General features: G+C 38.5%; 1 protein-coding gene and 1 non-coding gene across 2 annotated transcripts; one reads left to right on the top strand and one right to left on the bottom strand.

Moving 5' to 3' along the window:
- Positions 1 to 33,241: 33,241 nt before the first annotated feature.
- LOC141635995 (small nucleolar RNA R71) lies at positions 33,242 to 33,348 on the top strand. Its single transcript, XR_012540641.1, has one exon. It is a non-coding gene; the product is annotated as a small nucleolar RNA R71 (small nucleolar RNA).
- A 29,436-nt stretch (positions 33,349 to 62,784) lies between these two features.
- Positions 62,785 to 63,281, bottom strand: LOC141630783 (uncharacterized). The gene is made up of 2 exons (XM_074443538.1): positions 63,171 to 63,281; positions 62,785 to 63,072 (listed from the first exon to the last, which is right to left on the bottom strand). Exons 1-2 carry the CDS (start codon positions 63,279 to 63,281, stop codon positions 62,785 to 62,787), a joined length of 399 nt encoding a protein of 132 aa, XP_074299639.1.
- Positions 63,282 to 72,089: the final 8,808 nt, after the last annotated feature.

Below are 72,089 nucleotides of genomic sequence, written 5' to 3'. Positions count from 1 at the left end.
TTGGGAACTTGGAACCGTTCAAGTCAACTTTACACCTTTCATCGAAAAGCATAAAGCCAATCGACTACGAGTGATTAAAGATAAAGACTTGTACCCTATATCACTCGATTTGAATGACTCTCGTAATCCAATGGTATTTAGACGGATCCACAAACCATAGATCTTGAGTAAGGGGTGAGGGTACGTGTTAGGAAGCCCATAAGGACACCCAACCCCGCCCGTCAATAACGGCCTCTACTAAGTCAAGTATGGATTTCAAACAAGGTCATAGCTACTACGATATATGAAATGCAAACATCGTTTTAACCCTAACATGTGAAGTTTCTATGTCGATTTAGATGCAACTAAACTAACTTTGTCAAAGTTGTAATTTAGCATGTGGGTTGATTGATCTAAGCAACATATAAACGAAAGCAAACAAGGCTTAGGGGGAATGGGGAGCCGTTGGGATCTACCTATTACAAACCAGGCATTTCATGCCGACGCAACGATAAATTAAAGATACAACTCGATCTAAATACAACGCTATACACACGACGCAATACACGGCCATCCGGCCTAGAAAACCGTGCACAAAGGGGTGACTCACGGCCTACATGACACACGGCCTTGGGTCACTCCTCGTAATGTATGCTTTCACTTAATCTTATCGAATTAGGCATAAGGCTACGCACCAAAGCATGCATTAGCATAAACCGGGCCATGTTGCTTTAAACAACATGCGGTTTACTACGCTCCTACAACCATTGGGGAACAACCGTCTAACCAAACAAGACTAAGGTTTTTTGAAGAGGTTTTGACTCAATAAAAGTAAAACAAGCTCGAAAATTACAACTCGATAAACAAATTACAAATTACAAGCAACGAAACAACGAAGAACAAAAGGTATAAAAAACGAAGCAAGAAAGACAAAGAAGACGACCAAGCTCACGGCCCAAACCACGACCACCTTCACGGCCAAGACAAGGCCATCCTAGTTCCTAGGTTAGGTTCATTGGTTAGATCGAATGATTGCGAAACGGATTAGAAAACGAGTTAAAAAACAAGTTATAAAACAGGTTGATCGATTGAGAAGAAACGCGCGAGTGTGTATTCTACACGGCCTAAAGGGTCCAATTAGGTCACAATATCATAAGATTAATGCTTACTCGTCGAGTGTTAATAGGAAGGTGCTAATCACGCACTCCTATGCTAGCGAGAAATCAAGTGATAAGAAAGATGTATTCAATTAGGTTATAGAATTGTTAGTCGATTTTAAAAGCTATGTCGATGTACCCTAATGTGTCTAATTAGGTTATTAAAACGATCGAATGTCATCTAAATACGTCATATATTAACAATCAGAGGTTAAACTAACATACAACGGATCCTAGGGTGTGTCGAATTGGCCGAAATAACAAAGGGGTCAAAAGCGAAGAGCGAAGTTAGAAATTCGTTTTATTTATGCCCTACCTTGAACACGAGGATATGTAAATGAGACGGGGGTGTACGACAGACTGATGTAGCGGTTTCTTTCCCATCTCAAGTCAACGCGGGTGTTCATGGTGGTACTTTAACTCATACTCGGACTAGACTAGTTTCATAGTTAATTAAACAATCGACAAACAAAAACGATAAACGAATAAAACAAACTATAAAAGAACAAGCATAAAAAACGAAATAAAAAAAAGAGAAAGAGGAGGATTTGATGCACCCTCAACCTACATGTATCGTTGACACCGTCTTGGGTCGTAATCGATGGTAGATTTTATCTCGAGAGGCCGTCGTCGACGAAGAAACAAAGCAAACACGCGTTTTTTGACAAATCTGGAGAGCAACTTTCAAACGATGATTTCTCCCTCGTTTCACGACGAAAATTCGATTTAAAAGACGTTTTGAAAACTAGAAAGAGAGGAGAACAGAGATCTTAAAGCGACCCCTGCTCGTTTTGGGTTATTGGGCATGAAAAACGAGCACAAACAGAACTGGACAGACAAGAACAAACCGCGAAAACAGAGTGTATAACACTCTGTTTTTCGAGGGATTTCGTGTGCTCTCAAGGGCAATTTCGCTCGTAAATCTTTGTCTAATGTGTAGATGGATGTTGTATGGTTAATTAGGAACAAGAAAATCGAGTTTTGATGGAGGTTTGAGGGAGGAACGAATTGTTTTTCGAGGAGGACACACAAACAGTTTCAGTTTGTATGTCGGTTTTGTGGAGGGATTTTGAGAGGCAATTAGGGTTTTTTTATGAGGTTTAAAGCTTGTGAGTGATGGTAGGATGTGGGGAGAACTTAGAGGAATGAATGTATGGTGAAGGGGTGGTATTTATAAGGAGTTAAAGTAGGGTAAAAGAGAGGGAGAGGCAGTCGGGCCTGCTCACGCATAGCTGCTGTCCAGCAGCTTTTGGGAGGGTTTGAGAGGGGTTTTCTTGGTGATTAAGCTAGGATAATATGGGTAGGATACTAGGGTATGGGTTAGGGTTAATCGGTACGGGTTTTGGTGGTATTTGGAGCGGGTTTTGGGCTCGGGATTCATCACGCAAAACAGGGGGGCTGTTTGTATGCGCGGGCTGGTTGGGGGGGTGTTTGGGGATGGAATTTGGGCCGTGGTTATGGGGGTTCGAACAAGGGTGGATGGGTAGAGGCTTAGGTTGGTTAGTGTACTCGATATTCGTGCTAACTCGTAAAGAAAACGGGCCCAAAAACCGAGCTAAAATTGAGCTCAAAAAACATGCTTTTAAAACGAGTTTTCTTCGCTTTAAAAAATCGATTTTTCAAATCAATTAACACATTAAAATAAATGATTTTTCAAATCAAATATATTCATAAAATAATTTTTCAAATCAATTATTTATTTTATTTTCAATAAAATAAACTTGGGAAAATAAATTCAAAATAAAATAAAATAAATTGAATTCACCTCCAAAAAACCATAATTTAAATATCATTTAAAATAAAAAAATGAACTCACTAAAAAACATTAATTTAAATATCATTTAAATTAATAAAATGAATTCACTTAAAAAAACATTAATTTAAATATCATTTAAATTAATAAAATACTTCATCGACGACGCCCATTCTACCTCGTAAAACGAGCTCCAAATAATGACAATGACAACTAAAGAATGCATGTGTCCTATCATCATCGGGTGTTTGTCGGGTTCTCTATAAATTCCAATATCGACGGATACGGGTATCTACAGAGCCCCCACTTTGACTGAGGCTTGGACAAGGCGAAAGTCAAAGTATACCCCAGTCCCTCTCGACCCGAGGATTCTTCGGTCGTTTATAGTCCATTAGACTTGCGTATATAAGCTCGCCAGCCATAAGAAGAGATCATACCTGAAACTTCGTTGGGGATTGACTCTTGCTTCTGTTGTATCAAATTATCGTCGTTGGTCGTCGACCCATAAATTGCATACATGGTGGATTGAGCCTTATCCTTAGGCGCCTACGTATCCGTTTCTGACGGAATCAAACCCGCGTCGTAGTTCGGCATCTGCTGACACATGCCCAAAGTTTATCATCTGCTGGCGTATGTCCAAAATTCATCATCTGCTGACATTTGCCCAAAATTTATCATCTGCTGGCGCTTGTCCGAATGGGACGGGACTTTCCAAGGAGGTTGCCGCCGCTTTCATCATTTGCTTTCAGCTACGGAATTCTTCCATTTCATACTCTTGTATTGAATTGAATTCTGAGTGGATGTCATCCTTTTCATCTTGATAATGGTCTCGAAGCCAACGGCTTCGAGAGCCCCATTCTAATGGCTCTAAAGTCGAGGACTTTAGAGCCCCCAGTTGGAGCATATCCTGCTACATTTGAAACACAACAACGTACTAGCAATAATCATCATATAAGCACATTTGGATCATCGATCTTGAAATTGGATTATTTGAAATACCGGGTCATCGACCCGAAATTTGAACAAGTTGAAAATTTTGAATAATTGGGCCATCGACCAAAATTTTGAATTTGATATTGGGCCACCGACCCTTCGAAATTGAATTTGAAAGACTGGGTCATCGACCCGAAAAGATTCTACTACTTGGATCATCTATCCGTAATTTGCGAAAAGTTTTTGAAAATTTCGGAATTTTGAACTTTTTTTTTTTTAATCGAACCTTGATGGGTGAGCATGAAATACGACTCAGACGCTCTGTCCGACCGGTAAACAACGTGGGCGTAGCCCGCTACCGTAAAACAAAAAAGGAAAATAAAACCGTAAGTGTGCACGGGCTTTAATTCAATATGGACTCGTCGAGGGTAGAAATGTAAATCGGCCGTTCCGGCGCTCCCCAAAATGCGATAGATGTGCGAAAACCCGATGCATTGTGCCAAATACTGGTGTGAACTGGGGCGGGCCTAAGAGGCGCGCGACCCGAGGCCCACACGGCTCAGAAAAAATGGCACCCTAGGGGTGTCATCCTAGATGCTTCTTTCCCTTATACTTTCTATATATAAGGAAGAGCTGTATTGCCAAATTTATTCTGCTTTCCCCAAACTGGTGCAAATAACATAAATCATTATGAATAATCTAGCGAATGCTATGCGAGCATGGGAGACAGACTTCACTGGCGCAGAGAGACAAGAATTAAAGACCGCTCAACTGGCGCAATTACTTCCCTTACGCCAGATCCCCCTTCAACCTGCGTTGTTGGAACACTGCCTTAGCTATTGGGATCCTTATAACCATGTCTTTGCTTTTCCTGAGGGGGAGATCTGCCCTCTACCCGAAGAGTTTTCTGCCCTGGGAGGATGGGATGCTGAGGCCATACCGGCTATACCAAAATTTCATTCGGGGTGGCGTGGAACATATCTAGACTGCCTTGGCCTTTCCAGGACGGAGTCTGAGGGGATAGTTACTGGTGACGAAGTCAATCTTCTTGCTATTCATCGGAAATTTTGTATCTTGCGAAACAAGATTTATCGCCCGTCTTTGCACAGGGCCTTTGGACCGATACATGTTACACCTCTATGTCTTCGAAGGTAGGATGAACAAGACAACTTGTGTAGGACAAGCGAAGCTTTTGTCTGTGTCTCGGATGGAGACGGGACATAACCCTTCCTGGATTATTCTTCTTTGAAACCCTCCGGGTTTAGATGCTAAGAAAATGAACCCTGGTGCTGATTGGTCGGGATGCTCCCGTCTATTGCAGGTAACAAAATCTATTCTCCTGATTTCGCATCCTTGATTAATTTTCCTTTTATCACAATTCTTGTGTTGTTGCCACGTTTTGTTGCATTCGCCACGATTTTCTCACGATTTTGTTGCATTCTGCCACGATTTTGCTGTATTCTGCCACGATTTTGCTGTATTCTGCCACGATTCCTGCCATAATTCCGTTTTTTCTTCTTTTTTTTCTTTTTTCTTTTTTTTTTTTTGTTTTTTTTTGTCACGTTTTTTTTTCTTTTTTTTTTCTTTCGTCTCTTTTTTTCGCGTTTTTCTTTTTTTCTTTTCTTTCGTCTCTTTTTTTCACGTTTTTTTTTTCTTTTTTCTTTTCTTTTTTTTCATGTTTTTCTTTTTCTCTTTTTTTTTTCAGGTGTGGCTTTGCGAGAGATTTTGGCTCTTCGCCCCGCCGCGTGAGCCCAGCTCATATCTCGCTCTTATGCTGACTATGCGTGCCAAGCGGTATGAAGACGAGCATCAAAATGACCTTGCCTATTGGCGAAACAAACTGACAGAAGGGGAAGGTCGCCCTCTTTGCTGGTTCATGCCTTGGCTTCGCCTCAATTCTTTTACTATCCTTCCGGAAGATGACAAGACCAGACGTTTGCAACTACTGGGTTTAGAGAGGTCTATTCACATTTACCCTGACCGCGTCCTGCGTCAGATGGGCCGTAGACAAATAATTCCCAAGTGTGAGGCTGTTCCGGGACGAGCAAGAGAGCTGAATTCCTCTATATGTGATGATTGGCTCGAGAGGTGGCACCAAAGGCGTCTTTGGTACGTATCTGCGCGCCCTCAGACTACCTGGGTATCCCCGTCTTATACTAAATGGCTTAAAGAGAAGACCGAATCAGGTAAGGACTTGTGTCGGAAGGATGAGCTTGTCGACATCAAATATTATGACAAAAGCAGAAGCAGTCGCGACTTCTTTGTTAACGATCTTTCGTCCGCATCCGGACCTGAAATTAAGACCGAGAAGACTCCTAAGATCGACTCACAAAGGGCGACGGTGTGTGGAAACGGTTGGGTTCAAAGGCACACTCGGGCTCAGCCTTGGAGGGGAGGCTTGGTCCTCACTTGAGTGTAAAAGATAGGCTGGGCCCTCGGGAGGAAATGACGATTCCTCCTAAGAAGCGCGCTAGACAGAACGCAACTACCCCTCCTCTGCAGGAGCCTCGGTCACGTGACCCAAAAGGCAAAGGGAAAAAGAAGATGTAGGAGCCTTCGACTCCAATCTATTATTTAATACTACTACTTATTATTTGTTGCTAGCTGTTTTCCTTTTTTTTTTTTTGAAGGATGTAATGGGCATCGCCCGATCTTTAATAAGACTTACTATCTATTAAAATTCCCAGTTTCTGCATAAAATTTCATTTTATTCAAGGAAGGGTTGGTTGTACTCTTTTAAAGAGCTGCCTACGTATCTGTTATCAACAGAATCAAACCGAGCTCGTAGTTCCACAAAACAAACGCGCTACAATCATCGATTTATAACGCACAAAAAGCAGCAAAGCAAAAATGCCGCGGCCTAGACTCGCTTGCGAGCACCGCAATTCAAAATTTTATTTTACGACATTGAGAATGAGTTCTACGGATAGTATTTCTTCAGTTGATCCAAATTCGTCGGATTCGCAAAGTCATTTCCATCTAGATCTGTCAGTCTGACTGCGCCTCCCGATAATATTTTCTTTACCAGGTAAGGACCGGCCTAATTCGGCTTGAATTTTCCCCTCGGGTCGATTGGTAGTAAAGCGCGCACAAACTTTAGGACCAAATCCCCATCCTTTATTCCTCGAGGTTTCACCTTTTTGTTAAATGCTCTTTGTATGCTTTTCTGATAGAGTTGAACATGGTGTAACGCATTTAACCGTCGCTCGTCGAGCATGACCAAGGAATCATACCGGCTTGCGCCGATCGGCTTGGGACCGACTTTCTAATGAGAATCCTTAAAGAAGGTACCTCTAATTCGATAGGCTGGACTGCTTCCATCCCATATGTCAAATAAAACGGAGTTGCTCCAGTGGCTGTGCGAATAGACGTCATGTATCCCCATAGTGCGAACGGTATCTTCTCTGGCCATTCGCGATAATTGTCAGTCATTTTCCTGAGAATCACAGTGATTGTCTTGTTGGCGGCTTCCACTGCACCATTCGTTTGAGGTCGATACGGTGACGACTTGTGGTGTTTGATTTTATACTTTTCAAGTATTACGGCTTTCGGCACGGAAGTGAGTGCCATGGTCGCTAATGAGCTCATGCGGCACCCCATATCTGCAAATGATTTCATTCTGAATGAACTTTGCTACCTGCTTTGCTTGTAGAACCTTGTATGATTTCACTTCTACCCACTTCGTGAAGTAATCGATGGCGACTAACATGAAATAATGCCCACCTGTTCCAGATGGGTTGACCTTTCCAATAATGTCGATTCCCCATGTTGAGAAAGGCCATGGTGATGTCAAAGTATATAACAGTGATGGCAGCACATGTTGTACGTTCGCGAAGATTTGGCAATTATGGCAACGTTTGACATATTGGCGACAATCTGTCTCCATCATGGTCCAATAATACCCTAATCTCATGATTTTACGAACCAGCATATGGGCATTCATGTGTGGGCCACACTCTCCTTCATGGACTTCTTCCATGACTCTTTTCGCAGTTGGTGAGTCTATGCATCGCAGAAGGATATTTTGCGCGGTCTTTTTGTACAATTGTCCGTCATTGGTTCTAATGAACTGAGCGGCTAGCATTCGAATAGCGCGCTTTCCGCGGTTATCCATGTCGGGTGGATACTCTCCTGATTCTTTAAATTTCAGAATAGCATGATACCAAGGTTCGGCCTCGGTTTCTTCTGTGTCTCCGATTACATTAACATAAGCAGGTGATGATCTTCGTTCGACACATATCGGCATAGTATCCATATGATCGGGTATGTTGATCGGAGCGACTAGTTTTTGATAGTGCATCAGCAAACTGGTTTTCGTCTCTGGGGAGGTGCACGTACTTGACATCGGCGAACAACTTTTCTAGTTCCTCAATTTTCGCTTGGTACGAGGCCAAGCTATCACTTCGGGTTTTCCACGTCCCGGCCACTTGATTGATCACTAGTGACGAGTCCCCATGTACTACAAGCTTTTTGATGCCTAACTCGAGAGCACTGTGCAAACCGAGTAGGCATGCTTCATATTCAGCCGCGTTATTAGTGACGTTAAAGTCCAACTTGATCGAAATGGGAACATGTTCACCTTTCGGTGAAATGAGTAGAACTCCTATCCCGTATCCCCTATAGTTCGATGCTCCATCGAAATAGAGGCCCCACGTATCATTGTCTATGTGAACGATATCTTCGTCGGAAACGACCACGTATCCACAACCTCGCTTTCTTCTATCGGGTTATCCGCCAAGAAGTCTGCAACCGCCCTTCCCTTTATCACTTTTAGCGGTACATATTTCAGTCGAACTCGGAAAGCATTAAAGTCCATCTTGACACCTGCCGTTCGTAACCTAGGTTTTTCAAACAAGTATTTGATTGGGTCCATCTTCGAGTGGATGCGACACTATGACGAGCATGTAGTGCCGTAACTTCTTTGTCGCCCATACTAAAGCCAAACATGTCTTTTCGAGCTGAGTATACTTGATTTCATACTCCAAGAACTTTTTACTAATGTAGTAAATCGCTCTTTCCTCTTTATCGATTATCTGCATGACAAAGATTGCCCCCATTGCGATCCGAATCGTAAGATACAACAAAAGTGGTAACCCACCGTTGGTGGGGCGAGAACGGGAGGGGAAGATAGTATTTCTTTGATTTTATCGAACGCAGACTTGACAAAGATCATCCCATACGACGTGTTCCCCGACCTTCAATTTCTTGAAAATTGGCTCGCATATCATCGTTAGCCTTGCCACGAACCGACTTATATATTGGATTCTTCCCAAGAAACCTCGAATTTCCTTCTCGGTTTTCGGGTGAGGCATTTCCATTATGGCCTTTATTTTTGATGGGTCCACATCGATGCCACGGTGGCTAACGATGTGACCCAACAGTTTGCCGGATGTGACTCCGAATGCGCATTTTTGTGGATTCAACCTCATGTTATACTTGCGCAGTCGCTCGAAGAATTTGCGTAGCGTACTAAGGTGGCCATCACGCTCCTTTGACTTGACAATCATGTCGTCGACATAAACCTCGACTTCCTTGTGCATCATATCATGTAGCAATGTTGTCGCGGTCCTCTGGTATGTAGCCCCTGCGTTTATCAACCCAAAAGGCATTACTTGTGTAGCAATAGGTTCCCCATTGCGTTACGAACGCATCTTATGCATATCTTCTTTCGCCATCTTGATCTGATTATAACCGGCGTATCCATCCATAAAGGATAGTAACGCGTGTTTTGCCGTGTTGTCAACCAGGATGTCGATGTGAGGTAATGGGAAATCGTCCTTCGGACTTGCCTTTTTAAATCCCTAAGTCGACACAAACCCGAACTTTACCATCTTTCTTGGGCACCGGTACGACGTTAGCCACCCGAAATCCGAGTATTCGACACCTTGATGAACCCAGCTTTGAGTTGCTTGTCGATTTCTTCTTTGACTTTCAGAGACCAATCTGTATGCATTTTGCGTAGTTTCTGCTTGACCGGCTTATATCCCGGCTTGATTGGGATCCTGTGCTCCGCAATTTCTCTATCAATGCCTGGCATGTCTTTGTAGGACCATGCGAAAACATCTTTGAACTCATGTAACAACCCAATGAACCCTTGTCTCTCGGTGGGACTTAAAGTAGTTCCTATTTTAAGCTCCTGTGGTTCTAAGGTTGTACCTACATTGATGGTTTCGGTATCTTCGATGATCGAAGTTTTCTGTTCGTACTCTTCCAACCCTTTTATCAACTGTAGAGGTGGTTCCATTTCTTCTTCTTCTTCTTCTTCGACCAACTGTTCATCCTCGACCTCAGTCTCAATGTCATTATTAAAACAATCATTTTCAAAGTTTGAATTGCAATGTAAGTAAGACAAGTTGTAAGCAAACTGGTTCATATTATTATTGATTTGAAATCGCGCGAAATGCGCTAACATTTGAGCTAACTGATCAGAGCTCAGTGGCGAGATAGGGGTATTCGGGACAGGCCCCGGAATACCACCATTAGGAAAAGGTGCATAGGAAGGGAAAGCTAGGGGAGGGGTATTTTCAACACCTGACTCCTTAGACTCAATCTTAGGACCTAACTCAGACTCAGACTCAGACTCCGACTCAGACTCAGAATCGGTAACATCGTCTGGCTTGAACATCTCTCCTTCTCCCGTTGTCAACTTGAAAAGAAGTCCTTTGTTGTCAGTCCACTTGATTGTTTTCCGCCACCCCGTGTTGGTCCTAAGAGGATCCACATCGGTGATGAGGGTAGATGGGTCGAACCGCTCGCTTCTCAGGATCATGCTTACCAAATCTTCGTTTGGTATTGGTGATTTCTTCTCTTCACCGAAAAGGAGACCCATAGCTCTTTCGTCATTTATTGGATCCGGTTTGGTTTCTACTGGCATCACGGTCAGAATGTCTTCAGGGATGTAGTAGCAATCTTGGAATACTTCGATTCCTGGGACCATAAGGTTCTTCTTTGGGTCAAAGATAGGTTCGGGGAAGTCCATGCAAGGGAGTTCTTCCCCACTCTCTCACGAAGTGACCATTTAGAGTTAGGTGATACGGTCCCATTTTAATATCTCGATCTTCGATCGTTCTTCCCCTCTCTTCCAAAGAGATCTTTCCGGTGGGCTCATATCCAAGCCCGAACGTTACTCCTTTGGCTATTGGTGGTTTCAACTCGAAAGTACCCTCCTTTCTAGGGTATAGAGAGAAACCGAAGTATTTCCCAGTCTTGAGAATCACTTCGCAGGCATGGCTTCCCGTGTATAGATCCATATTATCTGCTTCGGAGTTCAGCTCGATCATATTGACAATCTCGAAACCACATGCGTCATTGGTAGCTTCGACCCTTACTTCGGAAGTAATGTCTCCTCCTGCCACAGTAATCGGCGTGGCGTCAATGGTGACGGTTTTGCCATTGAGTGGGACCTTGATTTTTCGATGCAGCGTTGATGTTACGGCCCTCGCAGCATCGATCCAGGGCCTTCCCAACAATAAGTTGAAGGATGAGCATATGTCAATTACTTGGCAACTTATTTTCTTTTCCACTTGCCCAGTCTGTACTACCAGGTCGACAAGTCCACTCACTCGACGCACAGTGCCATCGAATGCCCGAACTGTCTGCGTAGTGGGGATGAAGTCATTCTTCTCCAAGCCCAGAATATGCGCCGTTTTCAGAGGGAGTACGTTGACAGCCGATCCGTCGTCAACCAAGGTCATAGGGATATGCTTGTTGAGACACACGGTAGCAATATAGAGGGCCAGGTTATGTCGAGGCCCGAACGGTGGCAGATCTTCGTCGGAGAATGTCACAGCGTTGGTAATCTGAGGCCGATTCTGGGCGATGTGAGTGACCATGTCCGCAGGAGTAGTATTCGACGACACGGTCATGTTCATCAAAGCTTGTAACAAAGCTTGACGATGTTCGAAAGAGCTCAGGATAAGTTGCCAGATAGACACGTCGGCCTTAGTCTTTTGGAGTTGTTTGATGAGGGAAGCCTCGGAGGTCGACCCTTCACCAAGAACTTCGACCACTACCGGCTCTTTGAGAGGTGTCTTGTTCGGGGTATCTTTAGCTTTCTCCACATGATACGGGCGTCCGGATCTAGTCAAATGGTTTGACTCTAGGGCATCTTGCCTCACCTTTAAGATTTCTTCTTGGGTGTGAGGAATTGTCGCACCTTTGACGAGGTAAACATCATCCTCGTCATCAGCCCAAACGCCATTAATTTCATTGCTGCTTCGGAGTATGTAAGGAGTACAATCGACCACAAAATCTCCGAATGTAATCTCGTTTCTCGAGCTTGGTAGGAATTCGGAGCAATCTACGAATATTCTTCCGACGAAAACCCCTTTTAGACGACATGGGCGGATCAAGTGAGAGTAATCGACACTATCTTTGGTAGAGACAAAGTTAGTGTGGTCGCCAAACGGATTGGTGACGTTATTGGGCTTTATGGCCGGGATTGGGAGCGTTCCGTTCTCAATCATATCTTGAATTTCGTGCTTTAGTCTAAAGCACCTTTCAATATCGTGTCCCTTCCCTTGATGAAAGGCACAGTAAGCATTTGGTTTGTACCATTTGCCTTGTTGTTCAGCAGGTGGATCCGGAGTTGGGCCAATGTGCTTCAACTTTCCTTGGGCCATGAGCCTTTGGAGAGCGTAGGCGTAAGTGCACCCGATATCGGTGAATACCCTCGGAGCTTGGCGCGGAGGCTTTTTTGACTGTCCATCTAAGAGATTGACAGTTTCAACAAAGTGGGCCGCTGCTGGTGCTTTTGCTTTAGACGACGAAGCCCCTTGGTATCCCTTTGGCTTCTCTGCTTCAGCAATTCGGACATCGTCCTCTACCTTTATCCCGACCCTTATCAATTCTTTGAAAGAACCAATATTTTGGTATTTCAGAGCATTACGGTAAACAGGTCGTAAATTCTTCACGAACTTATCTACCATTTCGACTTCATCAGGCTTCTTAGCTAGTTTTACGCTTTCAGCGCGCCATCTTGCGAGGAATTCAGTAAAGCCTTCTTTTTCCTTCTGTGTCATCACTTCCAAAGTCCTTATGTTGGTTTGAATCTCAACATTGTTAGCATAGTGCTTACAGAACTCCACCGTAATATCTTCGAAAGTGGGGAAGTTCTTGAGGTCAAAATTATAGAACCACGCCTTTGGGTGTTCACCCAGAGATTGGGCGAAAATTTCAGAGAGCATATCAGCAGGTACTCCCTTCAGTGCTAAGTACCCTTTATAGGCCTTAACATGGTGGACTGGATCTTCGGTGCCCTTGAACTTTGGGATGTCAGTGAGTACCATGTTCGTGGGCAACTTATCCCGAATCGGGGCATAGGCCCTAGCATTCTCATAGTGAATGTTCTTCCCCCGGGAGAGTTTCAAACGGTCTTCGATGAACTTGAACCGTTTTCCGATCGGTCGGTGGTGGAGGGAATCTTCACCCAGCTTAGATTCGATTGCATCCATTCGGGTCATCATGAGGTTCACGGCCTCAGTGAGCTTGTTAACAGCATCTTCCATTGCTTGACGTCGGGTTTTTGGCGGCCTTTCTACAAAAAAACCCCGTACTGAGTCAATATTTAAAGTAAGAGCCCCTGCACACTTAAGGACTCGACCCCAACTTGACTCAAACAAAGACTCGACTTGAGATTGACTAAACAAGGGTTCGACTCACGGTTTGATTTAGACATCGGTTCATTTTAGGCTCGACAAAACAACATGACTCAAACTGTCATAACTCTATTCTAAACTGGACTTGGTGTGACTAAACCCGTGATTGGGCTAACATAGCCCATGGGTTCATATGAAACGTCCATAATGGCCTAGCTTGGACGCTTCTGTGGACTATCCTAGACCAAATGGTCGACCAACATGACTCAAAGCCCAAGAGGTGAGCTTGGGTGACCCAACAAGGTCGTGTTCTAGACTCTTAGAACGAAACACACCCGGCCTAACACGGCCATGACCCGGACACGACTCGACGCATTTCATGCTTGGTCGAGGTTCGAGAGGCATTTTGGATTGGCTTTGAAAAAAACGAAAGATTGATTCGAAAATGAGATTTGAAATGGGCAGCATGCCGGCAATAAAAGCTCATTTTGGGCCGAAAATTCTAGTCCTATTTGGGCAGCATTCCGCGTTTTTAAAACCATGCTATTTTGAAAGTAGGTTGTTCAAAAGTTCGGTTTTGAAAAGGACATGGGAAATTTCGAAAAAGACTCGAGAAAACAAATTGCACATTGTCATTCTCATGTTATAAGGATGTATGCTCCTAGACATCTCTAAGTCTCGGCAAGTCTTCTATAAGAAGGTCTATGCCCTCCATCCTTTTGCGGTCTTATAGAGCAAGGTGTCTTAAGGTAGAGTACCTAGAAGATCGTCCCCACCATCAAGAACCACGCGAGGTGAAGTGGAAGCGAGCAATGTGCAGCTTCCTAGCATAGTGGGACGTCGCCCCCCACGCATCACGAAGAAACGCTGGGACGGCCCGGGCAAGTCCTTAAGGGTTTATGCATGAATCGTAGCACTATGAGTAATGTTTTACTTTCCAACACTTTCTTTTCAAGTTTCACCTCGGAGGAAAAGACCCTAGAAACAAAGTGTAACTAGTCCTCTTTTCCCAGTGAGTCGCCAAATCTGTGGACAAGGCCCTCGGGAATCTGCGTCCCGCGGGATCCACACTAGGCATAATTGACTCGAGGTTCTTTCGAATCGAATTAAGACATATTAGAGTCGCCACCAAGTTTTTTGGGAACTTGGAACCGTTCAAGTCAACTTTACACCTTTCATCGAAAAGCATAAAGCCAATCGACTACGAGTGATTAAAGATAAAGACTTGTACCCTATATCACTTGATTTGAATGACTCTCGTAATCCAATGGTATTTAGACGGATCAACAAACCATAGATCTTGAGTAAGGGGTGAGGGTACGTGTTAGGAAGCCCATAAGGACACCCAACCCCGCCCGTCAATAACGGCCTCTACTAAGTCAAGTATGGATTTCAAACAAGGTCATAGCTACTAAGATATATGAAATGCAAACATCGTTTTAACCCTAACATGTGAAGTTTCTATGTCGATTTAGATGCAACTAAACTAACTTTGTCAAAGTTGTAATTTAGCATGTGGGTTGATTGATCTAAGCAACATATAAACGAAAGCAAACAAGGCTTAGGGGGAATGGGGGAGCCGTTGGGATCTACCTATTACAAACCAGGCATTTCATGCCGACGCAACGATAAATTAAAGATACAACTCGATCTAAATACAACGCTATACACACGACGCAATACACGGCCATTCGGCCTAGAAAACCGTGCACAAAGGGGTGACTCACGGCCTACATGACACACGGCCTTGGGTCACTCCTCGTAATGTATGCTTTCACTTAATCTTATCGAATTAGGCATAAGGCTACGCACCAAAGCATGCATTAGCATAAACCGGGCCATGTTGCTTTAAACAACATGCGGTTTACTACGCTCCTACAACCATTGGGGAACAACCGTCTAACCAAACAAGACTAAGGTTTTTTGAAGAGGTTTTGACTCAATAAAAGTAAAACAAGCTCGAAAATTACAACTCGATAAACAAATTACAAATTACAAGCAACGAAACAACGAAGAACAAAAGGTATAAAAAACGAAGCAAGAAAGACAAAGAAGACGACCAAGCTCACGGCCCAAACCACGACCACCATCACGGCCAAGACAAGGCCATCCTAGTTCCTAGGTTAGGTTCATTGGTTAGATCGAATGATTGCGAAACGGATTAGAAAACGAGTTAAAAAACAAGTTATAAAACAGGTTGATCGATTGAGAAGAAACGCGCGAGTGTGTATTCTACACGGCCTAAAGGGTCCAATTAGGTCACAATATCATAAGATTAATGCTTACTCGTCGAGTGTTAATAGGAAGGTGCTAATCACGCACTCCTATGCTAGCGAGAAATCAAGTGATAAGAAAGATGTATTCAATTAGGTTATAGAATTGTTAGTCGATTTTAAAAGCTATGTCGATGTACCCTAATGTGTCTAATTAGGTTATTAAAACGATCGAATGTCATCTAAATACGTCATATATTAACAATCAGAGGTTAAACTAACATACAACGGATCCTAGGGTGTGTCGAATTGGCCGAAATAACAAAGGGGTCAAAAGCGAAGAGCGAAGTTAGAAATTCGTTTTATTTATGCCCTACCTTGAACACGAGGATATGTAAATGAGACGGGGGTGTATGACCGACTGATGTAGCGGTTTCTTTCCCATCTCAAGTCAACGCGGGTGTTCATGGTGGTACTTTAACTCATACTCGGACTAGACTAGTTTCATAGTTAATTAAACAATCGACAAACAAAAACAATAAACGAATAAAACAAACTATAAAAGAACAAGCATAAAAAACGAAATAAAAAAAGAGAAAGAGGAGGATTTGATGCACCCTCAACCTACATGTATCGTTGACACCGTCTTGGGTCGTAATCGATGGTAGATTTTATCTCGAGAGGCCGTCGTCGACGAAGAAACAAAGCAAACACGCGTTTTTTGACAAATCTGGACAGCAACTTTCAAACGATGATTTCTCCCTCGTTTCACGACGAAAATTCGATTTAAAAGATGTTTTGAAAACTAGAAAGAGAGGAGAACAGAGATCTTAAAGCAACCCCTGCTCGTTTTGGGTTATTGGGCACGAAAAACGAGCACAAACAGAACTGGACAGACAAGAACAAACCGCGAAAACAGAGTGTATAACACTCTGTTTTTCGAGGGATTTCGTGTGCTCTCAAGGGCAATTTGGCTCGTAAATCTTTGTCTAATGTGTAGATGGATGTCGTATGGTTAATTACGATCAAGAAAATCGAGTTTTGATGGAGGTTTGAGGGAGGAACGAATTGTTTTTCGAGGAGGACACACAAACAGTTTCAGTTTGTATGTCGGTTTTGTGGAGGGATTTTGAGAGGCAATTAGGGTTTGTTTCTGAGGTTTAAAGCTTGTGAGTGATGGTAGGATGTGGGGAGAACTTAGAGGAATGAATTTATGGTGAAGGGGTGGTATTTATAAGGAGTTAAAGTAGGGTAAAATAGAGGGAGAGGCAGTCGGGCCTGCTCACGCATAGCTGCTGTCCAGCAGCTTTTGGGAGGTTTTGAGAGGGGTTTTCTTGGTGATTAAGCTAGGATAATATGGGTAGGATACTAGGGTATGGGTTAGGGTTAATGGGTACGGGTTTTGGTGGTATTTGGAGCAGGTTTTGGGCTCGGGATTCATCACGCAAAACAGGGAGGCTGTTTGTATGCGCGGGCTGGTTGGGGGGTGTTTGGGGATGGAATTTGGGCCGTGGTTATGGGGGTTCGAACAAGGGTGGATGGGTAGAGGCTTAGGTTGGTTAGTGTACTCGATATTCGTGCTAACTCGTAAAGAAAACGGGCCCAAAAACCGAGCTAAAATCGAGCTCAAAAAACATGCTTTTAAAACGAGTTTTCTTCGCTTTAAAAAATCGATTTTTCAAATCAATTAACACATTAAAATAAATGATTTTTCAAATCAAATATATTCATAAAATGATTTTTCAAATCAATTATTTATTTTATTTTCAATAAAATAAACTTGGGAAAATAAATTCAAAATAAAATAAAATAAATTGAATTCACCTCCAAAAAACCATAATTTAAATATCATTTAAAATAAAAAAATGAACTCACTAAAAAACATTAATTTAAATATCATTTAAATTAATAAAATGAATTCACTTAAAAAAACATTAATTTAAATATCATTTAAATTAATAAAATACTTCATCGACGACGCCCATTCTACCTCGTAAAACGAGCTCCAAATAATGACAATGACAACTAAGGAATACATGTGTCCTATCATCATCGGGTGTTTGTCGGGTTCTCTATAAATTCCAATATCGACGGATACGGGTATCTACACATAAAATTAATTTAAGATCTTATGCATGCAAAACAAATAGAAGAGTAAGGAGAAAAACGGTTCCTTACATTTGATATTTCGAATATATGGGCACTAGTAAGGTCACCTACCTTACTTAGTTCTTGAGCTTTCCTTATGGATGAACAAGATTCAAGTATAGAATCTCTCCCTAAATATTGTACCAAGATAATACCCTTAATAGTTTAAATTAATATGAGACTAGTATTAATAAAAACTACATTAAAAATTGACACAAAATAATTGTATTATGCTCTTGAATATTTCGGTCAAGAGGGAGGATTTTATGAGCTCTCCTTGTTCTCTCAAAATGTAGAGTAAAAGGAACAACTAGTAAAAATATAACATATATATTTTTACAACTTATAGAATGAATAAAAATGTAAGAGAAAAACTCTTCTTTTTCTCTTTGGGAAACCGGGTAGCATGGGAGGAAAGGAGCCAATGCATGAGCTTGTTTTCTTCCTAAGAATAATAGGTTTGCATGGCTATGAAATAGGTCATCATTGTGTTTCTTTTGAATAAATAAATTAGACAACACAAACCTAATACTTCCTCCAAAAAACCGGTTATTACCCATAAAATGGAGGTCTATTTTATTTTTGCATTTGTCAATTGTGACATATGTGACATGTTACTTGACATGTTACATTATAATGAATTTTTAACATATTAAAAATCATCATATAATTAAATATGTCACATACAAAAATAATTAGTAATTCATAATTACTTGTACCAAAATGGGTCATATAATTATAAACTACAACAACTTGTATTACTAATAAATTATTCATTCAATTTTTAATTGTTTCATAAACAATAAATTAATCTAAGTAATAAAACAATTCGATTACTTAGACTGAATCTTATTTAATCAAATTACAATAAGATACGTAATTTTACTCACAAAATCACTCGTCAATTTTAAGGAATTTAATTAACCCGTATCAGTATACGATAAACTAAATAATCAATTAAGAGCATTACCCAATAGGTATGACCTTAGAGGGGATCAACTAGTCACCATCGTCGTACGACAGTAATGTAAAACTCTAGTCAGCCAATCATTACCGATATGTGTGGACCAGTTGACTAAGAAGTATTACTTTCCCTCATGTATTCTTAATATGAGATTTAAACATGTGATCTCAATATGATCAACAATGTGATTGTATTATTGTCGGGGACACTCCAACAATCTCTCACTTGTCCTCGACAAGTGTGCGTCACCAATTCTCTTGTCCTATTACTATCTCCCACTCAATGCAAGGTGTCTTTCAGGTCGTACTTGCAAGTGATCACATCGAGAGTGGTTTCCTTGATCTGGAGAACAACTGATTGACCGGAATTATCTACCATCGATACCTTCCGAGCGTGGCCACGCATTTCCAGTTCATTACTCCTCGAGTGGCCCTGAGATATTGTTATAACCCTGACAAGGGGTGGACAATTCCTATCGCACTATTCCTTTCGACTAGCCACAGCTCATCATAACCCAAAATAAGCCCTTTTAACCCTATTTACGAAGGGCGTAGAAACATAAATCAAAGTTACTCTGAAACTTTGCCACCTTGAGCGGACAGTCTTTAGTCAAAAGAATCGGCTCATTAGAATACTATAGTAGCTCTTACTACGACCAGGCCATATAATTTGCCAGAAGTCCATAAGCGGTCATTAGGCCCGACAGAGTGTTCCAAACCGTCTGCCTATGTGATCGACAAGTCATCTCTTATGACTTTATGGCACTTGAGCTTGCCAACAATCGCATCACACTCTAGCCACTTCGAGACGTCACCTCATACAAGTGACTATGGGCAATTATTATGTCAATTTAGTTAACTTTAATGGGGTTCAATCTTGTCTCTACAACCCATTTGAATATGACAAAGTAATGAAAAATTAAAAGACAAATGTGATTATGCATATGAACAAACAACTCTTTTATTTCATATCAAAATCTAACATAAAACTGGCATGCGTTTAAGTCCCATGGACACAACATGTCCATCATGTTTAGCCTGCGATAAAGGCTTGGTGAGCGGACCAACAATGTTATCATCTGTCCCAACCTTAAAAATCGCAATTTCCTTCCTTTCGATGAAATCTCTAATTACATGGAATTTTCTAAGTACATGTCTAGATCTATTACTAGACTTGGGCTCTTTAGCTTGGAAGATTGTCCCATTGTTGTCACAATAGAGAGTAATGGGATCATTGGCGGTAGGTACTACTTTTAGCCCTTCCAAGAATTGCTTGATCCACATAGCTTCCTTGGCGGCCTTCGATGCTTTGCTATGTACTCAGCCTCCGTTATAGAATCCGCAGTCACAGCTTCCTTGAAGCTTCTCCAGGCTACGGCACCACCATTGAGAATGAAAATAAATCCAGCTTGTGATTTCATGTCATCTCTATCTGTTTGAAAACTGGAGTCCATGTAACCCTTAACACAGAGCTCGGAGTCATCTCCAAACATTAAGACAGAATCCTTAGTCCTTCGCAAGTACTTAAGGATGTTCTTGACGGCAATCCAGTGACTCTCACCTGGATTTCCTTGATTTCTACTCGTCATGCTCAAAGCATACAAGATATCTGGACGAGTTCATATCATGGCATACATCATTGATCCAACGGCGGAAGCATAAGGGATCAACTTCATGTGTTCAACATCTTTGGGTTCGGTGGGTGATTGCGACTTGCTCAATATGGTCCCACTAACCATAGGAACCAAGCCTCTTTTGGATTGGTCCATGCTGAAGCGTCAAAGAATCTTATCAACATAATATTCTTGACTTAATGCCAATATCCTTTTGGGTCTCTCTCTATAGATCCAGATACCTAATATGCGTTGTGCTTCTCCTAAATCCTTCATTTGGAAATGATTTCCTAGCCACTCCTTGACGGAAGACAACATAGGAATGTCATTTCCAATAAGTAGTATGTCATCCACATACAATATTAGGAAGACCACATTGCTCCCACTGACTTCATGTATAAACATGGTTCTTCAATACTTCAAGTAAAACCATTTTCTTTTATGACATGATTAAGTCGATGGTTCCAACTTCTTGATTCTTGCTTAAGACCATAAATGGTCTCTTAAGCTTACATACTTAGTTAGGATTTTTAGGATCCACAACACCTTCGGGTTGTATCATGTACACCTCCTCTTCTAAATGCCCATTTAGAAAAGCGGTCTTGACATCCATTTGCCATATTTCATAGTCATGAAATGCGGCGATCGCTAACAGTATCCGAATTGATCTTATCATAACCACTGGGGCAAATGTTTCGTCATAATGAAGACCATGAACTTGAGTAAAACCTTTTGCCACTAGCCTAGTGTTGTAGACATCATCATGTCCTTCTATGCCATTCTTTACTTTGAAGATCCATTTGCACTGAAGAGGTCTTGCCCCTTCAAGCAAATCCACCATGTTCCATACTTGATTTTTATTCATATAATTCATTTCGAATTTTATGGCTTCAAGCCATAAAGCTGAATTGGGACTAGAGATCGCAGCTTTGTAGGTGGCGGGTTCGTCACTTTCTAAAAGTAACAAATCGAGGGTCCCATCCTCTTTGATAAGTCCAACATATCTATCAGGATGGGTAGAAACTCGACCCGACCTCCTCGGTTGAGGAATAACAACAGAATCAGACGACGAAGGAACGTCTTCTTGTGTCTCTACTTTGGTTTGTGGCTCTTGAACTTCATCAAGTTCAAAATTTCTCCCAATGTCTCTTAGAAATAAACTCACTTTCTAAGAAGACAGCCTCAGTAGACACAAACACTTTGTTTTCATGAGGTTTGTAGAAGTAATATCATCGGGAGGTAATGAGGTAACCTACAAAGATGCATTTTTCGGATCGTGGGGCAAGCTTGTTGTCGGTCTTTACGTTGACGTAAGGATTACATCCTCAAATCTTCATATAGGATATATTAGGAACCCTTCCTTTCCACATCTCATATGGTGTCTTTTCGGTTGCCTTTGTTGGACTATTATTCAATTATTTGATTGCGGTTTGGATTGCAAATCCCCAAAACGAGTCAGGTAACTCGGTTTGACTCATCATGGATCGAACCATATCTAGTAGGGTTCGATTTCTCCTTTCGGCAACACCATTAAGTTGTGGTGTACCGGGTGAAGTGAGTTGTGACACGATGCCACAACCTTTAAAGGGTGAATCAAATTCATTACTAAGATACTCTTCACCACGATCGGATCGTAGTGCCTTTATCCTTTTGTTCAATTGGTTTTCTAATTCATTTTGAAATTCTTTAAATTTCTCAAAAGCTTCACTCTTATACTTCATTAAGTAGATATACCCATATCTACTTAAATCATCGGTGAAGGTTATGAAGTAATCATAATTTCCCCTAGCGGTGACAGTCATTGGTCCACATACATCGGTATGTATAAGTCCCAATAGTAAACTAGCACGAGTCCCTTTACCACTAAAAGGAGTACGAGTCATTTTTCCTTGGAGGCAAGATTCGCATATACCATATGATTGAAAATCAAATGGTTTAATAACATTAGTGGAAACTAATCTTTTGAAGCGATTCTCATTAATATGATCCAATCGACAATGCCAAATGTATGATTCATTTGGATCACTTGATTTGAGTTTCTTCGATTGTATATTATAGATGTCTTTACTTGGATTAGATGTTTCAAGAACATAAATGCCATTAATAGAAGAGCCTCGGCCTATGACCAAGTCATTTCTTTAAATAAAACAACAATTGTTATTAATGACAAGATTAAAACCCTCTATGTCTAACATAGCAATTGAAATAATGTTCTTAGAAAGAGAAGGTACATAAAAACAATTATGCAAATACAACTCAAATCCATTTGCTAAAACAAGCACATAAGTTTCCTTGGATGTAGTCGATACCCTAGCTCCATTCCCAAGACGGAGATAAACATCGCCCTTGCTCAGCTTTTCCACGTTTCTTAGCCCCTGTAAATGATTACAAAGGTGAGAACCGCAACCGGTATCTAATACCCACGTTGTGGTGGAAGTAAAATTTGCATCAATAACATAAATTTCAGAAGGAATTTTACCGAGTGGAAGAACAAGTCCATACCTAATATTTCCCAAATATATGGGGCAATTCCTCATCCAATGTCCCATGCCATGACAATAATGGCATTCATCATCAACTTTGGCTCCTTTGCTAGTCCCACTAGTCATCTTGTTTCCATTGTTGAATCTTCTACCTTTCTTTCCCTTCCTTTTGAACCACTTTCCTTTAGTTGCAAGACCTTGCTTGCTAGAACTCCCACTAGTTTCGGCATCCCTTTCTTCCAAAGATAAGGATCTCATAGATTTAGCGAGATGGTCTTCCCGAGACACATTCACAAAAGATCTAGTCATAGTAGGAGGTATGGTGAAAGAAATGAAATTAAGGTTTCCATCGGAACCGATCCCAAAATGAAGCTCTCTAGTAGTATTGAGATTGTGGTTGGAGGAAATATCGTCAAATAAGTTATGAAAAGACTCAATGGTAATAGGTGTAGTTGCATTAGTAGGATCCATTGCGATATATAAACTACAAACATAGAGGTAAAGGAAATATTAACATTTGTCATTTGATCAAACTTGCAAACATTTTTAAACATTTATATAGTGACCTCTACCCAACTATTATAAATGATCCCGAGATCAAAATTCATATTAACTCGGGCACGGTGAGCCGATTCATCCCTTATCAATATAACTCGGTGGATTAACTCTTTAATCGATTCTACTTCTAGAACTCTCGGTCGATAAAATTACTCTAATATTTATCTTTAGTCCGGAACACATGCGACTATGGCCATGAATACTTCCGTTGAGCTCATTCCAAATTTCGATGCAATAAATTTTTACTACCCACTTACCCAACGTAACAAGTTTAGCACCCCGGTGAGCCGAGCCTACTTCCTTATGAAATTGGAATTCATGGCTTCTACTATTTGGTAAGGCTAATTCTCAATTATTATTTAGTGAGAGGTCTTGTCAATTTATTATCTATCACGTTTTGAGTGAACTAAAGCGGTGAACTACGATAATTATAATTGACACGGTCGATGGCTCGATAAAATAAAATGCATGTTTAGTTATGGCGATTTAGCGATGCATGCAAACATATAAATAAATGCAAAACATAAAACATAAAATCCTAGTATGGCCTTCCTAAAAAGAAAAAATAATTAACTATTACAAATTCGGAAATCAAATCCATTGGTCCCTTGAACTTCATTTGGCACGCATTCCAAGGCAACACCGTCTTGTCGGAACGCCTTTCCTAATGGCACCGTCTTCAAGGATCTCCGGAATTACATGTAATAATTAAAATTACATAATTTCCTATTATACATTTGTAATAAAAATAAATCTATTAAATTACAAAACGGTGATACGAGATCAAAATAATTACAATCGAATCGATATTCCCATATATTCCGGGTAATACCAATTAAAATTAAGGCCATACTAAGTAAAATAACATAATTCAAAAATTATATAAATCAAAAAATATGACAATCATAAATAAAATGCAGCATTAAAATATGTATGAACATGCTTAATTTTATGCCAAATCGCCTTTAAAGAGCTAATATCTTATATTTTTCTCGGTTTTATGGATTGAATGATTATTAACTATTAAAATCATGACACATTTCATAAATCACATTTATGTTCAAGTTAATTACCCTAACCTTCTAGGACTCAAAATTTAGTCTTCACAAAAATTTCGACAATAATTCAACTTGAATTTCTAATATTGTTCATTTGGACTCAAAATACATATAAAAACTCGAAATTAAATTAAAATAATTTCAAATTTTGAAATTTAAACTCTTGAACATTCTGGAATAATTCCATGACATTCATAATGTTCAAAACTTAGGTTAAAAATTTCGAAAATCTTTCGAGAAAAAAACATCGTTGCGGTTTATCGAATTTGACAAATAAAATCATTAAAGCATAAGAAAAAAAATTGAATCAACTTTTCACTTTTAGATATGAAAAGTGGGATAAATAAGCAACAATGGACGTTTTTCTTAAGTCATGAAATATGTTTTAGCATTATAGGATAATATAAGTCACTATTATTGAATTTTTACTCAAAAATTCATAAATCTTGGAAAAGGAGTTCAATCCATCTAAAATTTTTACACACACTGAGTAAAAATGTATGTGACAACATATAAAATTTTCATGACCAGATTCGAAATTTAACTCATATTAACCTAATAACCCATTTAAATTCGACTTTAACTTATAAAATTCATATTTTATGCAAAATGACTTTATTTTACACAAAATTTAATATGCAACCAGCAGATTATATTTCTGAAATCATATCTAAAAATTACTTAAAAATTCAAAGTTTAACTATTTTTTTCGTCAAAAGTTGACATTTTTCTCATAAAAATCACATTTTAATGCCAATAATATATATAATGAACAATAAAATCCATAAATCATCCCATCTGACCTAAAATCTATTTAGGACCAGAAACTTTTAACATGCAAAATTATTTCGTGATTTATCTTCATAAATCCTAAATAACAAGTTTTATTTGTTAACTAATTAACTCGGAAAAACAAGCCCGATTTTGCATGCAACAACCTTGTGCTCTGATACCACTTGTTGGGATTCATTAATATCATTACGTAACATATTGAATATGTGAAAAAATAATTTAGTCATAAAATTAATTTATGATCTTATGTATGCAAAACAAATAGAAGAGTAAGGAGAAAAACGGTTCCTTACATTTGATATTTCGGATATATGGGCACTAGTAAGGTCACCTACCTTACTTAGTTCTTGAGCTTTCCTTATGGATGAACAAGATTCAAGTATAGAATCTCTCCCTAAAGATTGTACCAAGATAATACCCTTAATAGTTTAAATAAATATGAGACTAGTATTAATAAAAAATACCTTAAAAATTGACACAAAATAATTGTATTATGCTCATATTTCGGTCAAGAGGGAGGATTTTATGAGCTCTCCTTGTTCTCTCAAAATGTAGTGTAAAAGGAACCACTAGTAAAAATATAACATGTATCTTTTTACAACTTATAGTATGAATAAAAATGTAAGAGAAAAACTCTTCTTTTTCTCTTTGGAAAACCGGGTAGCATGGGAGGAGAGGAGCCAATGCATGAGCTTTTTTTCTTCCCAAGAATAATAGGTTTGCATGGCTATGAAATAGGTCATCATTGTGTTTCTTTTGAATAAATAAATTAGACAACACAAACCTAATACTCCCTCCATAAAACCGGTTATTACCCATAAAATGGAGGTCCATTTTATTTTTGTCATTTGTCAATTGTGACATATGTGACATGTTACATTATAATGAATTTTTAACATATTAAAAATCATCATATAATTAAATATGTCACATACAAAAATAATTAGTAATTCATAATTACTTGTACCAAAATGGGTCATATAATTATATACTACAACAACTTGTATTTATAATAAATTATTCATGTAACACCCCCATTTATTCGGGAGCCTTTAGCTAGACATTCCCAAGTAAATGAGAGCGTTACCATCTCGGTTTCCCGAGGTAGTGAATAACAAATTACAACAAACCAAAGTACTTTAAATTAAAACTTTAGTGAATACATGATTATTACAAATTAACCAACTAAAACTTAATATAAAATATTACAACTCGCAGCGGAAATAAATATTACAACTCGCAGCGGAAATAAATAAACTTAATATAAAATATTCTATGTGATCTAGACTTCAACTATGGTCCAAGTCGAGCTCTCATCCCAATGCTCCCGAGTCAGCTAATCTTTAGTACCTGTCAAATCTGCTCCCCATAAAACGGTTCACCGCAGGTGTTCACGAATACACTATCAACCACGAGGTTGAGTAGGAAACTAAACAATGAATAAGAATAAAGCAACCCGCAATATCATTGATAAACAAATAGATTCCACAGTTACATTTTCTCCACTTCACCCCACGGCACACAGCCACTTCTAGACACATAGTCATACTCCACTTCTAGACACACAGTCATACTCCAGGACACACAGTCCCGCCTCAGACACACAGTCCGGATATACTGGACACACAGTCCCGCCTTAGACACGCAGTCTGGTTCCACACAAAACTCATCTCCAACAACAATCGATAATAATGACAATCTCAGTAATATAACCAAACCGACATGATATAGAATAATGGCATGAGATAGAAAATCCAACAAGATAATAATAATATCGTTGTAAACAGTTAAACATATCCTTCACCAATAAACCACCTCATACATTTAATCCAACTTTAGCAATAACAGAAATAAGACAAGATTGAGTAGTTTCCTACCTGATAGCAAATCTTCAAGTCACACAATCAATCAAATCGATCCTTTACAAATCCATAACCTACATAACATAATTATGTACAATTACAACATAACAAACCAACTAATCATGCACTTATCCTAAGTCAATCACATCCTAATCCTTTTGACAACTTCAATGTGAAATCTCTAATTCTACCGTTTTACAGCACAGTTCAGTCTCTCTATAAAATTCATAATTAATTCACTAAAAATCCAAACGATGAAAGACTAATGGCGTTGGAACCCTAAGACAAATATCTACAATTCTTGTGAAATAGACTTTCTTCAAATTCTGGACTTATCAGGGTTTTTTTGAAGGAATCGTAAATACTGACTAATTCCGTCGCATAAAAAGTATTAACCTCTAAAATATGTTTAACAAATCCTTTTCAAGTGAAACAAAAGCCTAACATCATCTAGACTCTTCAATTTTAATGTACGAAAAAGAACTAACTCAATTTCAATTCATAAATTAGGTTTACAAAATAAACTTTAGACTTATAGTTCATTCGCGGATTCTCAGTCGACATGTTCATAAAGAATTTATTCTGGAAAATCTACACGTTAAATTGCTACGAGATTTTACAGGCATCAACTAGGCTTGAAAATAATCTAAGTCTATTCTTTACGTTTTCGAAGACAACGACTTTAAGATGGTATGATACTTCGTTTAATACAATTTACAAATTTACAGAATTGCTGTAACTTTATTCTTTAACAAAATTGTCGCAAACTTAACTATAGATGATTATATTTAATCTAGACATGATTAGGTGATGAACTAAAACTTAAAACATGCTTATAAGGATTAAAGATTAAAAGTTTGAAAGATTATAGATGAACTTACAAAATAAAAGATTCAATCCAATGGAAGGAGATGCTAAAATCTCCAAATTGGTTACTACCAAATTCCCTTTTCCCTTTTTATCTTCCTTCTTATTCTCCCTATCCCTCCCCAACTTTTATGTGATGTTGTAAAAGTAAATAAGTGATTTATGAATATGCTACCATGATATATATAGTAATAAGGTAGTATTATTTTAGGAAAGTTTCTCTCTTTATTATTATTATTATGACAATTACTACAACTATTATTACTATTACATATTATATTTTAGTCTTTTCATAACTAGGATAACCATATACTCCCTTTAATAATTTATTACTAATATTACTAGGATTATTAATATTATAATTAATATTACCTTTACTTATTTTATTATTCTCCTTATTAATATTATTATTAAATCCCGAAATAATTCCCGACTACTACTCATACTAAGCCATTAAAATATATCCCTACAATTATAGCACACGGCCCAAGGCCCTATTATTAGCTAAGTCCAATTACCGACTTGCTTACTCATTTTATATTTTAATTAACGTCTTATCTGCAACTATTATTAGAAATGCCATTAATTAAATATTTGAATTACATAAATTATTCATACAAAATATTATCAAAATACGGGGTATTACAGTGTTTCCCCCTTAAAATGAACTTCGTCCCGAAGTTCGCCCATAACTACTACCACAACACTCACCACAACACTCATAGACATTCTCATAACTAAGTATCATCCAACACAGTTATCATATTACGATTATCAATCATGCCAATCTTATCACAAGGTGTCACAACAATAACCCAAAACATTCGTAGTATTACATTCCTTCCCCCTAAAAATAAACTTCATCCCCGAAGTTTGAAATAACAAACAATAGGAACAATCAAATCCTTGTTGAAATGCCACAAAATCAAGAACGCACACCGTAACACAAGTCAACAATTATTTCAAACACAACTCCAAGTAATGATTCAATGAATAACAAAATCTTTGATTTTCTTCCAAATAGCAAACCACATCATATAGGATATTCGAACTAAACTTTACTTAAACTTATACTTAAACTTCTTACATTAGCTATCGACGAATACATTGCAAGAGTAAATAATAATCTCTAACAAAATACGCATAATTGTTTAGTTTATTTTTTCTTAATAACGACATCTAACTACAACATGGATGTAATTAATGTGAACATGTATATATGCTTTAGAGAACACATTCCGCATATCACTAGACATGTTATTCTACTTTACAAAATTACAACATCAAAATGCCAAGGTGAAAGAAATAAGAAAAATTCTTTAGAAATTTTAGCACAATATATATTTTCAAAGATAAGGAAAACATGTTGTCCAAAAATCATAGATAGATAATAACGTAATTACTTCTTGAGAACTTATACTTTTTAGAAAATATAGAGAGTTAGTAAACCATGAGAAAAAGAATCAAGTCAAAAACTCATAAGATCAATTTATAATGCATTTTACAAATTATTTGGTCGAAACAGAAATTTTACAGCAACTTGTCAGAAATTTAGGTCAACTTGTAAAAATCACTCTTAGTTGTCAAAAATTTACCTTGCAACGTGGCTTATCAATTTATAAACATATACGAATATTTTAAACAATGGAGTTAGAACTAATAGTGATTTTTAAACAATGGAGTTAGAACTAATAGAATTACACCAAATCGACAAGTAGTTTTTAAATGACAAATTTTACAAAAACATGGCGCGAAAACATCACTGTACATGAATATTCTAACCACTGTCCACTAAAATATTTATTTCTCCTTAACCGTATATTATTTGAACACGAGACCAGTGGCATATGAAAGCTAACTCCCAAGGCTATCACACATAAAAAAATCTCGAAAAGGAAATTTAAACAGACAGTAAATGGCAGCCACAACAATCAAGGGTAAAATTTCGAGAAATCAACCAAAATCACATTCTTCACTATTTCACGCAATTCTTTTAACACTTTACATATTAATCATACCCACACCTCCCACATACATGCCAACATATTTCCCTATATCAACATGCTTATACAGATGCTTAAAAGAAAATCATATCACATCCCTTCACCGTAAAAGCAAAGTTACCTCCACGTAATCGCAATCATTAATGAAACAACATTCAAACAAGGCAACAAGAACTTTCAAGACAAACTAAACAATATTCATTTTAATTTACCCTACACTCTCAAGTATTCTTTGAGGGTTCCCGGTTCAAAACTGAGAGGGCCATGGTAGGAATTAAGGCGCGCTTCTTAACCGCACTAAGAGGGGCTCCTAACAGTTTCTACCCGGGGTTCATTTTATTTAGACACATCCTAAGCTAATTATTATTCATTAGTTAGGCCTTAGGATCGTTTTGCTCTGATACCACTTTGTAACACCCCCATTTATTCGAGAGCCTTTAGCTAGACATTCCCAAGTAAATGAGAGCGTTACCATCTCGGTTTCCCGAGGTAGCGAATAACAAAGCGCAACAAACCAAAGTACTTTAAATTAAAACTTAAGTGAATACATGATTATTACAAATTAACCAACTAAAACTTAATATAAAATATTACAACTGGCAGAGGAAATAAATAAAGTGATATAATTATCTATGTGATCTAGACTTCAACTATGGTCCAAGTCGAGCTCTCATCCCAATGCTCCCGAGTCAGCTAATCTTTAGTACCTGTCAAATCTGCTCCCCATAAAACGGTTCACCGCAGGTGTTCACGAATACACTGTCAACCACGAGGTTGAGTAGGAAACTAAACAATGAATAAAAATAAAGCAACCCAAAATAATATTGATAAACAAATAGATTCCACAGTTACATTTTGTCCACTTCACCCCACGGCATACAACCATTTCTAGACACACAGTCATACTCCACTTCTAGACACACAGTCATACTCCACTTCTAGACACACAGTCATACTCCAGGACACACAGTCCAATGGACACACAGTCCCGCCTCAGACACACAGTCCGGATATACTGGACACACAGTCCCGCCTCAGACACACAGTCTGGTTCCACACAAAACTCATCTCCAACAACAATCGATAATAATGACAATCTCAGTAATATAACCAAACCGACATAATATTCTTGGCATAAAACAGAAAATCCAACAAGATAATAATATCGTTGTAAACAGTTAAACATATCCTTCACCAATCCACCACCTCATACATTTAATCCAACTTTAGCAATAACAGAAATAAGACAAGATTGAGTAGTTTTCTACTTGATAGCAAATCTTCAAGTCACACAAGCAATCAAATCGATCCTTTACAAATCCATAACCTACATAACATAATTATGTACAATTACAACATAACCAACCAACTAATGATGCACTTATCCTAAGTCAATCACAACCTAATCCTTTTGACAACTTCAATGTTAAATCTCTAATTCTACCGTTTTACAGCACAGTTCAGTCTCGCTATAAAATTCATAATTAATTCAGTAAAAATCCAAACGATGCAAGACCAATAGGGTTGGAACCCTAAGACACGTATCTCCAGTTCTTGTAAAATAGACTTTCTTCAAATTCTGGACTTATAAGGGTTCTCTTGAAGGAATCATAAATACTGACGAATTCCGTCGCATAAAAAGTATTAACCTCTAAAATATGTTTAACAAATCCTTTTCAAGTGAAACAAAAGCCTAAAATCATCTAGACTCTCCAATTTTAATGTATGAAAAATACCTAACTCAATTTCAATTTATAAATTAGGTTGACAAAATAAACTTTAGACTTATAGTTCATTCGCGGATTCTCAGTCGACATGTTCATAATGAATTTATTCTGGAAAATCTACAAGTTCAAGTGCTACGAGATTTTACAGGCATCAACTAGGCTTGAAAATAACCTAAGTCTATTCTTTACATTTTCGAAGACAACGTCTTTAAGATGGTCTGATACTTCGTTTAAGACAACTTACAAATTTACAGAATTGCTGTAACTTTATTCTTTAACAAAATTGTCACAAACTTAACTATAGATGATTATATTTAATCTAGACATGATTAGGTGATGATCTAAAACTTAAAACATGCTTATAAGGATTAAAGATTAAAACTTTGAAAGATTATAGATGAACTTACAAAATAAAAGATTCAATCCAATGGAAGCAGATGCTAAAATCTACAAATTGATTACTACCAAATTCCCTTTTCCCTTTTTATCTTCCTTCTTATTCTCCCTATCCCTCCCCAACTTTTATTTGATGTTGTAAAAGTGAATAAGTGATTTATGAATATGCTACCATGATATATATAGTAATAAGGTAGTATTATTCTAGGAAAGTTTCTCTCTTTATTATTATTATTATTATTATTATATTATTATTATTATTACAACTACCACAACTATTATTACTATTACATATTATATTCTAGTCTTTTCATAACTAGGATAACCATATACTCCCTTTACTAATTTATTACTAATATTACTAGGATTATTAATATTATAATTAATATTACCTTTACTTATTTTATTATTCTCATTATTAATATTATTATTAAATCCTGAAATAATTCTCGACTACTACTCGTACTAAGCCATTAAAATATATCCCTACAATTATAGCACACGGCCCAAGGCCCTATTATTAGCTACGCCCAATTACCGACTTGCTTACTCATTTTATGATTTAATTAACGTCTTATCTGTAACTATTATTAGAAATGCCATTAATTAACTATTTGAATTACATAAATTATTCATACAAAATATTATCAAAATACGGGGTATTACAATTCATTCTATTTTTAATTGTTTCATAAACAATAAATTAATCTAAGTAATAAAACAATTCGATTACTTAGACTGAATCTTATTTAATCAAATTACAATAAGACATGTAATTTTAATCACAAAATCACTCGTCAATTTTAAGGAATTTAATTAACCCGTATAAGCATACGTTTAACTCAATAATCAATTAAGAGCATTACCCTATAAGTATGACCTTAGGGGATCAACTGGTCACCACCGTCGTACGACAGTAATGTCAAACTCTAGTCAGCCAATCATTATCGATATGTGTGGACCAGTTGACTAAAAAGTATTACTTTCACTCATGTATTCTTAATATAAGATTTAAAGATGTGATCTCAATATGATCAACAATGTGATCCCATTATTGTCGGGGACACTCCAACAGTTGCGCACATTCCTTGAATATTCATAAACCCATTCCAAAATTGTTGAACAAGAAACCATTCACTTAGTCCATGATGAGGACAAGAGCGACATGTATCTTTGAATCTCTCCCAAGCCTCATATAGAGACTCTTCATCTCTTTGCTTGAACTCGGTGATTTGGGCTCTTAACATGTTGCTCTTCTCCGGAGGATAGAACTTCTTGTAAACAGCAAGTGCTAACTTCTTCCATGAATCAATTCCAAGAGTGGCCTTATCTAGGCTCTTTAACCATTGTTCTGCGGCTCCGATCAAGAAAAAAGGAAACAATACCCATAGAATTTGGTCTTGAGTTACCCCCATTTGGGAAATTGCATCACAATATTCACAAAAAGTCTCCATGTGTAGACGAGGATCTTCACTAGACATCCCTACAAATTGACTTCTCTCAACTAATTGTATGAATGCGGATTTGGCAATGAAATTACCGGTCAAGTGTGGTGGTGTTGGAGTACCATTTGGTAAGTTCTCCTCGGTTGGTACAGAATGAGATGAAAATTTAGGCATTGCAAGTTGATTTTGTGGTTGGTTTGGAATTGGGTTATCCTTTCCTTGTCTTGCAAAAGGGTTGGTAAACTCAACACTATCCGATTGGACAATACCAATGTCCACAAGTTCTCCAATACCCACAATTGTTGAAGTCCCTCTAACGGTTCTTCTAATATTGGTCAAGGTTCTTTCATTTTCGGGATCAATAGGCAAAAGACCGCCTTGTGATCTCCTAGACATGGAAAAATCAAACAACTAGAAAACATTTAAAACTACCTTGAGGAGTTTGACTTCCCCAAGGCTAAGAAAGACACATCCAAAAACAACAAATGATAACAATATAATTGAACATCGTCCCCGGCAACGGCGCCATTTTTTATTCGGTTAAAACTTTGTCGTCTAAAATTACCAATCAAAACAATATTTATAATCTTAACTAACTACTCTTAATAGAGTGGAAAGTAAAGGTCGGATCCCAAGCGACGGGTATTGTATTGATTTATCGGTTGTAGAAAGCTATGTCTTAGGGTGTCACAATTTGGGTTGAGTTTGAGGTTTGCAATCTAAACTACTTAACAATGAAAAGTAAAAAATGAAAGTGAAGCAAACCAAGTAAATAGGGTTTGTAAACAATTGATTAAGGCATTAGGGTGTCATGGGTTCATAAGGAAATCATGGTGAGATCTCATAAACAAGTTTCATAGATGCAAGCAAATTATTGTTGTAGTGGAATCGAGTTAGTTTACATCTTACAATTCCTAGGAAGGTTTGAGTCTTGGAGCTGAGTCGGTTAAGACTTTACAACACCTACAAGTCGACTTAATTTCTTCCTAGTCAATTATATGCATGGTCTAACAAGCCTTGAGTTGGTTTATATCTTACAAGTCTTGTTGAATGGATAAGAGATTCATGTTAGGTTGTCAATCAAGCATTTCATCAAGCATAACATGTGTATAAGTTGAAAATACAACAAGCAAGCAATCAGATGAACTTATTAAGTAAAGATCTACCCCATGATTATTTCCCTTAATCCCCATTAACCCTAGCTAGGAGGCTACTCACTCATGATCATGGAAAACATGCTAATAAGGGTGTCAATCATATTAACAAAGCTAAACATGGTGAATGAGTAAAGCAATAAACAATAATTAAGCAAAGGATATAAGGAATTGTACCAACGTAGGAGGATCAAAATAATAAGCAAAGAATAATAGAAGAAAACTTGATAAATGATGAAGAGTTGTCAATTCTCGAATAAACCCAAATAGTCTTCAGATTGCCCAACTAAATCTAAGCACAATTGAATGATTAAGGAAAGATTAAGTTTTGATTAGGATTAAATTGTGTAATTACAACTTGATAAGGAATTGGTAAGAAATTGATTAAAAACTTAGTTAAAACTTGATGATTAATCACCTAATACAATGGGGTATTTATTCTAAGTACATGTATAAGGGTAACTAAGGGCTTAAATAACGATTAAGTCCCTAAGAAGAAGATTAACGCCTTGCAAGTCCCTAAGGAGCCGCTTAACCTAACCCTATTTGGACGCCCATGCTGTAAGAGAATTCGCCCGTCCTACTTGTGGGACGCTCGGGCCGTGTCTTGGTTCGCCCGTCTTTATCATCAGGATGCTCGGGCTGAGCTTTGGACGCCCGTCTCACAGGTCAGTGTATCTTCTTCTTTAATTTGCTGCTTCAAGATCCATGGGGATCATTGAGGAGCCTTGGGGGTCCTTTATCATGGGCCAAACACTTGTTTTATCTACTTAGGCCTTTAGTATCGGTCTCCTCTTTGTTGCTTGGTCGTTAGATGCGATCCATTTAACTCCATTTTGCTCCATATGTGCAAGGTTAGCATTCCTCTAATTATCAAGGATACAAAATCTCAAAGAATATGCAATGTAGGAAGCTAAAGATAAGAAACGACCCTAATACATGCAAGAAAGCATAGGAACGAGCCTAATTCGGGGACTAAATGTGCGCAAATATGAGTCACATCAATAAGACAAAATGATAACGGTTCTTTGTTAAGCCGTTATCATATTACATATATCAACAACGGTTATTTTAAAGCCGTTGTCATATTACACCAATTAACAATAGTTATTCTTAATATCGTTGTAAAAACAGATCCACTATAAAAACTGAAAAGTTTGTGATTTTAGTTTACCAATGCATGCCCTATTATTATTGGTTATTTGACCATTATTCACCTCATGCATGCATGCACAATTATAACGGTTGTTATAAGAACTGTCTTAGATTATGCAAATCTAAAAATAAATGAAATTTCAAAGGTATTAATAATAGAATGACTGATGGTGAACAAGTGATCTTTGCCATCGTCGCCGTCATTAATCTTTATAGCTTAAAAAAGGTAATCTCATTTTTATAACTACTAGCTTATATATGGGTCGTACTTGGATGATTGATGGTGAAATTGGTGATCCCATTTATAATGATGGAATTGCTGAATTTTACTATTTCGTTAGTGAAAATTTTTATTTCCGCTCATCAATCCCCTACCCTTGTGATAGATGTGGTAATATTAGAGTTTTGCCTATCCCAGATGTCAAAAGACACTTAGAAAAGAATAGTTTCAGTAGAGATTATAGGCGTTGGATTTTTCATGGAGAATTAGAGGATGAGGATGAGGAATCTTATGTAGAGGTAAATAATCATACACCTGGAGCTACTGGTTTAGATATAGGGGATGGGGGATATGATGTGTGTGTAAACAATCGTTCACCTACACCTGAAGTTGTTTTAGGTGAGAAGTTTGCTGAAGATGATGGATTCGATGATTTTGAAGCTACCGGTGATGGGGAAATAAATGCTGATGATTTAATTGAGAAGTTGAGTCAATCTGAAATGCCTTTATTTACTGGTTGTAAGAGGTATATCAAATTATCCGCTGTGGTAAAGTTATATAACTTGAAGGGGGAAAATTGGTGGAGTGGTAAGAGTTTTACGGATCTTCTAGCTTTACTATGTGACATGCTTCATGACGGTAATGTTCTTCCGAGTCGGACATATGAGGCTAAAAAAATGACTAGGGAATTAGGCATGGAATATGAGAAAATACATGCTTGTCCCAATGACTGCATATCGTACAATAAAGATTATGAGAAATTATCATATTGTTCGCGCTGCTCTGTATGGCAATATAAGATTAAGGAATGGATCTCGACTAAGGTGTTGTGGTATTTTCCAATAATAACAAGATTCATAAGGATTTATTTGAATGAAGAAGATGCAAGAATATTGACTTGGCATACTAGTGGAAGGATTGAAGATGAAAAGTTAAGACACCAAGCGGATGGTCAACAGTGGAAAGAGTTTGACGCTAAATATCTTGACTTCGCCAAAGAAGTAAGGAACTTGCGTCTAGCGCTCTCCACAGATGGAATGAACCCTCATGGAAACATGAGTACCCATCAAAGTACTTGGCCAGTTGTGTTGGCCATCTATGATTTGCCCTCATGGGTTTGCAAGAAACAGAAGTATCTGATGTGGTCTTTGTTGATATGTGGCCCTCGACAACCTGGAAATGACATAGATGTGTAGTTGGAACCACATCTAGATGATCTGAAGATTCTGTGGGAAAGTGGGATACCGGTGTTTGATGGTTATAATAAGGAAAGTTTCAATCTGAGAGCTATGTTATTGTGTACAATAACTGACTTTCCGGTGTACGAGGATATTTCTGGACATACTGTACATGGGATAGAGGCTTGCCCGTTGTGTGGGGAGGATGTTGAATCAGAATATTTGAAGCATTCTGGCAAGCATGTGTACATGGGAAATCGTCGATGGTTATGCCCTGATCATCATTATCGTAAGCTTTATAAGGCGTTTAATGGGTGTCCTGAGCAACGTGGTAGTCCTCATATTTTGAATGGTCATAAAGTGTTTGAGAAAGTGAAAGATCTTGAGATAACGTTTGGGAAGAAGGGACCTAAGTTGTCTACTTGTGGTTATAAAAAAAATCTATATTTTTTTACCAAACTTCCGTACTGGCGTGACCTCCCGGTTAGACATTGCCTAGATTTTATGCACATTGAAAAGAACGTTTGTGATAATATAATCAATACTCTACTGAATATTCTGGGTAGGACAAAAGACAACAAGGCAGCTAGGGATGATATGGTTCATATGGGTATTATGCACGAGCTGGCAGCTAAAACAAAAAGAAATCATACTTATTTGCCGCCTGCAGCTCATACTCTTTTAAAAAAGGAGAAAAAAGAGTTTCGTGAATGCTTGCATGGTATTATAGTGCCAGAGGGCAATTCGTCTAATATTAGAAGCCTTGTTTCATTGCAGGACCAAAAACTTGCTGGTTTAAAGTCACATGACTGTCATACATTGATGCAAAAACTACTAGCTGTGGCCGTTTGTTCCATTCTACCTCCAAAGGTTTCACATGCTATAATTAGATTTTGCTGTTTCTTCAAATCAATCAACAGTAAAGTCATTGATCCCGATGAAGCGGAAACTTTGCAGGACATCCTCGTCACCAGTCTTTGTCAGTTTGAAATATATTTTCCTCCCTCACTTTTCACAATCATGGTTCATTTGACTGTCCACCTAGTCCGGGAGGTTTTGTATCTCGGGCCAGTGTATCTGAGATATCAGTACCCATTCGAACGATTGATGAAAGTTTATAAGGATTACACATCTAATAGGTTTCGTCCAGATGGGTGTATTGCTGAGCGAGCAATTATTGATGAAGCTCTGTCGTATTGTTACGCGTACCTCTCCTTGGATGAGTTAATTAGAGCTCCTACGAATCATCATAGTGACTGGATGAATGGAAAAGGTGTAAGCGGTCGTGTTTCCAAGGATATGTCATCTGACATGCGACATAGAGCTCATACATACGTTCTTTTTAACGATGCTTATGTCCAGCCTTACAGTATGGAACACCAGCATTACCTTAAGGGAAAAAACCCTCATAAGAATGAGAGGTGGTATGCAAATGATAATTACAAGCAATTTAGTGACTGGTTTAAGGATACTATTTATGATGATGATAACCCAATTGATGATTTCTCACCCAGCCTATGACATCTTGCTTTCGGTCCTGATGCTCGTGCAACTTTTTATAGCGGGTATGCGATCAATGGGTACACTTTCTACACCCGCATTCAAGGTGAGGTGACCACAATGCAAAACAGTGGAGTTTGCGTAGATTCTGAGGCAATATACTTTGCTAGTTTAAAGGATAAAAATCCTATTTTGGGTACAATGCAATATTATGGAGTTATTCAAGAGATATTGGTTTTAGACTACATGGATTTTGAGATACCTCTATTTCGGTGCAAGTTTGTTGACAACAACAATGGTGTTAGAAAGGATGATTTAGGATTCACATTAGTAAATTTTGACAAGGTTGGAAACAAGGACGATCCTTTTATATTAGCGTCACAAGCAAAACAATTGTTTTATGTTACCGATCCTATGGATAAGAAGTGGTCAGTTGTTCTATCTTGCCATCGCCAAATTCCAGATGTTGAAGACGCCAAATTTGAAGGACTTGATAACAGTGCTATATCGTAATTTGGTAATGATGTTGCAAATGTTTACATTCCAAACATATATACACGAGATGATCATGACGAAGGTATTTGGGTTAATGAAGAGACTAGCAAATCCAAAAAACGTTCCCGGCAGTCGTGAAAATATCAGCAAACCAAACAAGATATTTTACGTCATGTGTAATTATTTTCTTAGTAATATATATCAAACTGCTGTTGTAAAGTTTTTCTGCTGTTGCAGTGGGTGGGTTAGGGAAAAATCGTACCAAATGATGCTTTATTTCTTGGCGGTAAAATCAAACAAAATGAAATATAAAATACAACGGTTATACCTAAACCGTTGTTCAGGACGTGTACAGTTATAACGGTTCAAGCCGTTGTTATCTATATAAAAATGATGCTTTATTTCTTGGCCGTAAAATAAAAAAAATGGAAATATAAAATAAAGCGGTGATACCTAAACAGTTTTTCAGGACGTGTACAGTTATAACGGTTTAGGCCGTTGTTATCTATATAAAAATGATACTTTATTTCTTGGCGGTAAAACCAAACAAAATGAAAATCTTTAAGACAACGGTTATTTCTAACCCATTGTAGATAATACTAAGCAATTACGGTTTAAAACAAAACTGTTGTCAGTTTGGAAACAAAATACAACGGTTTTTCTTATACCGTGTTTATTACTTTCTATTAAATAAGGTCTTGCAAGTGTTGTATTATTCACACATACATACTCTGAGCTTCCCCACCCCCCCCCCCTCCCCCCACATAATATCCTCAAACACTAAACTCCCCTCAACCACCAGCCTACCCCATCGTCGTCGCAGTCATCGTCATCATCACCATTGCCGCTGCCTGATCAATCCGGATTCTCCTCTTTAAAGAAGTAATAAACACTCCTCTCTAGAGATTTGTTTGTTATTGTAAGTATGCATTGTTATTATTTGTTTATTAATTTTTGCTTTAGATATGGTCGAAAAGCAGAAAAGAAACGATGGAAATGCGTCAGGCGACGACTCGGTTGATGAGAATAACTTGCAACACACTGCGGGTCAAATGCGCCATAGGGTTTCCCTAGAAGCAATAAATTCAAATATACCTAATCCTTTACAATGGGATAAAGATATGGGGCTGCCATTTGGTGAGAATGGCGGGTATTTTGCGAGTTGGATTGGTTGTTGTGTAAGACAGTATGTGCCTCTCGGTACGCCGCGTATCAGTGAACTGAGTAAAATACGGAACACCATGCTAATAAACAGAATAAAGGTATGTATATACAATAATAAATGCTTTAGCTGAAATTAAGTTACTACTTGATATGTGTATTAGCCGAAACACTTGTATCAACTATGCTCATCATATATGCAGTTAGCTTACGTTGTCCCCAAAAAGTATGATAAGTACCTTAAAAAAAGACAGGGAAAGCCCTCAGATCTTGGAAGTTAAAGATTGCTGAGAACCACTTGTTCAACAAGGAAACCGGGGAGATGAACAAGAAACCACCAAAAAAGAAGTATCCGTATGTCAGTCAGGACCATTGGGATAGCTATATTGCTTATAGGCAGTCTGACAAGTTTAAGGTAACTTAATAATAATAAGTAAAGAGGTATACTTAGTTTAGTGTTTAGTCATGCTTACGTTTATGGATACAATTTATTTGTTGAAGGCTATGAGTGAGAGGAACAAGGCGAACATTTCAAAGAAAAGACCGTCTTTTACGGCTCCCGAGGTGGTTATCGATTGATTAAGACGAAACTTGTAAGTACATAATACTTATAGGTATTAGACTATTAGATGTTTTAGTCGGATGTTATATATGTTCATAGTAATCAAACATATTTTGAGAGGATATCAATGTGATGAATGAATTGTAGGCAAAGCTTGGAAAATTCAGTCGTCATGATGCTTGGGTGGAAGGTCACACTCCTAAGAATGGAAAGAAGGAAACTGGATATGATAAGGACATCAAATAGAAAATTGTAAGTTTGAATAAATATGTCCCTTCTACCACTGGTGGTCGGAGTTATATAATTGTGAGTTGCTTAATGTTTTTTGTGTATGTCGAGGATCTGTGAGAATGAGGCAGGTACAAGAAGGAAAATGGAAACCTCAAAGACGTAATGACATTCTTGCTAGGACAATGGGCAAAGTAGAGCATATGTAACACCCCCATAAGTTGGGGCCCTTCCTCTAGGCAATCCCCATCATATGGAGGTGTCACAAGCCTTGGTTTCCCAAGAGTGTAGTGTGAACAAAAAGTAAAGAAATAATTTAGATAATATAAATAGTTAAGTTGTAGAGTTAAGTGATCACAAGTTAAGGGATATGAAAATTATCCAATTAATACAACCAAATCGAATGGAGTCTAAATGTCAAAAACTAGATAACAACAAGTGACGACAACGAGGTAGACCGCTCCCAAGCCCGCTACTCAAGCACGTGTACCTATTGACACTACTCCTTATATGGGCGGAAATCACCATATGGTTCATCACAGACATTCAAACCCAAGTGTTAGCCAATGGTATGAATGTTCAATAATAAACAAGAGATACAACTAACTTACTAGTTTAATGAGGTATGTAAACATGGCAAGTATCCACCAAACGTGACCGGGACATGCCCACGACGTCACCAAAACCACTAAGGCACTCGGAACACGTCCGTGGTACCGGGCTCGAGTGCCGGTGTTGTTGTAAAACTCGTCGTCAAAAGTTACTCAACCAAAACAATATTTATAACTTCACAAACTACTTTTAGTAAAGAGGAAAATAAAGGTCGGATCCCAAGGGACGGGTATTGATGTAGGATTTTTAATTGCAAATGGTTGTGTCGAAGGGTGTCACAATTTGGGTTGAGATAGGAGATCAACTAAACTAATCAACAATATAAAATTAAAGCAATAAAGACAAGCAAGATGATTAAAATGAGATATAAACAATTGATTAAAAGCACTAGGGTGTCATGGGTTCATCAGGGATTCATGGGATTTGATCATACAAACATATTCTCTACTAGATGCAAGCACGTATTGTTGTGATGGGATCGAGTTAGTGTATATCTTAGAATCCCTAAGAAGGTTTGGGCCCCGGAGCCGAATCGATTCGATTGTAAAACACCTACAAGTCGACTTAATACTCCCTATCCAACTATATGCATGGTCAAATGAGACTCGAGTTGGTTTATGTCTTACAAGTCTCATTGAAAAGATAAGTGATGGGTAAAAAATGCAAGGATTCATAGGCTCGCATTTCATCAAACATAACATGTGCATAAGTTGGAATCACAACAAGCAAGCAAATTAATTATGAAAACATATTAGATTAAGCATGAATCAATCCCCATGTTGGTTTCTCCTAATTCCTCATTAACCCTAGCTCAGGAAACTAATCACTCATTATCATGTTTAACATGCTAACAAGGTTGTCAATCATACTAGCAATGCAAAACATGATTAACAAATAAAAATGATTAACAATAATTAAAAGGATTAAGGGTGAATTATACCTATGAAGATGATTCCAAATAATCTTCTATTTACCCAAAATAAATGATGAACAATAGAGAAATAAAGGAAAGATTAAGGGTTGAGATTTGTATTAAGACTAGATTAAGAGTTGATTACAAGATTAAGATGAGATTACTAATTGATTACAACTTGATTAAGAGAGTATTAAGATTGCTTAAGACTTGATGATCATTTAGGTAGTACAAAGGGGTATTTATACTAAAGATTAGGTACAAATATTAGGGTTACCAAGGGCTTAAATGACTATTAAGACCCTTAAGAAAAGTTGAGGAAGTGCTCCTCTCCAAGGAGATGCGCATCTCCGTTTTTCTAGTCCCGCATGGATATGCTCGTCCCGAGCGTCTAGGAAGCTGGCACGGTGGTTCCTGTAAGAAGATCCGAGCGGATCACTGAGGGAGATGCTCGGATTGTGAGGCTTCAAGACGAGCGTCTTTCTATCGGGACGCTCGGATTGCTGGGCAGGGAGACGCTCGGATTGGCAGCAATGCGCTCGGATCCTGGGTCAGAGGCTTTTCTTCTCTTCTTTCCTCAACAATCGAAGGGGATCTTGTTGAGGATGCAAGGATCCTTTCATCATTGCCCAATCTACTTTATTATCTACATAGGCCTTCTAGTATCGTCTTCCCTTTGATGCTTGGTCATTGAATGCGATCAATTGAGCTCCATTTTGCCATGAAAATGCAAGGTTTGCACTCCTCTCCTACCAAGGAAACAAAACCTCAAAGAATATGCAAAATGGGAAATTAAAGATAGTAAATGACCCAATTATGCACTATAAAGCATAGGAACGAGGCTAATTCGGGGACTAAATGTGCTCAAATATGAGTCACATCAAACATCCCCGAACCGAACCTTTGCTCGTCCCGAGTAAAAAGGTGACAAAAACTAGGACCCTTATTCAAACTAACATACTAATATAGTCGATGTGAGACAATTAGCGGATCTCACTCCGCCCCTTCAACTTACAACAATACAACCATGAGGTAGGATGCCTTCTTGCAAGGCAAGGTGAGGCTTGCCAAAACGGCGACACATCGAAGAATTAAGCACACAAAACAAGAAATGGATGCATCTACAAAAATGAATAACCACTTTCCTCATCTAAGTGGCGGAAATTATCTAAAAGGAAAGCAATCTAAGGGTACACATTCCATTATAGATATGGTTTCTTAAAACTACTAAGCTTAGAAGGATCTCAATAAATCACCTCCAAGTTGTGTCAAGCTAGGGTACCTTTGTCCTCAATTGTTAAATGCTTTTGTCAAGCGTAGACTCCCTATGGTGTTAGAAACACTGGAGGATCGCGGAATTCCTCTTCTTGCCTAGACAACAAGAAGGGTCGTCCCCTCTCTACCATGCACAAAAGTGGATACAATGGAAAAGGGATCAATAGTATTTGAGTTTCATATGGGAGTTTGCTTTTTGTTGTTGTTTTCCCCCCAATTTGTGGCATTTGACATTTTGAGAACATTTATTTTTGCCATTTCTTTTGATGTTTGGCATTTTCAACACTTGACAATTTCAACTTTTTCTTGCATTTTATTTTGAACATTTTCAAAGTCACCCCATTTGTAGGGAGGGTGCCTATATTTGAAGCATAGGAGTTTTTATTTTTGTTACTCCTCTTTTCTTTTGATGCATTTGTAAACTTTTTGGCTTTCATTTCAATTCTTGAACTCAAATTTGATTTTTGTGCCCATTCCCTTTTTGATGAAAAAATGTGGTAGAACATGGATGATGGTTGTATGGTTTCAAGGATCACCTTGGAACAAACGGTAGCCAAGGAGTTATCACACCACAAGGTACTCTTGACTAGGCCTTAATCCATGGGTCAAAGGATACTAGCATGACACATCCTAGGGTGTTTTACAAGTATTATAACAAGCAAAGTCTCAAAATAAAAAGTATCTACAAGGGCCTTATATACACTTGTTAAAATTCCCAAATAGATGCTTTCACAAAATTTTTCCTAAATGCAACTATATGCCATGATGCAACTAACATTTATACATCCTAATGCATATGCTTCTACCAACTAGTATGCCATATAATCTAAATGCAATCCTATAATCACATTGTTTGTACCGCATCAATCAAAATAAAGTCACATAGTCATTAACATAAAGAGGAGAAAGGAGATTGGAAAGATCATATCATGCGGTCTTCAATATCCTCATGTCTCAGATGTGGCGTAGTCGATCAATGTCAAAAAGGATGAACAAACACAATATATACAAACACAATATATACAAGACTACACTATGAAGGAAATGAACATGTTTTTGGGTTTTTCAATTTTTTAAATTTTTTATGGTTTTTATGATTATGAAATTAGACATGTTTTTGTATTTTTCTAAATTTTTCAATTTTTATCATTTTTGTTTATAAAGTCATGTTATAATTTCCCATCCCCACACTAGTATGGGCATTGTCCTAAATGGCCAATACGATAGGAAATTATGCAAGCTATATGAAATGCATGATTTCTAAACTAAATGCAAACTATATGATATATATAAAAAAGTGAATGCAGCCTAAGCTATGCTATATGATGCATGAATTTTTGTTTGGTTGGAGAGCATAATTTAAATTAACTCCCAATGCATATGCATAAACTTCCCCAAACCAAAATAGATATTATTTGTAATGTCAAAAATTGGGGGAGTTCATGCATAAGGATGCTATGCATGAAACTACAATTGTGATTTTGGATTTTACATGGTGGGAACAATGAAAATACTCATGATCAAGAATAGAAATATATGAAAACATGAGAAATGAGCAAAGCTAAAGGAGGTGTAGGAAACTCACAAAGTATTGTGGCATCCTCCCAAGAGCTTGCTAATCCTCAATCATCGTCCATGGCGGTGTCACTCCCATCTCCATCATCATCTTCAACTTCCTCACTAGAATCGTCATCCTCATCTACCTCCATAGACCCAGAGGTTTCACCACTTTCACTGGAGCTCTCTTCTTCTTCCTCACTACCCTCTTCTTATTCAACTTCTTCATTCTCTTCATTTCCTTAATCTTCTTTTCCACCACTCTCAACAACAACCTCCTCGTCACCCAAGCTAACACCCCCTAGAAGCACTTGGAAAGAAACTTCCATATCCGCCCAACTAGGCAAAGGACAACATAGGTCAAGAAGACCTTGCCTAGCTAGATGTAAGAGAGGCGGATATTATGCTCTATATGCATCGAGTTGATCCTCATGGGCTTGCTTGTGCATTTTTTGCATCAAAAGAGTCAAGTAATCATTCCCCACCGTAACATTTTCGGGTCGAAACTCATGGTAGGTGAATGGGTTGGGTGGAGTGATAATAGAGGAGGAAGGCTCGACAATGTCCTCCCTTTGGTGTTGTATTATGTAATCGGCTTCATCGGAGAGTGGGAGAAGGTAGTGTGCCCTATGGACATTGAGTCGGCAAATTTTGTTTGGTAAAGTGAAGGACTTGGCATCTTTTGTTAACCACCCGAATTTGTTGTCAAGTGTGTCATTCTTGACCCAATGGAATTTGTGAACCATAATGGCTAAATCAATGAGGTGGCCTCCCTTAACCGGTTTATAAGTACCATCTTTGTTGAAGTCTTGGTTGAAGTGTTTTGCCAACCAAGTCACCAATCCCCTATTTACTATAAAGGCCGCACCTTCCTTGCCATGATCGATATTAAGCCACCTCTCAATTAAAAGTTGAAGAATATTGTACTTTGTGGTGAACTTTCTATCAACATTCAAGGTCGACTCGAGATAGATGAAATCAAGTTCGGTGAAGTGGTTTGTTCCCTTCCTAGCAATCAAAGTGTGCCCAACAACCTTGTGCCACACCCTTATGCCCGTATGATAGACATAAAGGGCGCGACAATCATGGTAAGACGTAAAATTTCTTCTGGTAATAGCCTTCCATAAAGGAGCAGTATCATATTTTGTTACCGGTTTCTTCACATAGGTCGAGTCATTTCTAAGGCCAAAAACTTTACCAAACTCACCAAAGGACAGTTTCCTATCAACATTGTAATACTCCGTATTTATAAGTCTTGGGGTACTCTATCGAGTAGGCCTTACTCTGTCGAGTAAGGGTAAGTTGCGAAATAGAATAGTTTCTGACCTGTTGGGTACTCGATCGAGTAGCTGGGGTACTCGATCGAGTAAGGGGGTACTCGATCGAGTGTCCGGTTTTACGGGGAGTTTTCTCGGGTTTTGTTAATTATGCGATTAAGGTATTTAAGTATCATCGTCATTGTTTTAAATCACTTTTACAAAACCTAAAACCCTGTTTAAGAGAGAAAGCAACAAGTTCATCTTCCTAATCGCATTCTTAGCAATTCCCGGAGTTCAGACGGTCAGTTCTTGTCGTTATTCGTATCGTTGAGTTCCTTGCGTCGAGGGTAAGATCTATGTACCCTTTTTACCGTTTTTCCCTTGTTTTGGTTAAACCCTAATTTAGAGATTGGGGGTTTTTGTGTGTAGTATGTGATGTGTAGCCTCTATGTGTTATATGATAGGAGGAGGGTTCGTAGAAGAGGCTTTTTCATACAATTTTGATACCGTCTCGATCATGTGTGCTTTCCGGGTAGGATTTCCTACTCGGTATTAGTCCCATAATGGGATATTGGTGATGTGTTGTATTTGGTTGTTTGATATGATGATTGTCTTGTGTTTGTGGTTGTGATTGCTGTTGATGGTTCTCGAGATGCGTTCTCGGCTGAGTGGGGTCACTTGCGGGAGTGACTTCACGCCCTAGTTTCGCCCTTCGTGGAACCCGCCACGGAAGGGGATGTGCACATTAATGGACAGGGGTTATCGCTCACTATGTGGAGCGGGGATTTGGTGGGTACGGCTGCGGTCCCCCATCGGGCGGTGGTCCGGTCCAAAGGGACGATCGGGATTGAGATGATGGGAGTTGGTTGGTGTGTGTGTGTGTGTGTGTGTGATGCTTAAGGCATCTGTTTATCTTATTATTGTTATCTATATTGATTGTGTGATTAGTACTGACCCCGGTGTTGTTTTGTAAACCTGCGGTGATCCATTCGGGGATGGTGAGCAGATATTGAGCAGGTATTGAGATGAGTACTGGGATAGCTGGGATGCCACGACATGATGATAGGAGTCTTCCGCTGTAGCCTTTAGTTTATTTACATTTCAGTTAGACAGTCAGTTTGAAATAATGTATCGTGCTTTTGGTTTGGTTTGAGGATTGTATTTATTCACTAAATATTTATAATAAACATTGTTTCTTTATTATTGTTTGATTATCATTGCCTCGGGTAACCGAGATGGGAATGTCTTCATACCTGAGTGGTCCTGGGAAGGCACTTGGAGTATGGGGATGTTGTAAATGGTATCAGAGCGACGATCCTGAAACCTGTAACCAATGAACTTAATGAACATAGGGAGTCAATTAAAATGAACCCGGGGTAAAAGTTGTAGGAGCTAGTGCAAAGGCTTGGGAGACGTCCTAAAGTCGCAGGGGTCGCCCTACAACTTTGAACCGGTCACATGGGGGAAATGTTTGTCGAGTCGTATGTGTGTTTGGTTAACTTGTTTCCGAATGTGATGGAATGTGTTAATTGTTGGATGTTGAAGTAGAAAGTTGAGCATGTGAAAGAAAATGGTGATATGAGGAAACTTGTTGATGAGATGATAACATGTTGGATGATTTACGATGTGGCATTTAATAACATGATGAAATGGTTTCGTAGATAGTAGAAAAGATGCGTAGTATGCTTATTATGATATAATGTGGTTTATAAAGTTTAGCATGTTAGCATATGACGTAACATGCGGGTAGCTTCTATGAATTAGTGTTACTCGATCGAGTGAGACTGACTCGATCGGGTGGGTTTTTGGCGATTTTGAGTCCAGAATCGAGTTTTGGGGCACTCGATCGAGTAACTAGGGGTACTCGATCGAGTAGGGGGTCACTCGATCGAGTAGCCTAGATACTCGATCGAGTAGGTAAGAGATCAGAAGGTATGTTTGGGTTCTGGAGTTTGGGTACTCGATCGAGTACGTGGGGCACTCGATCGAGTATCCCGTTACTCGATCGAGTGTGTTTGGGAACTCGATCGAGTGGGTTATGGGCAGCGTGTTTTCGTGTTTTGAGGTTTAGTACGTGTGTTTATGTTTACCCTTTCTTATATAGCTTCAAGATGCCGCCCAAGAGAACTGCTTTGTATGCGAGAGCTGAGCTTATGACCGTGGATGACATCGTTAAGATGTTAGAGCACCAGGATGCTCTTACTGAGACCTTGAAGAGAGTGAATGAGGACAAGGATAAGACTAAGGAGAAGGAGGTTGATCATTCTAAAATCAGCCTCTATATTGCGAGGTTTAACCCGAAAGAGTACAAGGGAGTTGGGGAACCTAATCTGCTTGATAGTTGGCTGAGGGAGATGGAGAACATCTTAGACTTGGTTCCTTGTCCTGATGAGATGAGAGTGGAACAGGCTGCGTTCTATTTGAGAGAGGCAGCAGGCAAGTGGTGGGATTCAGTGAAGGTGAGTGCTAAGGAAATATATACCAACCAAGGTTTACCTGCTATACCTTGGGAGGAGTTTCGTAGGGCTGTGAGGAAGGAGTTTGTGCCGGAACATGTGAGGAGTAAGTTGAGAGAAGAGTTTGATGGTTTTAAGATGACTGCTGAGATGTCTGTGGCTGAGTACTACAGGCTATTCAATGAGAAGTCTAGGTATGCTGAGGACATGGGTTTGAGTGAGGAGAATTTGGCATTGAGGTTTGAGAGGGGGCTGACCACCAAGATTATGGATAAGTTACCCGTGGGGATCCTTACTGATGTTAAGGAAGCTTATGAGAGGGCTGGGAGAGCGGAGAGGTTGGTGGAGATGGCTCAGGAGAGGTCAGGTGGTGAGAAGAGGAAGTCCGAGAGCGAGGGTGGTGGCCAATCGAATCACAAGAAAGGAAACCACAATCAGTCTAAAGGATTTTCTTCTTAAGTCCGGGTTTAGTGCTTTGGGGCTTCCTTTGGGCGTGGCCGTGGGAGTGTGAGTAATAGTTGGGGAGTGAACTGCTATGGTTGTGGTGGTGTAGGCCACAAGAGACATGAGTGCACGAGTGCACCGGATCCTTTCGAGACCTCGCACGAGCTTCGCGAGCAACAGACCGGCTGGATCATGGCCAAACCGGGAAGTCGAGTTACAGTGGAGTGGAGGCAACCGCAACGGCGGTAATTCTTATCAGAAAACACCGACGAACAACAACAACAATCAAGGGTCGGGTGCTAAGCGACCGCATCGGCCAATACTTGTTCGGGGAGGCGGACGAAGACCAGACCGATGGCAAGTTATTCATGATGGAGAAGAAGGCAAAATGAGGAAGATGCGCACGTTATCACCGGTACATTCCTTGTTAATGGTATTCCTACCTTTGTTTTGTTCGATTCGGGGCTTCTCAGTCATTTGTGTCTTCGAGTCATGTTAAACAGTTGGGTTTGAGAGTATATGAATCTGTTAGTGAGCAAGTTTTCATACCTTCGGGTGAGTCTGTATCGTGTGGGAGATTGTTTAGAGATGTATCTTTGATAGTTGGGCAAGTTGATTTCCCTGTAGACTTGCTAGAGTTTCCTCTTAACGGTTTTGAGATGATAGTTGGGATGGATTGGTTAGGAAAGTATAAAGCTAAGATAGACTGTCATCAAAAGAAAGTGTCCTTAAGAGGTCCAAAGGGTGTTAGTGTGTCTTATCGTGGGTTTCTAGTCAAACCCAAAGTTAAGTTGATTGCAGCTGTTACCTTGAAGTCTTATCTGAGGAAGGGATATCCTTTGATCCTGTGCCATGTGAGAGATGACCGGATAGAGATTCCGACAGTTGATGAGATACCAGTGGTGGGAGAGTTTGCAGATGTTTTTCCAGAGGAGATTCCGGGGTTGCCACCGAAGAGGGAGATAGATTTCACCGTCGAGTTGAAGCCAGGGACGGGGCCGATCTCTAAGGCACCGTACCGTATGGGTCCTAAGGAGATGGAGGAGCTTAGAAAGCAGTTGGATGATCTGATAGAGAAGGGATACATTAGACCAAGTGTATCGCCGTGGGGAGCACCAGTTCTTTTCGTGAAGAAGAAAGATGGGAGTTTGAGGTTATGCATAGATTACAGGGAGCTGAACCGTGTGACGATAAAGAACAAGTACCCTTTGCCAAGGATAGATGACCTGTTTGATCAGTTGAGTGGTGCAACAGTCTTTTCTAAGATTGATTTGAGGTCGGGGTACCATCAGGTGAAGATTAGAGAGGTGGACATACCAAAGACAGCTTTCACGTCGAGGTATGGCCATTATGAGTATGTGGTGATGCCGTTTGGGTTGTCTAATGCGCCGGCAGTGTTTATGGATTTGATGAATAAAATCTTCAGACAGTTCTTGGACCAGTTTGTAGTGGTGTTTATCGATGATATCTTAGTCTACTCTAAGACTAAGGAGGAGCACGAGGAGCATTTGAGAATCGTGTTGCAGACTTTGAGGGATCATGAGTTGTATGCTAAGCTGTCCAAGTGTGAGTTCTGGTTAGAGAAAGTTGCTTTTCTGGGGCATGTGATCTCTAAAGATGGGGTAGCTGTGGACCCGGCGAAGATTGAGGCAGTGACAAAGTGGGAAGCACCAAAGAATGTTGCTGAGGTTAGGAGTTTCTTGGGTTTAGCTGGATACTACAGACGGTTCGTGAAAGATTTCTCCAAGATAGCTAGACCGATGACAGCGTTGATGAGGAAAGAGAACAGGTTTCGTTGGGATGAGAGTTGTGAGACGGCGTTCCAGACATTAAAGGAGCGTTTGACCACAGCTCCTGTCCTAGCATTGCTGAAGGGAGCGAGAATTTTGAGGTTTATACGAGATGCCTCGAAGAATGGGTCAGGGATGTGTGTTAATGCGAGAATGGTAAAGTGATTGCCTATGCTTCCGGCATTGAAGCCTTATGAGGAGAATTACCCTACTCATGATCTGGAGTTGGGTGCAGTGGTGTTTGCTCTCAAGATTTGGAGACATTACCTTTATGGAGCAATCTTTAAGGTATTTTCTTATCACAAGAGTCTTAAGTACATCTTCACGCAGAAGGAGTTGAACATGAGACAGAGGAGGTGGATGGAGTTGATTGGCGACTACGACATGGAAATCATCTACCATGAAGGGAAGGCCAATGTTGTTGCTGATGCTTTGAGTAGGAAGAGTGTACATTCCTTGTGTACAGCTCTATCTTTGATGAGGCTGAGGGATGAGGTAGCGAGCTTTGGGATACATATGATGCAGAAAGGAGATGCCATGGGTGATATGACAAGACATCCGGAGTTTTATGATGATATTCGGGATAAGCAGGCTTTGCATCCTAAGATAGTGGAGTGGAGAGTGGAGTAGAGAAAGGGACAAAGTGTCCCGCTTTTCTATTCATAGAGATGGTAGTTTGAGGTTTGATGGTAGGTGGTGTGTTCCTAATGATGAGGAGTTGAAAAAGACGATCATGACAGAGGCGCATTGCACACCATATTCTGTTCATCCAGGTGGAGACAAGCTATACAAGGATTTGAAGAAAACGTTTTGGTGGCCTGGGATGAAGAGAGAGACAGCTGAGTTTGTGTCCCGTTGTTTGACATGCGAGAGAGTTAAAGGGGAACAGAGACGACCACAAGGTAAGATTCAGTCTTTAGAGGTGCCTGAGTGGAAGTGGGAATCCATTTCCATGGATTTCATTGTGGGTTTGCCTAAGAGTCCACAAGGTAACAACATGATTTGGGTAATAGTGGATCGTCTGACCAAGTCAGCTCACTTTGTTCCAATGAAAGATACATGGACTAAGGCACAATTGGCTATGGCCTATCGAAAGAACGTGCTTAAGTTACATGGAGTCCCTAAGGACATAGTGTCTGACAGAGATGCGAGGTTTATATCGAGGTTTTGGAAAGAGTTGCAGGAATCGTTGGGAACAACTTTGAAGATGAGTACAAAGATTTCATCCCGCGACGATGGGCGACCGAGAGAACAATCAAGACTCTTGAGGATATGTTGCGAGCTTGTGTGATGGATTTTGGTGGTAGCTGGGAGCGAGGGTTGGACTTGATAGAGTTTTCTTACAACAACAAACTATCACACCAAAAGATTGGTATGGCACCGTTTGAGGCTTTGTATGGGAGGAGATGTAGGAGTCCAATCTGTTGGGACGACAAGATCGAGGCAAAGGTTTTAGGACCAGAGATGGTGCATGAGATGGTGGAACAGATTAAGATGATCGGGGAAAGGATGAGAGCAACTCGACAGTGCAAAAGAGTTATGCGAGATCTACACCACGGGATATAGAGTTTCAGGTTGGGGACAAGGTTCTTTTGAAAGTTTCTCCTATGCGCGGAGTTATGAGATTTGGGAAGAAAGGCAAGCTAAGTCAGAAGTTTATAGGGCCTTATGAGATCTTAGAGCGAGTTGGGGAAGTTGCTTATCGTCTGGCTTTACCAGCTGCGTTAGAGAGAGTGCATAATGTGTTTCATGTATCGCAGCTGCGGAAGTATGTGAGTGACCCGTCACATGTGTTAGAGGCAGAGAGCTTAGAGCTAGATGAGTCCTTATCATATCTTGAGGTGCCTAAACAGATTCTAGACCGAAAGGTTAGAAAGGCTAGGGGTGGTGAGATAGTTTTGCTCAAAATCCTTTGGTCTAACCACGAGACCGAGGAAGCTACATGGGAGCCAGAGGAAGCTATGAAAGAGCGTTACCCTTTCCTCTTTGATCAGGTATGTATGGTTACGGGGACGTAACCTTGTTTCTTTTAGGGGGGTAGGAGATGATCGCGAGCAGTTTTAAGAGTTTTATACACCTTTTATATGTAGTGTCGGTATGTTTGTCGGGATGATTTGGGTTAGTATCATGTTTTATGTTAAATTTTGTTTGGCTTTTGAGTCGGGAATGTTGTGGGAGTACCTTTGTTTAGTAGTGGTTTGAACTTCGGGGACGAAGTTCCTTTTAAGGAGGGAAGACTGTAATACTCCGTATTTATAAGTCTTGGGGTACTCTATCGAGTAGGCCTTACTCTGTCGAGTAAGGGTAAGTTGCGAAATAGAATAGTTTCTGACCTGTTGGGTACTCGATCGAGTAGCTGGGGTACTCGATCGAGTAAGGGGGTACTCGATCGAGTACCTTGGGTACTCGATCGAGTGTCCGGTTTTACGGGGAGTTTTCTTGGGTTTTGTTAATTATGCGATTAAGGTATTTAAGTATCGTCGTCATTGTTTTAAATCACTTTTACAAAACCTAAAACCCTGTTTAAGAGAGAAAGCAACAAGTTCATCTTCCTAATCGCATTCTTAGCAATTCCGAGTTCGACGGTCGCTTCTTGTCGTTATTCGTATCGTTGAGTTCCTTGCGTCGAGGGTAAGATCTATGTACCCTTTTTACCGTTTTTCCCTTGTTTTGGTTAAACCCTAATTTAGAGATTGGGGGTTTTTGTGTGTAGTATGTGATGTGTAGCCTCTATGTGTTATATGATAGCAGGAGGGTTCGTAGAAGAGGCTTTTTGATACAAAATTGTTGATACCGTCTGATCATTGTGCTTTCCGGGTAGGATTTCCTACTCAGTATTAGTCCCATAATGGGATATTGGTGATGTGTTGTATTTGGTTATTTGATATAATGATTGTACTGTGTTTGTGGTTGTGATTGCTGTTGATGGTTCTCGAGATGCGTTCTCGGCTGAGTGGGGTCACTTGCGGGAGTGACTTCACGCCCTAGTTTCGCCCTTCGTGGAACCCGCCACGGAAGGGGATGTGCACATTAATGGACGGGGTTATCGCTCACTATGTGGAGCGGGGATTTGGTGGGTACGATTGCGCGTCCCCCATCGGCGGGGGTGGTCCGGTGGACGATCGGGATTGAGATGATGGGAGTTGGTTGGTTGTGTGTGTGTGTGTGTGTGTGTGATTAAGTCATCATTTATCATATTATTGTTATACATATTGATTGTGTGATTAGTATCGACCCCTGTTGTTTTGTAAAACCTGCGGTGATCCATTCGGGGATGGTGAGCAGATATTGAGTAGGTATTGAGATGAGTACTGGGATAGCTGGGATGCCACGACATGATGATAGGAGTCTTCCGCTGTAAGCCTTTAGTTTATTTACATTTCATTAGACAGTCAGTTTGAAATAATGTATCGTGCTTTTGGTTTGGTTTGAGGATTGTATTTATTCACTAAATATTTATAATAAACATTGTTTCTTTATTGTTGTTTGATTATCATTGCCTCAGATAACCGAGATGGTAATGTCTTCATACCTGAGTGGTCCTGGTAAGGCACTTGGAGTATGGGGGTGTTACAAACATTCTCAAGGCGGAATTCAATATTCGTTCGAGTCTCCACCCTTGTAACTTTCAATGAGCTTAAAAAATCCAAGGTGAGGGATGAGTAGATCAATTCTTACATATTAAACAAAGTAAGCAGTCCCATGGACTCGAAGAAATTCTTGGTTTGTTCAAAGACACCCAATTTGGTCATGGTCTCTTAGCATATAAACTTAGTGGGTAGGATAGATTTCTTAGCAAGGGATACAAATTTCTTCCTATGAGCATCGGATGTGAAAATTACCTCCGGATAATCATGTAGTTGCTCAACAACCAGAGTAGAAGAAGTAGTTTCTACCTTAGGAATAGGAATTTCTTGAATTTCCATTCTTGATTGTTGAACCACCAAAGCCTTTGAAGCTTGAAGTGCTTGTTGCCTTTTGGAAAGGTTTGGTTTTATAGGTGACTTGCTTCCACCTTTGGTCCTAGCCATTGTTCTTCTCCTTGTATGTAGTTACACCCAAAGATTTGCTTGAATTCCTCAAGTTTCAATAAGACCTAAATCGATTTAGGAAATTCGAATTTTGCTTTTGTACCCTAGAAAATCGATTCAAACTTTGAGGATTTTAGTGTTTTAATTGCTTGTTGTTGACAAAGGAGTGATTTGTTCGAGTTTTGAGGGAGTTTGGAATTTATTTGGGTGAATTTGGTTGAGAAAATTGATTTTGATGAATGGAGGGATTGAGGGCTTTGAGGGTTTTGGAGATGTGTTTGTGTTTGAATGAGTAAAATGAAATGGGAAAGGGGGGGTTTTAATCCCTTTATATTTGAATTTCAGCAGGGGAGACGAGCGTCTTGTGGTCGGGACGCTCGGATTCTCTGCCAGCTGTTTCAAAAAAAAAAACTTGTGCTGAGACAAGCGTCTTTTGCAGGAGACTAGCGTCTTTCTGAAGGGAGACGAGCGGATTCTTTTGAGGACGCTCGGATTCTTAGTCAGGGAGAAATCCCATATTTTAAAAGAAGCAAGACGAGCGGATCCTTACTGAGACTAGCGTCTTGGTGGAGACGAGCGGATTCTTTTAGGAGACGCTCAGATCTTCAGTCAGAGAAACATTTTCCTTTCCAGCTCTCTCAGGACGAGCGTTTTCTTACAGGACGCTCGGATTTTTTTATCCAGGACAAGCAGATTGTTGTCGCGCCGCTCGGATTGTCCCTGTACCTCACGGATTCAGTTCCACCCGTGGGTATTTGTATAACCCGAGTCATTTACTCTTCATTTCTTTGGTCTTCATTGTGGGGGCACTACGAAGGCTTGGATAGCCTAGGCAATTGTTATCCCCATACTATGTTAAAACACTACACATCAATAAACATATAAGTCCCTCCCTCACTTTCTCTCAAAATGAAAATCTTGATCAAAGCAAAAAAATACAAATCCAAAATTGAAAAAAAATGCAATACAATAAGTAAAATGCAAGTTAAGGGGTTAGAATATTTACAAATGGTGGTTTAGGGAGGACTCCACCAAACTCTCATCCATGTATGAGATGTCAAGGGGGCATAGCCAAGGTGTTTTTGATGTTGCTCAACACCTTGAAGAAGTAATCAAAGGCTTGTTCATTGTCGTTATAAAAATATTCAATAGACTTTTGCACATTGTATTCTTCGTTGTGGTGACTTGAGTGGAAATGGTTACCAAGCCTTGGTCTTGGGTCATAGCATTACCAATATAAGGGTTGACTAAACCTTCAAACTCATCATCCCATAGACCGCATACTTCATCTACTTGTTCCCCAATAGTATCATGAGTTTATGAGAACAACTCCTCTTTCTTCTTATCATTATGGCCAATGAGACCTTCTTCTTCTCTTGTCATGAGTGGTGGTGAGCTATTCAAGCTCTCATTCTTGTTAAAACATTCTTGCTCTTTGGATGGAGCATCTTGGAAATTACCCATTTTCTTTTCCCATATGGGTGGTGATTATTTACCCATAGCTTGTTCCTTGCATTGAGATGCCAACTTCTTCCTATCACTTTCTCGGCTATAATGATCAACCATAAAACATGGCTCATGTAGTCGGGGAGCTCTCATTGTCTTGTCAAGATTAAAAGTGATTATTTCATCTCCCACTTCAAGTGTGAGTTCGCCATGTTTTACGTCAATCACCGCTCCCGCGGTGTGTTAGAAAGGTCTTCCTAAAATGATAGGAATGTTGGAGTCTTCCTCAATGTCAACAACAACAAAGTCCACCAGGATGAAGAACCTGCCAATTCTTACCGGCACATCCTCCCATACCCCTAAAGGTGTCTTCGTTGATCGATCCGCCATTTGAAGTGTGATATTAGTGCACTTGAGCTCTCTCATTCCTAGCCTCTTGCACACCGATTATGGCATGACACTCACACTTGCCCCAAGGTCACATAAAGCTATGTTGATTGTGGTGTCACCAATAGTGCATGGAATAGTGAAACTTCCCGGATCCTTTAGTTTTGGAGGTGAACTTCCTTGTAGGATGGCCCTACTCACCTTAGTGAAAGCAATAGTCTCAAGCTTCCGGATGGATTTCTTCTTTGTAAGAATATCTTTCATGTATTTCGCATAGGCCGGAACGTGATTGATTAATTCCGTAAATGGAATTGAGACTTCCAAGTTCTTCACAATCTCCATAAACTTCCCAAGTTATTCATCAAACTTAGGCTTAGCTTGACGACTTGGAAATGGAAGTCGAATCACAATAGGCTATTTCTCCTTAGCCTTCTCTCCGTCCTTTTTTGAAACTTCTTGAATGGTGGGTTCTTCTTCCCTAGAGACTTCCACAACTCTTTCCTTATCACTAGCATTCACAACATCTTCATCAACGGGCCTCTTCAGCCCTTCATACATTGTACCACTCCTCAAATGGAGGACACTCACCGACTCATGTCTTGGAGGATTACCTTGAGGTGGTAATTGCTCCTTTTGTCTTTGTGAACTAGAATATGCTAATTGAGACATTTGGGTCTCAAACATCTTTGTGTGAGCTAGTATGTTATTGATGGTGACGTCTTTTGCTTGACTATCCTTTTGCATTTGAGTGAAAAATTCTTGTTGGTTTTTTTGCATTTGGAGGACCGCTTTTTTAACATCAAAACCTTGGTCATTTGTTTGATTGTATGGAGGTTGATTTTGATAACTTTGGTTTTAATTGTAAAAGGGTCTTTGAGCTTGGTTTCTCATTGGAGGTGGGGTGTATGTTTGTTGAGTGTTTTGAACATTTTGACTTTTGTATGAAAGATTGGGATGGAATTTGGTGTTTCATTGTAATAGTTGGAATAAGGGGTGCCACTTTTGTATGCTTGGAAAGCATTCACTTGTTCCCCTACATTCACTTTGGTCATGTCCCAATGTTCTACAACTCTCACATACTCCACTTGGAATTGATGATGATGCTACCATAGCATTAACATGTTGCTTGGGTGATTTGGAGGCCTCTTTAAGTTTAGCCATGGCCTTCTCAACAAATTAATGATGTCAATATAAGCACTAAGTTGAGCACCCAATTGAGTAATGGAGTCCACCTCATGCTTTCCTCCTCTAGTAGCCTTCCGAGGTCTACTATATTGTGAGTTACAGACCGCCATTTCTTCAATCTTGTTCCATGTTTGATTGTCATCAACTTCGGTAAAAATACTTTTTGATCCCATATTGAGAATGGTTCGGGAGTCTTCATATAGACCATTCCAAAATTTTTGTACAAGGAACCACTCACTAAGTCCATGGTGTGGAGAAGATCGACAAGTGTCCTTGAATCTCTCCCATGCTCCATACAAAGATTCCTGGTCCCTTTGTTTGAACCCGGTGATTTGGGCTCTCAACATGTTAGTCTTTTCTGGAGGATATAATTTCTTGTAGAAAGCAAGTGCCAATTTCTTCCAAGAGTCAATACCAAGAGTAGCCTTATCTAGGCTCTTCAACCATTGTTTCGCGGAACAAATCAAAGAAAAAGGAAATAAGACCCATCGAAGTTGGTCTTGAGTAACTCTGGTTTGAGAAATCGCATCACGTCACAAAAAGTCTCCATATGAGAATGAGGGTCTTCACTAGGCATCCCCCCAAATTGACTTTTCTCAACTATTTGTATGAATGCGGATTTGGCAATGAAATTACCGGTTAAATGTTGTGGTTTAGGAGTACCATTTGGTAGGTTCTCCTCGGTTGGTACGGAATGTGATGAAAATTTAGGCATTGTGGGTTGATTTTGTGGTTGGTTTTGTGTTGGGATATCCTCTCCTTCTCTTGCAAAGGGGTTGGTAAACTCAATATTATTTGGTTGAATGTCCACAATCTCACCAATAACTCTCAAAGTATTTCTAGCAAGTCTTATATTGTTGGTCAAAGTTCTTTCAGTTTCAAGATCAATGGGTAACAAGTTACCTTGTGATCTCCTAGTCATGCAAAATATCAAACAACTCAGAAACAATTAGAACAAACCTTGAGGAGTTTAACTTCCCCAAGGTAAAGAAAGACACAACTAAAAACAATTAAAATCAAATCAAGTTAACACCGTCCCCGGCAACGGCGCCATTTTTGGTGTTGTTGTAAAACTCGTCGTCAAAAGTTACTCAACCAAAACAATATTTATAACTAATTTCAAAAAAAAAAAAAACAATATTTATAACTTCACAAACTACTCTTAGTAAAGAGGCAAGTAAAGGTCGGAACCCAAGGGACGGGTATTGATGTAGCATTTTCAATTACAAATGGTTGTGTCTTAGGGTGTCGCAATTTTGGTTAAGATAGGAGATCAACTAAACTAATCAACAATATCAAAGTAAAGCAATAAAGACAAGCAAGATGATTAAAATGAGATGTAAACAATTGACTAAAAGCACTAGGGTATCATGGGTTCATAGGGGATTCATGGGATTTGATCATACAAACATATTCTCTACTAGATGCAAGCACTTATTGTTGTGATGGGATCGAGTTAGTGTATATCTTACAATCGCTAAGAAGGTTTGGGTCCCGGAGCCGAATCGATTAGAATGTACAACACCTACAAGTCGACTTAACCCTCCCTATCCAACTATATGCATGGTCTAATGAGACTCGAGTTGGTTTATGTCTTACAAGTCTCATTGAAAAGATAAGTGATGGGTAAAAAATAAAAGGATTTATAGGCTCGTATTTCATCAAACATAACATGTACATAAGTTGGAATCACAACAGGTAAGCAAATTAATTATGAAAATATATTAGATTAAGCATGAATCAATCCCCATGTTGGTTTCCCCTAATTCCCCATTAACCCTAGCTAAGGAAACTACTCACTCATTATTAAGTTTAACATGCTAACAAGGTTGTCAATCATACTAGCAAGGCAAAAAATGATTAACAAATGAAAATGATTTAACAATAATTAAAAGGATTAAGGGAGAATTATACCTATGAAGATGATTCCAAATAATAAAGCAAAGAATAATAGAAGTACTTGATGATTGATGGAAGGTTGTCAATCCTCCAAATAAACCCAAATAATATTCTAATTACCCAAAATAAATGATGAACAATAGAGAAATTAAGGAAAGATTAAGGGATGAGATATGTATTAAGACTAGATTAAGAGTTGATTACAAGATTAATATGAGATTACTAATTGATTACAACTTGATTAAGTGAGTATTAAGATTGCTTTAGACTTGATAATCATCTAGGTAGTACAAAGGGGTATTTATACTAAAGATTAGGTACAAAGATTAGGCTTACCAAGGGCTTAAATGACTATTAAGACCCTTAAGAAAAGTTGAGGAAGTGCTCCTCTCCAAGGAGATGCGCATCTCTATTTTGCTAGTCCCGCATGGATATGCTCGTCCCGAGCGTCTAGGAAGCTGGCACGGTTGTTCCTGTAAGAAGATCCGAGCGGATCACTGAGGGAGACGCTCGGATTGTGAGGCTTCAAGACGAGTGTCTTGCTGTCGGGACGCTCGAATTGTTGGGCAGGGAGACGCTCGGATTGGCAGCAATCCGCTCGGATCCTGGGTCAGAGGCTTTTCTTCTCTTATTTCCTCAACAATCCGTGGGGATCTTGTTGAGGATGCAAGGATCCTTTCATCATTTCCCAATCTACTTTATTATCTACATAGGCCTTCTAGTATCGTCTTCTCTTTGATGCTTGGTCATTGAATGTGATTAATTTAGCTCCATTTTGCCATGAAAATGCAAGGTTTGCACTCCTCTCCTACCAAGGAAACAAAACCTCAAAGAATATGCAAAATGGGAAACTAAAGATAGTAAATGACCCAATTATACACTATAAAGCATAGGAACGAGGCTAATTCGGGGACTAAATGTGCTCAAATATGAGTCATATCAAGTGCGACTCGAGTCCCCTACCAGACAACATACCTCACCACATTAGTCCCTCCATAGCCCAAGTACTAATGTGCACATTCCCTTGAAGTGGGAAGCTCCAAGGGAGACTTGAGCAGAAGACAGTTTCCCAACCGCTTTCCGTCTCCAAAACCATCACCAACATCCTCCAACAATCTCCAATGTCAACAATTCACCAACAACAAGAACAATTAACCAAACAAGCATGCCATTAAGCTCATACAACAATCAATTCGTGTTCATAACTTCATTAATTCATTTTCTCTTCTTTTAATTTCTTATTAACATGTTATAGTGCAAGATAATTAATACTAGAGTCATTAACGATACTTATTCTTCCCAAAGTCATTATGAGACCACAATATGTATCAAACCCTAATTATCCAACACATGTTATAATGCAACTACTATGAGATAAATGTAATTAATGGTATTAAATGCACAATTAAACACTCATAACACCATAGCTAAGTAGGGAAACCCTACCTTGAGCTTATCTTCACAATCCCACAAGCTAATCCCTAAAAATGCTCCTCAATGAAGCTTCCTACACATATTAGTTATTATAATTAACACTACAATCTATTATAACAACATACTAACTTAACCCCTTGAATTTTTACAACATAATTAAGTAAAGATTAATCTATTAACTAAATATAGTTACTAATACAAAATAGAGAAGAAGAGGAAGTGTAGATCTACTTACAACAAAGAAGAAAGGCTAAGGAGGCAAGAATCTCCTTAAGAGAAATTAGGGTTCTTGAGAGGATTTGATGGTGGAGAGTTTAGAGAGAAGTTGAGCAGATGTAGAGAGTGATGAATAGTGTTTTGAGAGGGGTTTTGGTGTAGGAAATCTGAAAAGATAGGGTTATGAAAGCGACATTTCACCAAATATTTCCCGTGTAGGACTCACTCGACCGGCATCGAGTGGAGGCTCCACTCGGTCGAGTGGATGGTTAGTCAGTCGAGTGACCGACTTTTCAGACTTTCCAGCCTACTGTATTAGATCACTCGGTCTCCCACTCGGCTAAGTGGAACTGCACTCGGCCGAGTGGGTTCTATGTTCGGTCTAGTTATACTTAAATGAATCCGAGGTATTACAATCTACCCCCCTTAAAATAACATCGTCCCCGAAGTTCACTCCCGACACTAAGTATAGAATATACACCCCCCCCCCCCCCCAAGGTGTACTATGGCGAGTCGGGATAAATATAAGATTAGTGTTGACCTAAATGTGACGTTAGGTGGTGGGTAACTACATATACGAAAAAAGAAAAATTATTTAAGGTACTTGTGTAGTACGCCCTACCCCTATAGAACCATGGTTATGACTCCGTAACCGACTCATACCTGCTCGAAAAGGTGAGGTTATCGCTCTTTCATGTTCTCCTCGGCCTCCCAAGTGGCCTTCTCCACAAGATGATTGGACCACAACACTTTCACCAAGATTATCTCACCATGTCTTGTCTTCCTAACCTTTCGGTCTAGGATTTCCATGGGTGATTCCACATATGTTAGGGCATCATCAAGTTCAATCATCTCCGCTTCGAGCACATGAGAGGGATCACTTATGTACTTGCGTAATTGAGACACATGGAATACATTGCGAACTCGGTCTAAGGCCGGTGGAAGTGCTAAGCGATAAGCCACTTGACTCTATCCAAGATTTCATAGGGGCCAATGAACTTTTGGCTCAACTTGCCCCTTTTTCCAAATGTCATGACTCCTCTCATGGGTGAAACCTTGAGTAGTACCTTGTCTTCTACCACAAATTCTATGTCACTCCTCCTTAAGTCGGCGTAGCTCTTTTGCCTATCTTGTGCGGCTCTCATCTTCTCACGGATTACACGGACTTGATCAACCATGTCTTGGATCATTTGGGGCCCTAAAATCACGGCTTCGGTACTATCATCCCAACATATTGGACTTCGGCATTTCCTCCCATATAGAGCCTCAAATGGGGCCATACCAATACTAGCATGATAACTATTATTGTAGGAGAATTCGATCAAGTGTAACCTTTCTTCCCATGAACCTCCAATTTCTAGAACACATGCCCACAACATGGCTTCCAACGTTTGAATTGTCCTTTCTGTTTGTCCATCCGTTGCGGAATGGAAGGTCGTGCTCATTTTTAATTGAGTACCCAAGGAGCTTTGAAGCTCTTGCCAAAACCTTGAGATGAACCGCGAATCTCGATCCGAAACAATGTCTTTTGGGAATCCATGAAGCTTGACCACATAATTGCAATATACATTAGTTAGTTCTACCTTGCTCCAAGTATCCTTCATTAGAATGAAGTGAACTGACTTGGTTAGTCTATCCACGATAACCCAAATCATATTGTTCCCTTTTTGGGTCCTCGGTAAGCCCACTATAAAGTCCATGGAGATTGACACCCATTTCCATTCCGGCACATCCAAAGTTTGCACCTTCCCTTGCGGTCTCTTGTGCTCCCTTTTTACTCTTTGGCAAGTCAAACAATTTGCCACAAATTCCGCCACCTCCCTCTTCATATTCGGCCACCAAAAGGTCATTTTGAGGTCTTTCTATAGGTTGTCACCACCCGGATGCACCGAGTATGGGGTATTATGAGCTTCATTCATTATCTTCTTCTTAAGCTCTTCATCACATGGCACGCACCATCTCCCTTTGAATCTAAGGCTCCCATCCATATGTAACTCAAACCTTGAAGGTTCCCCCTTGTCTAATACTCCTTTCCATTCTTGGATCTTCACATCATTTACTTATCTTTCCCGAATATCCTCATACAACTCGGGTTCTAGAGTTAAGTCTCCAATTGATTCCCCCTTTCTAATCATATGAATGCCCATTTCCTTTACTTCTTCCTTCAATCTTATCATGGACAAGGCGGTACATAAGGAGTGCGCCGACTTCCTACTCAATGCATCGGCCACCACATTAGCTTTCCCTTAATGGTAGAGTATTTCCATGTCATAATCCCCAATTAGCTCAATCCATCTCATTTGCCTCATATTCAACTCCTTTTGGGTGTAGATGTACTTCAAGCTTTTGTGGTCGGAAAACACTTTAAAGATTGTTCCATATAAGTAATGCCTCCAAATCTTCAATGCAAAAACAACGGCTCCCAATTCTAAATCGTGAGTCGGGTAATCTCTTCATCAGTCTTCAATTGTCTTGATGCGTAGGCTATGACCCTACCGTTTTGCATAAGTACACACCCCAAGCCATTATTTGATGCATCGGTGTAAACCTCAAAATTCTCACTTCCTTCCGGCAAGGCTAAAACCGGGGCCGTGGTTAGGCGCTCCTTTAGAGTTAAAAAGGCCGTCTCACAACTCCCGTCCCAATTGAAACAACTCTTCTTCTGTTGGAATATGTGTCCTCCGACAATAATGCGATCACAACTGTTGATCATGATGATCACATGTTTAAATCTCGTTTTAAGAATACATGTGGGATGTAATATTTTACAGTCAACTATTCCACACATATCAATAATGATTGGCTGACTAGAGTTTGACATTACTGTCGTGCGACGGTGGTGATCAATTGATCCCCTTAGGTCATACCTAAAGGGTAACACTCTTAATTGAATATTTAATTGATCGTATGGCGATACGAGTTAATTAAATTACTTTAAATTGACAGACGATTTGGGAAGTAATATTTACGTGTCTCATTGTAATTTGATTAAATAAGATACGGTCTAAGTAATCGAATTGTTTTATTACATAGATGAAATTATTGTTTACGGAAACAATTGAAACTGAATGAATAATTTATTATAAATACAAGATGTTGTGATTTATAAATTGGTAAACCATTTTGGTACAAGTAATTGTGAATTACTATGTTAATTTTTATAAGTGACATATTTTATTAATATGTTGATTTTTAATTGATAAAAATACATTTTATATATAAGATGTCATGTAATGTGTCACATGTGACATATTGACAAAATCACAAATAAAATGGACTCATCCATTTTATGTGTGTATACCGAAATGGAGGGTGTATTAGGATAAAATTGTGTTGATTATTTATAAGTGGAAAACATAATTATGAAACCTACACCTAGCCTTGCATGCCTATATTCTTGGTTAGAGAATCAAGCCCATGCATAGGGCACTCTCCCCACACCAATCGGTTTTGCCTTCTAAAGAGAGCCAAATGGGTTCTTTCATTATTCATTTTCATACAATTCTTATTTCTAGTGTAAGAAATAAAACTCTCTACACATCTTATGAAATTAGAGAGATAAAAACTCCAAAAATTCCTTCCTCTATTTTACCGAAATAATAGAGTACAAAATAAATATTTTGGGTCAATTTTTAGTAAGATTATTATTATTCTAGATCTAATAATATTAATCTATTAAGGGGTTATCTTGGGTATTCATCTCTGGGAGAGATTCTATCTTTGAATCTTTGTTCATCCATATAAGGAAAGCTCAAGAACAAGTAAGAAAGAGATCTTACTTGTGCCCTTTGATCCGAAATTTTATAGTAAGGAAAACGATTTCTTCTCTATATTTATTTATGTTTGCATGCATAAGATCTAAATTAATTTTATGACTAAATTAATTATAACATATTTGAATATGTTGAATATAACGAGATATAGATTTCTAACAAGCGGTATCATGAGCCTTAGGTTGTTTGCATGCAAAGCGGTTATTGTTTTTCCGAGTTATACGATTAACAAACAAAACTTACAAATTTGTGTTTATTATGATATATCACGAAATTTATTATGCATGTTAAAGTTTCTGTTCCTAAAATGTATTTAGAACATTTTGGTTAATTTATGGATTTTTGTTGTTCATTTTATATAATAATGGCATTAAAATGTGATTTTATGATAAATATGTCATTTTTGGACTAAGATTAGCTAAACTTCGATTTTTCCAGTGGTGTTTGGATATGTTTTCACATATATTATCTCTTGATAACCTGTAAATTTTCATAATTTTATGAGTTCTTATGCTCGAAATATGGTTTTTTCAAGATAAAATCAAATTTAAATAAAAAAATAGGTTAATATGAGTTATATTTCGAATATGGTCATATAAATTTAGTATGTTGTCACATGCAATTTTACAGGATGTGTGTAAAATAATTGGCTATAATGAAGTCATTATGCATGATTTATGAATTTTTGATGAAAAATCACATAAATAGTTACTTTAATTAGTAAAAATTGCTAAAACATACTTCATGACTAAGGAAAAACGTCACATATTGCATTTTATCACCTATTTCATATCCAAAAGTGAGAAGTAAATTAAAATAATTTTTCTCATATTTTTTATGATAATATTTGGTAAATCCGATAAACCGCAACATTGTTTTTCTCCATAATTTTCAAAATTTTAACCTATGTTTTTTGAGCATTATGAGTGTCATGGTATTTTTTCCAGAATGTTCATGAGTTTAAATTTCAAATTTCAAATTTATTTGAAATTTTTATGATTTATTTGAAGTTTATGGCATTATTTTGTAATTTTAAGTCCTTTTATGAACAATATTAAGAAATATAAGTTAATTATTGTCAAATGTTAGTGGAGACTAATTTTGAGTCCTAAAATGGTTAGGGTAATTAACTAGTACATAAATATGATTTTATGTAATTATTGTGATTTATAAAAGGTTAAATCACGCAAATCCGTAAAAACCGATTAATATACGATATTGGCTCCTTAAAGGCGATTTAGCATAAAATTGGGCATGTTCATACATATTATAATGCTGCATTTTATTTATGATTGTCATAATTTTATTTTATGTAATTTTTGAATTATGTAATTTTACTTAGTATGGCCTTAGTTTTTAATTGATATTACCCGAAATGTATGGGAATATCGATTCGGTTGTAATTTATTGTGATCTCATATCACCATTTTGTAATTTATTAGATTTATTTTATTTTAATTACAAATGTATAATAGGAATTTATGTAATTTGTTATGTAATTTATTTATTCTGGAGATCCTTGAAGACGGTGCCACTCGAGAAGGAGATCCATTAAAGACGGTGTTACCTCGATATGCGTGCCAAGACTGAAGTTCAAGGGACCAAAGGAGTTGGTTTCCGAATTTTTAATAGTTTATTAGATTTACTATTCTAGGAAGGCCATACTAGGATTTAATTTATGCTTTGCATTTTATTTATATGTCGCATGCATCGCTAAATCGCCATAACTAAAACATGCATTATCATTAAATCGAGCATATCGACCGTGTCAATTACAATTATCGTAGTTCACCGCTTTAGTTCACTTAAAACGTGATAGATAATAAATTGACATGACCTCTCGCTAAAAATAAACAATTGACACTTAGCCTTACCAAAGAGTAGAAACCATGAAAACCTATTTCGTGAGGGAGTGCACTCGGCCACACCGGGGTACAAACCTTGTTAAGTAGGGGAAGTGGGTGATAAATGTCTATCCACCGAATTTATGTTAATAAAGGGTATTTCGGCACACCGTACCCTATGTTGATATGAGTTTGGATCATGGACACATTTATTCAAAATTTGGGTTGAACTCAACGAAAGTATTCACGACGATTTCCGGATGTGTTTCGGGCTAAAGATAAATATTAATGTAATTTTATCGACCAAGAGTTCTAAAAGTAGAATCGATTAAAGAGTTAATCCACCGAGTTATATTAATAAAGGGTATTTCGGCACACCGTGCCCCAAGTTAATATGAATTTGGATCTTGGAATCATTTATCATAGTTGGGTAGAGGTCACTATGTAAATGCTTTACTTGTTATTTACAAGTATTAATAAAACGATAAATGTTAAGTTTCCCACTATTCCGTTATCATATTGTTCTATTTCTTAACCACAATTCATATACGATATCATTTCGTTTTTTTATTCAAATCTCCATTAAAACATCGTAACTAAAGACAAAATTTGAAATTTTCTTCTATAAACCTCGTATTATCCATTGTAAGGATCTCTTGTGAAGAGTATAGATAAAAGTTATTCGTTATCAAAAGGGTTTTTGATTCTTGACTAACATATCTACTTACAATGAATTGTTTATCATATGCTTAATTGAGTTAAGTACTTTGAAACGTTACATCATTTTGGTAACTAGATTTGTTTGAAATCAAAATTGACCAAAATACCGCAACCACTTCAATGAAAGTTTTAAGACTAAACAAATGAATTGAAGAGTAGTCTTCACGAAATTCAATTTTGATTCTCTAAGCAAAGACTCGTTGAAATGAGTGGGAGCATTCTCTTAAACCGTTAAGAAAAGGACGAAGTTCAAAGAAGTAAAATTAGAATGGAATTGATACAAGGTAATGTTAAAAGTAAAGTTATTGAGAATAACGATACTAAACCTATCAATCCCGACCGATAAAGTTTCCATTGTCTTAATTGTTGGACGCTAGAAAGGAAACTACCCCAAATTATTGAAGAATCAACAAGTTAGTTGTGGGACATCTAATGAGACCTTCTTCTTTAAATGTTTATTTGATTGACATAAATTTTGCTAAGTACTACTTCGTCAATATTAGAAACCGGTGGTGGTTTTCATCATTGTATTTGATATATAGGATGATTAGAATATGACGACTAGCAACAATGATGTTGAGAGATAGAGTCATTGTGTACTCAATCTAGTTTTTGGGTTTATAGTTGTACTTAATTGTGACTATTAAGTGCATAAACTCCAAATAAGAATATAAACTTGTTAAGATACAAAAGAGGTTTCACTTTTGTGACCCTATACACCACGATTTGATGTATGGCTAGCCCATTATCAAGGTGAATATATTCTAAACCAAACTAGAATGATACATCATGTAGATGATGCAAGACTCAAATTGGTATCCCAAGATTAAACCTTAAATTCTAGAATGATGAACGCAAAGAGTTATCGAGTACTCTTGAAACCATTAGATTGTTAATCTTATGGTATATGCATATCTTGTATTCAAAGCAAGATATCTCGTGCCTTTTGGTTGAAAGGATATCGAGGTTGTAAATCATTGATCCAAAATAGGTTGATCATTTTCTTTTACCAACGATTTAAGTTGACGCTAATGTGTTCACTTAATAAGGTAAATAGAGAAATCTTTGAAGAAGTTCAAAGAGTTCAAGGAATCACGATTTAGTCGTGATGGGATTATCAAAGTGAAGACTTTGATATAAGCCAAAGGAAATATAATATAGTATCACAAATTAATCTCTCTTAGCACGCATTATGGGATAATGTGTGGTTGGATAAAGAAATCAAACGCTATTCGATATGGTTTGGACTTCAATCAAGTCACTTTGAGTTACTTGATCCTTTTGGGGATTTTATCATTTTGTCTAAAATATTTTTCCACTAAATCTAAAACAAATCATATGAGATATGAAATGGTAGGGTACCATACTTGTAAGTTTTCACAAGAAACAAATGCTCATTTTTCCTTACTATAATCACGAGTACAACGAGTTTGTGGCTCGTGAAGCTGTCTTTCTAGAATACAAGTTTATTTGTAAAAGATAGAGTGGGAGAATTATTTCAAGAGCCACAAAGAATGTTATGTCGCAAGAAACGGGTCTGCTACATGAGACGTTTTGTGTAAGACATTGTTTTTTCAAAACCTAGGAGGTTAAAGTCATCACTTGTTGAAGATGATGAATTAGTGTTACTTTTAAAAAGTAAAGAGCTTGCAACTTACAAAGAAATTGTTTGATTCAAGTTACTTCTGGAAAGTAATGATCATATGACTTAAATAAGAGTGTTTAAGTCACAACTCAATACAAGGCTTAGAGCCATGAAAATCCGAAATAAATTTCAAGTGAATTGTTAGATATCAAAGCTTGATTGGTGGCAAAGGGTTTTGCACTAGTTGAAATACTTAAGTCTATTCGGATCTTCTTAGGTATTATGTTTCATTATGATGATATACATATAGCAAGTGAATCTAAAACCCACTTCTTCAATTAGAAGGAATGTATTCAATACATGCCTTGAGTTTTGTAGATTCTTGCAATCCTGAGATAATGTGCAACTTAAGAGAGGGTCTTCAGTAGGACATCAATGAGTTGGAATCAATGATTTGATCATGGTATAAAACTTTTCTCGATAAGTTGAGAAGTTGTGTTTATACATGGAGTTTAGTGGGAGTTACGAAAATTTTAATTAGTCTTATATGTGGATGACATATTGATCATTGGGAATGATTTGACACTTATGGAGTATTATAATACATCTTTAATATCTGGATTTATGGAGATAAATCCACATGATATTAACATCAAATAAGAAGTCTTATGTTGATAATATTCATGATTAGTTCAATCGAGTTGAACATATTTGATTGATTCAATTTGTTTCCGCTGCCGAATCAATTAAATAGGAAATGATGTATAACACTTCATATACTTTAAATATGATGAATTGTTTCAAATCGAATTTAAGTAATAGTTACCAAGTAAGCCATAAAGATTACCCTTAAGTGCTTGCAGAAGCATTAAGGATGCAATGCAAAGTGTTTTTGATGCAATTTTGTGTAAGGGTGTTACACAAATGACAATTGACAATTGAAATTGCGCACGGTTTCCGACAAAACCATAATCAAAACACATTAGGATGGTTAAGATACCATTGTGGCTATGTTATTTAAGAAATAGATTTTCTAGAATCGTTCTAGGCTATAAAGAACAATGAGAAATATTTACAATGGAAATTGAGTACACTTGCAATCATGGGATGTGCAAGAAGGATGAGTCCCGCACACTGTGAAAACAGTGGGAGATATTTTAAGGCTAGAGGGCCTATGTCTTGATTGGATCTCGACACGTACTCAGAAAGTTTTGTAATGCAAATGTATACATTACAAAGGAAAACGAGTATGTAGTAAGGTTGAGTAAGGTACAAGAAGTTGATAAAACCTACTAACCAAAGCCTTCTCATAGGGTTAACATGATGAGTCATGTCATTTCTATTGAATTGAGATGAACAACTACATACAAGATCTAAATTGGATATGAAGTAGTAATCAAGTATTGACTACTCATATGATAATAACATTTGTCGTTCGAGTTTTTAAAATCTGAAAACTCCTTTTATACTTTGTTAAATCCAAACGGGTTGTAGAGACAATATTGAACCCCGTTAAAGTGAACCCGGATTAACATGGTATTCGCCCATAGTCACTTGTATGAGGTGACGTCTCGAAGTGACTAGAGTGTGATGCGATTGATGGCAAGTTCAAATGCCATAGAGTCATATGAGATGACTAGTCGATCACATAGGCAGACTGTTAGAAACACTTTGTCGGGCCTTATGACTGCTTAGAGTTCTGGCAAATTTATATAGCCTGGTCGTGGCGAGAGCTACTATAGTATTCTAATGAGTCGATTCTTTTGACTAAAGACTGTTCGCCTAAGATGGCACAGTTTTAGATTAACTTTGATTTGTGTTACTACGACCTTCGTAAATGGGGTCAAATGGGCATATTTTGGGTTATGATGGCTGTGGCTAGTCGAAGGGAATAAGTGCAGTAGGAATTGTCCACCCATTGTCAGGGTTATAACAATATCTCAGGGCCACTCGAGGAGTAATGAACTGGAAATGCGTGGCCACGCTCGGAAGGTATCTATGGTAGATAATTCCGGTCAATCAGTTATTCTCCAGATCGAGGAAACCACTCTCGATATAATCACT

Source organism: Silene latifolia, chromosome Y (genome assembly GCF_048544455.1).
Source record: "Silene latifolia isolate original U9 population chromosome Y, ASM4854445v1, whole genome shotgun sequence".
NCBI classification, from domain to species: domain Eukaryota; kingdom Viridiplantae; phylum Streptophyta; class Magnoliopsida; order Caryophyllales; family Caryophyllaceae; genus Silene; species Silene latifolia.
Note: the sequence above shows the minus strand (reverse complement) of the source record. Positions and strands in the feature narration are given on the sequence as shown.

Excerpts from the sequence above, each read along its gene's own strand:
- LOC141630783 (XM_074443538.1), bottom strand. The coding sequence starts at position 63,281 with ATGGTTGATCAAGTCCGTGTAATCCGTGAGAAGATGAGAGCCGCACAA. Across the intron at positions 63,073-63,170 it reads AATTTGTGGTAGAAGACAAG|AGTCAAGTGGCTTATCGCTT; the intron begins GTACTACTCAAG and ends AATCTTGGATAG.